The sequence below is a fragment of the Coenobita brevimanus genome, chromosome 65 (genome assembly GCF_032717465.1).
Source record: "Coenobita brevimanus isolate Jiangsu-jjx chromosome 65, ASM3271746v2, whole genome shotgun sequence".
Classification (NCBI taxonomy): domain Eukaryota; kingdom Metazoa; phylum Arthropoda; class Malacostraca; order Decapoda; family Coenobitidae; genus Coenobita; species Coenobita brevimanus.
The window spans coordinates 42613869-42685957 of record NC_137018.1 but is presented as its reverse complement, the minus strand read 5'-3'; the positions used below and the strand labels follow the sequence as shown (position 1 = coordinate 42685957).

General features: G+C 42.0%; 2 protein-coding genes across 2 annotated transcripts; one reads left to right on the top strand and one right to left on the bottom strand.

Moving 5' to 3' along the window:
• Positions 1 to 14625: 14625 nt before the first annotated feature.
• On the top strand, positions 14626 to 31335 carry LOC145405114 (uncharacterized). Its single transcript, XM_080276631.1, has 5 exons — positions 14626 to 15081; positions 22643 to 22721; positions 24541 to 24734; positions 29448 to 29686; positions 30960 to 31335. Exons 1-5 carry the CDS (start codon positions 14667 to 14669, stop codon positions 31197 to 31199), a joined length of 1167 nt encoding a protein of 388 aa, XP_080132757.1. The 5' UTR covers positions 14626 to 14666; the 3' UTR covers positions 31200 to 31335.
• Positions 31336 to 56577: 25242 nt separating this feature from the next.
• Positions 56578 to 66286, bottom strand: LOC145404988 (uncharacterized). Its single transcript, XM_080276490.1, has 7 exons — positions 66160 to 66286; positions 63760 to 63909; positions 61713 to 61826; positions 60556 to 60717; positions 58667 to 58776; positions 57483 to 57876; positions 56578 to 57074 (listed from the first exon to the last, which is right to left on the bottom strand). Exons 1-7 carry the CDS (start codon positions 66284 to 66286, stop codon positions 56578 to 56580), a joined length of 1554 nt encoding a protein of 517 aa, XP_080132616.1.
• Between the last annotated feature and the right edge of the window lie 5803 nt (positions 66287 to 72089).

The window sequence follows — 72089 nt, the reverse complement described above, 5'->3', positions numbered from 1 at the left end:
TACTACTGCTGCTACTAATAGTAATAGTTTTCACAGAGAGAATTATACTCACGTACAGAATAAACAACTTTACTACTGGTACTACTGCTACCATCATCACCACCACCACCACCACCAATAATCATAAAAATAATAATAATAATAATAATAATAATAAATTAACAGGAAGTATTATGCCCACATTCTGAACAAACATCTTTCACTGATGGCACCACAACTAATAATCCCTCCTTTTGAATAGTCCATGCCACTACGAAATCAAGGCACAATAGCACCGACCCATTCAGTCCGATGACGAACATTTTTATTTTTTCTGTAGACGTTTACATTCAACTCAGGAAGGATGTGGAATAGTGAAAAGATTTACTAAGGATATATCTATCCATCCCCGATCGAACAGTCTCGCCTAAGTCGAATAAAATCGTCTAGAGACAGGTGGAATAACAAGCTAAAATACATTTTATAGGGTTCAGAGAGTTAATGTTTTCCTCTTTCAGAAGTGAAAAGCATTGTGGTAGCAAATTGTTCTGCTATTGGTGGTACAAATCTGGTAAATTATTGTAGGTGTCCCGCGATGATGCTCTATAACAAGGTCAGTGAAGCATCAGTACTTAAATTTTCCTGTAATCTGATTCGGTAATCGTGAAGCAGTTCGTAGGCAAGAGTGGTTACCTCCGTGGTGGGTGTGTTGTGTGGCCGGCTGGAGGGACGTCACGAGGTGGTGGTTGAGCTTCACTGCACTGGTATTACCACTAGACAAATGTTCATAATTATACACTATTTTTACACTCCCAGGCTCCTCTACCTACTCCCAAGTGAATAAATTCTCATGCCGTCAGTCAGAATAGAATACTGGAAAGGACGCGGAAACAATTGGGTTAAAATATCATGATGGAACATTTGAAAAGTTCAGACAACATGTATTCACACGCGAGACCAACATCACAAATATCGTAACCCCTCAGCCCGATGGATCTCTCTCAGGTAGAACTAAACCGTCTGACGTCAGCCAAATTTTAAAAATGTTGTCGAATTGAAGGTGTTAAAGTTGTCACTTTATTGCAGCTCTTAAAGTGAATTAATTGTCACCATAAAAACATTTCGAATGTCCAGTGACTTGGATATACATCCTTCTTAAAAAGAGAGAGAAAAAAAGTCTGAGTACCTTGCCCGCAGCAAGCCTAGCTCAAAGGCACCGATGCGCCTCTGCGGCCTATTTATAGAGTCGATTATATATATATATATATATATATATATATATATATATATATATATGTGTGTGTGTGTGTGTGTGTGTGTGTGCGTGTGAGTGTATTATGCAAGAAAGAAGGATACATAGGCTAGACGCCCACAAGAATGTTCCGTTCTAGGAAAAAATAACAGATCCAAATTCAAGAGCCATTCATTTCGAGATGCATTAACACATTGCGTTTAAAGTAATGGAGGTCATAGGCAGAGGGAAATACAGACAACGGAGGGCAGTTCAAAAGTTGATAATTCATGCATGAAGGATTGGGAGTATCGGTTAACTCTTGAATTAGAGAGTTGAACAGAAAAGGGGTGGGAGTTTGCTACTAGACTGGTGGAACGCGCGCGCCATAATGGAGGGGGGGATGCAATCCGAAAGTTCAGAAGTGCCTTGTCCACTGATGTAGCGATAGAAAAGAAATAGAGATGCAACAGTCTGGCGAATAGAATAAGGAGTTTGAATGGAGTCAGTAAGAGGAGGAGGAGGAGAGTTAATGAGAAGAAAAGCCTTTGACTCCACTACGTTGAGAGGAGTTATATGTGGGAAGTCCATTCCCCACACATAAGAACTATACTTTACACAGGGACGGATAAAACCCCTGTATAGAGTCAACAGGTGTGCGGCGATAAAGGCACGGAGTCGGCTTAGCACATCTAATCTCTTGGAAGTGGATTTTGCAAGTTAGGTATTATGATCTTTCCACGATAAATCCCGAGAGAATTAAATCTCAAATATATTAGCGATGATACAGGATTGAGATGGATATTATGAAATATTAACAGATATTCCTGCGGAAGATTTTGCCGGGTAGAAAGATGTAGAAACTAAGTTTGGGAAGCATTAAAAAGCAACAAGGTTACTTTTACTCCAATGAGAGATATGTGCCAAGTCAGAAATTATCTGTGCCATAGCCTCATCCCGTGCACTGTATGTTGAAATAACTGCTGTGATGGACGCTGTGGGAGGCGAATGAAAATGTGAAGGGTGGAGTCATCAGCGTACGAGTGGTCAGGGCTATATGTACAGCTTAGAAGGCCATTGGCATTAAAAACATGAACAATACCGGACGCTTGTGACGTAAAACCATCATATAGTTAATTTTATTAGTACCAGGAAACTGGAAACACCAGGAAAAGAGTTGAGCGGGACGTGATGCCAGCCACGTAAGTGAGCCGTTTTCTCGTTGGCGAAGGAAATTTTGAAATATTTTCTCTAGCGATATATTTTATCTGTTGCACCCTAATGTTTTCATTAGGTGTTATAGATATAAACTATGTTCTTACTGAATTCATATCAAAAACGGAATTTTGCATTTATTGATACTCTCTGGCAAAGGATATTACGAGTAATTAAGAGAAGTCGTACAATAGTATATTCAAAAGGATAGTGCATAATTTTCAAAAACCTTTAAGGAGCATTAACTCCTAAATCCGATGACATAACTTTTGCTATTGCCTCCGCCAAAGAAGTTGGAGGAGGTTATGTTTTCACCTATGGCTGACTGTTTGTTTGTCCACACAATATCTTCAAACGTTCTCAGTGAAATTCAATGCAGTTTTGTGCAAAGGTGGGTCATGGGCCAAGAAAGAACTGATTAAATTTGGGGGCGGATCCGGATGCGGACCCGGAAGATCCCGCATAGTATCTCCAAAAGTTCTCAATGAATTTCAATAAAATTTTGTGAAAAAGTGGGCCATGGGTCACGGAACAATTTATTAAATTTGGGGACGGATCCGGATCCTATGTATTCCAAACAATATCTCCACGGATCCGATCAGGATCCTTTTTTATGGGGATGCCATTGGCGGAGGTATGCACTCTCTGAGTGCTTTCTAGTATTCTTTCAGTCTCCAGACGATTTTATTAAAGTATGGAGAGACATCAAGAGATGAACCGATTTGCAAAAGTTAAATCTAACCTCCCCCCTAGTTAGAATAATTTCCCCAAAGCTGAACTTACACGCCTGGAGAAGGAAAAAAAAAAAATAAAGTGTACGTCCTCGGGATGATGGGGTTAAAAATGACAGACTACAATATTTTCAGTATTATTATCGCCTCTTCGAAAAACAGAAGCCTCCATGAGCACAAGGAAAGTAATGATAATGTAAAACAAATTGGACGATATATATATATATATATATATATATATATATATATATATATATATATATATATATATATATATATATATATATGAGAGGCAAGATGATAACGTATATACATGAACAGAGGCAAGTAACCGTGGCAGTCTGGAGATGGAGTCAGAGTATGTGTTGGGTGAAGGGCTGGACGAAGATATATGATACATAGATTAATGGGGGTAGCTTGGTACAAGTGAAGCATGCCAGTCTTATGTAGCTACCTGCACAGTTGATGTTATATTTACTGTGAAGAAATGATTAATTTCTAGCATTATCTCAACCAGTATAATGACGTATTTGTTAGTTTTCGTTTACTCTTACAACCCTTTGACGATTATACTTAAATTTGAAAATTTTCTTGTATAGGGTTAAAAGAAGGCTACATAATAATCCAAAGCTGAGTAAAATCGTCTGAAGGTAGTAAGAGCAAAATTAAAAGAAAGTGCGTGCTCTGCTTGAGGGGAGTGAAGTAACACGGGTAGTATATGGAACTAGTCTTATGAAACTACCTGCAGAGAGGATGGATGTTTGTTAAAAAGGGAGTGGTACGTTATAGTATTGTTTAAGTTAAGCAAATCCTTGTTATGTATAGCTCCTTTTTACTTTCTTTATTCATTTACTTGTTCATTTATTTATTTATTTTGCTTTTAAGTGCGAGGTAATTAAAAAAAAACTGTTACTAAATTAAGTTCCATTGCTACCTGTTAAGAAGCTGATTTGCTATAGTGTATAACTAGGCGGAAATTTTCGTCATATTGTGGCTTATGTCCCGTAGCTCAGTGACAGAATAAGACAATGCTACAGCTTTACAGTATTTTTCATAGCACTTTTTTATGACTAGCACCATATTCTAGTGTTAATCTCTTGTTACAGCACAGCACTGAAGATGGTGAGACGGCAATTTCACGCCTAGTTAACCCCTTGAATACGGTGGTGTGTTTTTCTGTTTTTCTTGATATTTCCTAACAATTTTATGCACACTAGAATACGCTTTTAGAACTGAAGGATTTAGATGTAGTCCTTTTAACTTCTTTACAAAAAGAAAATGTTGCAAGGTGACTAAAATCGCCTGGTGCTAGCATGAAGATAAATAGAAACTGCATCGTCAAACTAAAGGGGTAAAGTGAACAGTGTATAGTTTGCCGTAATCTGTAGTACTGGTTATATGAAAAAAAAGTTGCTTTATCATGGAAAACATGACTGACGCGGAAATTTATTGTATTGGTTAGAGTATTATATTCCGTCACCATTACAAAATTAAATGTAATCACCTGGCGGTTGTAAGAATAATGAGGTCATCTTAAGAAAAGAGATGAAGAAGGTTACCATGAGTGGACTTCCCGGCTTAAAGAGACGTCATTGTAGTGAAAGAGTTTACAGTTTACAGTAGACAGTCACCGATGTCATTCAACCCTCACCAATCATCTTCACCACACACCCTCATTACACACCCTCAACACATCCTAACACACCTTCACCATTCACTCACACACCCTCACCGCTCACCTTTACCACTCACCTTTACACGCCCTTATCTCTTACACTCACATACCCTCACCACTCACACACACCTTAAACTCTAACCACACATCCTCACCACACACCCTCACCACTCACCCTTATCACTCACGTTCACACACCCTCACTACTCACCCTTATCACTCACGTTCACACACCCTCACCACTCACCCTTATCACTCACGTTCACACACCTTCACCACTCACCCTTATCACTCACGTTCACACACCCTCACCACTCACCCTTATCACTCACATTCACACACCTTCACCACTCACCCTTATCACTCACGTTCACACACCCTCACCACTCACCCTTATCACTCACATTCACACACCCTCACCACTCACCCTTATCACTCACGTTCACACACCCTCACCACTCACCCTTATCACTCACATTCACACACCCTCACCACCCACTATCAAACACTCTCACCACTCACTCTCACAAACCCTCACCACTTACCCTTACACTCCCTCACCACACAGTCTCACACATACTCACCACACAGTCACACACCCTCACCACACACCCTCAGACAACCTCACCACACACCCTAAGACAAATTCACAGCACGCCCTCACACAACCTCACCACATACCCTCACACACCCTTATCACACACCTCCACACACCTCTATCACGCACCCTAACCATACATCCTCATCACTCACACTTGCACTCCCTCACCACACGCCTTCACACACTCTCATTACACACCCTCAGACAAATTCACCGCACCCCCTCACACAACCTTATTACACACCTTCACCACTTACCCTTGCACCCCTTCACCACACACCCTTAAACACCCTCACCACACACGCTCATAAACCCTAATCACTGCCTCACACTCCCTCACCACATACCCCCACACACATTCTTACCACACACCTTCACCACACCCCCCTCATACACCCCCATCACGCACCATATACACACTCACCACTCGCCTTTACACTCCCTCATCATCACACATCCTTATACTCCCTCACTACACACCCTCATACACACTCACCACACACCCTCATACACACTTACTACACACCCTCATACACACTCACCACACATCCTCATACGCACTCACCACACACCCTCATACACACTCACCACACCTCATACACACTCACCACACCTCATACACACTCACCACACACCCTCATACACATTTACCACACACCCTCATACACACTCACCACACACCCTCATACACATTCACCACTTGCCTTTACACTCCCTCATCACACACCCTTACACTCCCCTCACCACTTACTCTCACACACTCTCACCACACACCCACACCACACATCCTTATACTCCTTCACCACACACACTTACCCTCACCACACACCCTCCTACGCCCACCACCCACCCTTACACTCCCTCACCACACACCCTCACCACTCACCATTACACTCCCTCACCACTCAACCACTTCGCCACAATTTAATTTAACTCAAGTTTGTGGATTCTCACGACTCTGGTTATAAGACAAGTGGTCATTCTGGCTAATGTAGTGTCGCGGGTGTGGTGGTGTAGTGTGGTGGTGTAGCGGTGTGGTGTGGTGGTGGGGTGATGTAGTGGTGTGGTGTGGTGTGGTGTGGGGTGGTATGGTATGGTGTGGTGAGGGGTGGTATGGTGTGGTGTGATGTGATGGTGGAGTGGTGTGGTGGTGGAGTGTGGTGTGGTGGTAAAGTGTAGTGATGTAGTGGTGTGGTGTGGTGGTAAGGTGGTGTAACGGTGTAGTGTGGTGTGGTGTTGGGGTTGAGGTGTAGTGTGGTGTGGTAGTGTAGTGTCATGGTGTAGTGGTGTGTAGAAGTGTTGTAGCGGTGTGGTGTGGTGTGGTGGTGTAGTGGTGTAATGTGGTGGTGTAGTGGTGTAGTGAGGTGGTGGTGTGTTATGGCGTAGTGGTGTACTGTGGTGGTGTGTTATGGCGTAGTGGTGTACTGTGGTGGTGTGTTATGGCATACTGGTGTACTGTGGTGGTGTGTTATGGCGTAGTGGTGTACTGTGGTGGTGTGTTACGACGTAGTGGTGTACTGTGGTGGTGTGTTATGGCGTAGTGGTGTATGGTGGTGTAGTGGTATGACAGTGTACTGATGTGGTGGTGCAGCGGAAAAGTGTGGTGTAGTAGTGTAGTGTGGTGATGCAGTGTGATGATGCAGTGGTGTGGTGAAGTGGTGTGATGTGGTGGTGTGGTCAGGTGCTGGTATCGCAGATGTGGTGGTGAAGTGTGATGGTGTGGTGGTGTGGTGATAGGGTTGCATAGTGTGGTGGTGTAATGTAACAATGTAGTAGTTTGGTGTGGAGTTATTGTGTGGTGGTGTGGTTTAGTGAGGTAGTGGTGCTGTGTAATGTAGTGATGTGATGTGGAGGTATTGTGTGGTGGTGTGGTTTATTGAGGCAGAGGTGTTGTGTAATGGTGTTGTGGTGTGGTGTTGTGGAGTGATGTGGTGGTATAGTGTAGTAGTGTGGTGATGTGGTGTGGTGGTGTAGTGTAGTAGTGTGGTAATGTGGTGTTGTGGTGTTGCTTAGTGTACAGTAGGTAGTTTTGTGGTTTGGTATGGTGTGGTGTGGGGTGGTGGAGTGGTGCAGTGATGTGTAAAGTTTGGTGTGGTAGACGTGTACTGATGTAGTGCAGTGGTTTGGTGTAATGTTTCGTGTAGTGTAGTGGTGTGGTATAGTGCAGGTAATGTTTCGTGTAGTGTAGAGGTGTGGTATAGTGCAGGGGTATGGTGTAGTATCGTATATTCATAAACAAGCACCTTTGCTCCCTACGCTTGCTGGTGTTTGCCTTGCCGCAAGCCGCTACCTGTGCTCAGAGTACATCAATCTGGATCAGACTGGGAGTGGCAGGTGTTGGACTCTCGATGGTTGCACGTGCAGCTTTGTTAGAAGCATTTGTCAGGAGTCATTTTCGTTACATACATACATACATGCAAATGCAAGATAAGGAGGATATCTGATGAATAAGTGGACGCTAGTAGGTAACCACAAAATTTAATTATGTTTCACAGCTTCTTGTCGTTGCAGATGGTGGCCAAACATCTCCCCAGAGGACATCAGTCTGGACCAAACTCTGAGTCAGTTTTACACCCCCAGTGGCTGAGTATGAAATGTTTCGTTAAGAACGTTTGTTAGGGTTTGGAGCTTAGTTACATACATACACATACATACATACATACATACATATATTTATAATTGCATAAACTGCTATACACACTGACGGTGTGGAGTATTGTCATTGTGTGGTGTGGCTGGTGTTGTGGTGTTAGTATTGTGGTGTTGTACCGTGATACTATGCTGCTGAGGTGTGTAAGTACTGTGGTGTAGTAGTGGTTTGATGTGAGGATGTTGCAGTTTGGTGGTACTGTGGTGTTGTAGTTGAGGTATGGATGTGTTGTGATGGTGTGGAATGGAAATGCTATAATGTTGCTGCTTTATGATCCTGTCGTAAATTATCTTGGTGTAGTTTGTTGAAACTATATAGTTTAACGCAAGCGTGGCCGCGTTTTGATGGTGTGGTGTGTTAGTGTAAAAGGGTATAGAATTCTGAAGTGTAAGTTATAGCAATGTAATATAGCATAGTGTAGTGCTGAGAAGTTGATTGTACCGTTAGTATAATATTGTTTACTTTATTGTGTAGTGTGATATATATTTGTTGCTTGATGTAATGTTGTGTAATGTATTTTGTTGAGGTAATGTTTTATATTCATGCATGGTGGACATAAGCTACTGCATGGTGCCAGGAGCTTTCTTTCATTTAAGAACTCCACATTCTGTGGAGCCCTTATTGTAGATATTATTATTATTATTATTGTTATTATTTTTTTTTTTGGGGGGGGAGGGGGGGAGATCTAGAAGGCTGGCATTCCAAAACCGCTCGAGATAGACTTGAAATTTTCAGGAGTAATGTATATTGGTTGCAGGCTTCTTTTGGCACAATTTTTTTTCCCTAGCACTAGCACTAGCGCCCTCTATGTTATTTTTTTCAAATTTTGCTCTCCTGCGCAGCAAAAACTACTGAATTGATTGCCTTGCAAATGTTCCAGTATGTAACGTCATCACATACTAGTGCACCTGGATATTGATATCGAGATCCATCCAGTACTTTTTGAGGTATTGAGGAAAATCAAAATGCCCGCCTCATGCCTGAGAATGCTAAATCGGAATGTATTTTGCTGGTTATGACCAAACTCGATAGAAATGTAATGGGTCATGAGCGAATATAAATGTATAGTATGAATGACCTTGACCTTGATTTCAAGGTCACAGGTCAAAATCTGTAAAAAAAAATTTGAGTAATAGCAAAAGTCCCTTAATATTAGATCTACAATGATAACAAAAGTAGTTTCAGAATCCTAAAAGTGCCTACTTTTCAAGATTACATAACAGCAGTTATGACAAATTAATATTTTGACGCCCTTCAACGATTTTTTAACCTAGAATCTCACATATTTAGATCTTGCTTAGAACAAAAATCATGACATTTGTCTCTGCACATTCAATTTATGATGTAGCTATTATTAATAATGCACCATTTACCACTACCACTCTTATTACTGTGTACATGTCAAAGACCGTACATCGTACCTGATGTACAGTGCAAGTGTTGAATTTTTTTGTCATTCTAATCTGGAATGTGGTGTTATCATCTGGAATGTGGAGTTCTTTGAATATTGCTTCAGCAGTTTCTAAATTATTGTTTATAATTACTTTTTTTTCCTGTACAGTGTTTTGTTTTGTTTCTGTAGTTAATGACGTAAGACATGGATGGCGTAACAGTTCAGGGTTGCTTGACCTTTGTCACAAAAGGGCGATCTTAACTGAACAAGACTTGGCTGGTTGCATGACAGAATCAATTTTGTGATGAGAGACACAACGTATACTAGGCAGCAGTACTCCATGGTGCGTTACTATAATGTATTCTTAGATTGCTTAAGGTATGAGAGGTCTGACACCTGTCCAGGACTATCGTAATCTAAAGTTTTGTTGCACTCTTTGCTCGTTACTTCACTGACCATAACAACAGTAATGAAATGTGAATGTCGTTTAAAGTAATGGAAATAATGAAATTTAATGTATTCTTTATTACTGAGTATAATGAGAACATCAGTGTCATAAAAACATATTAGTAATGCTGTGTATTCAAGTGATATATTGAAGGGAGCCGTACGGAGATTGGTGTAAGGATGGTTGGTGTACTTTTTGATGGTCCTCAGAGCACTTAGTGATGACTGAGGGTACCAAAGACGGGGCCAAGGTCGCTTACCAATTTTTTAGACAATGCACAGTACGCACTTCAGTATTAGAGTATGTACTATCACCAGTGTTTTTATTCGGCAAGGGGAAATCCCTAGGTGGTAAATTATTAAAATTACTATCAAGTAACTCTCTTATCATGCCAAGCAACTGAGGCACTTTAGGATTTCGTTTTGGCAGTTTTATTCATTAATAGAGATTTTTAACATTTAGCCCAAAAGATCAGTGGGCCTCTGCTAGACTGATAATGTTTTTAATAATAAATTATTCTGCTGTAATATTGATGTTATTTCATATTACTAGTGAGAAAATAACTATCCAGGTTTCATTCTTTTGACATTGCCCCTGTTTACCCAGTACGGAGTGGGGGCTGGGTCAGTGAAAATGGACCCCTGTGAGGTTGACCGTCGAGTGATAATCTTGATAACTGTCATCTCTTTATGTGACCTACCAGCTAGTATACGATAGTCATACCATGTTCTGCTTCCCACCCTCCCTTTCCCCTATTTATTTTTCGCTAGCTGTTCTATACAGAGGAAAGTAATTTGACTTAGTGTGAAGAAATGAATGAGCTGCGGTTATGCATAAATTCTTGATGACTGATGATTGTTTTGGTTTAGATACATTGTTAGAAAGCCTTCCTTCATGGCAATGATTTTTTTTTATTGTTATATAGCAATTATTATGTTTAAAGCTGGTTTGAAGGATGAGTGAATGGATGCATGGTGGCTTGGACTGTAAGCTTTGCTGAGAGTTTGACTTTAGCGTATTCATTTTCCTGTTGCTGAATCGTACCAACCCAATCTATGATATAGGAGGATATTTGGGGTGATGCTGATGGTGATAATGATGAAAATAATGAAAATTAAATTACCGCTGAGGCTATGATTCTGAGTATTACTGTATACATTCTAGCTAAGCCTTTCACCCACATGACGGAATTTTTATGTTTTATTCTTGCTATCGCCACACAATTTTGTTCAGTTCCGGAGAGATTTTTCGAGATAGCTGTATACACTTCATTAACGTCTGCAGTACCATATGCATCTCCTAAGCTTAGGCTAATCAAATCGTCCGGTGGCAACAAGACTAGACTGTAAAATGACGACATCGTACCGAAGGACTTAAGAGCAATTCTGACGAGTTTTAACAGGTGGTTGTGGCAGTCTGGGTAATGGCAGTGGTTGTGCTGATAATGACGTAGTTATCTGGAGTGTTACTGGTAATTATGGTGTTACCGCTTGTTACTGTGTGGTAGGTATAGTGCTACAAATGATCGCAACAGATTACAGTTATTAAGGAAGTTACGGAGTAAATCATGGACGTAATAGTAGTTGATGTGACGATAGTTTTGTGCATTATGTTTTGGAATTTGGTGGTTTTTATGGTGCAGTGATTATGATAGTGCTGTTCTGTTAGTCATTAGTAGTTACGGTGCTGCCGTTTGTTGCTGCGTGGTTATTGATGTATACTGTAGTGATGACAGATTGTATAGTTATTATGAAGGTTATGGTGTTGGAGGTAATCGTGGTTGGCCTGATGATGGTATTTATTGTGCTGCTGAAGGGTATTGTGCACTGGTGTGGTTATTATGGAAGATGTGATATTGGTGGTATCAGTGATTCATCAGATGGTGGTGGTGTTTACTGTGCTGGTGAAGGTAATGGGTGTTATGGTGTAGTGTTGGCGTTGGCGGTGTCTAGAGGTGATATGTCTGGTGAGGAGGTTTTGGTGGGCATGCGTCCTAGGCGGTAACTTAATTGGGATGGTTGATGTGGTTTGTGGTGATGGTGAAGAGTATCTGGTGGTAGTCTAGTTGCTGATGAGAGAGAGAGAGAGAGAGAGAGAGAGAGAGAGAGAGAGAGAGAGAGAGAGAATCATAAACAGAAATTAAGGAAAGAAAGAAAATAAGAGAGATGAGGAGAAGAAAGAAAAATTAAACGAAGAAAACAGAAGGCAATGAGAGAAAAAGAACTAAGGGACAAGGAGGATGCATAAGAAGACGAAAGGAGTGAATGGGGGAAGAGAGAAACCTAGAAAAAGTGAAAGAAATGAAAGAAAGTAGAGTAAAAAAGGGAGACACGAGAATTGACGAGAGGAAGGAGTAGATGAGGTAACAAGGGGAAAAATGAGCGGAAGAGAGAGAGAGAGAGAGAGAGAGAGAGAGAGAGAGAGAGAGAGAGAAGGGGGGAGTGCTAAAATAATAAAAAGGGTGAATGAAAAACAGAAGGGGTTTGAAAGAATGAATAAAGTGAAAGGAGATGGAGGAAAAATAGAGGTTCTAAAACAAAAAGAAGAGGTAAAAAGGAAAAGAAAGATTAGAAGAGCAACAGAGAAAGAGAGAGAGGGAGAAAGAAAGAGTGGAAAAGGGAGAGACGGAGAGAAAGAAGAGGAGGGAGGAGGGGAGTGGTACAATAGTGGTAATAGGACTTTAATAGGATAATGACTGGGGGAGAGAGGGAGGGAGGGAGGGAGGGAGGAAGGGAGGGATGGGTGCAAGACAGGCCCTCTCTCCCTCTCCCTCCCTCCTCGTCTCTCTCTCCTTCCCTCCCATCCACCCACATCCTTGGCACTCTCCCCCCCACCCTCTCCCCTCCATCTTTCTCCCCTTCATTCTTCTCCTCCATGACATCGCTAGCTAGACACATAGATAGATTCGAAATTTTCTGCTAAACAAACAAAAGAACACACACACATATACACACACACACACACATACACACACACACACACACACACACACACAGATCCTTACTCTGCTCTGCAGGAGGAATATGAATAAGGCCACAAAAATCACTCACCCCCAACACGTTAAACAGTACCATGCAAACTACACCTTACAGCTATACTATATGACTGTTTCCTGTTTCTTTTCCCCTGTTCTATTCTACAAACTACCTTCCTCATAAGAAATGGAAATACACACACACACACACACACACACACACACACACACACACACACACACACACACACAGAGGATAAGAAGACGGCAAGCATGAGAGAGAGGAGGAGTGAGTGCATGGCGAGGGCGGGTGGGTGGGTGTGAGGATGAGGGTGGTATGGTGGGGGTAAGGGTGAAGGTCAGGGAGGGATAAGGGTGAGGGTAAGGGTGAAGTAAGCCCGTCTATGTTTACATCTGTGAGTGACGTCATAGCCAGCAGAATCATACTGTCCTCCTATTGGTCCAGCGACGCCAGTAAGCCCCGCCCCAAAATATCCTCGTCCCCCGATTGGCCAGAGCCCCCAGCCACAAACACAGTGCCACCGAATCACTCCCTGGCTCCCATTGGCCCTTGTCTGGGTCTCGGAGGGCCAACAGTGCCATTTCGGAGCTCCCAATTGGCCTGGAGGAGTCATGGGCGTGGCCAGAACGAGCCTAACAAGCGTAATTGCCGTATATAAAGAAAAGTTGGTGGTTAGATTTGATCAAGTCCATGTGAGCGCTTTGCCTCCCTGCCTCAATTAGTGGAAGCCGTGGCACCAATTGAGATCGTTAGCAGCGGCCGGGAAAGCTGCGTCCTCACCTGATTACCGGCACCAATTGGCCTCGATTGGTCCTACTTGTCGCCCGCCCGATCCCTCCCACAGCCCGACGCCACACGTCCGACTGATTCTGCCTTAATTACGGGCACTTAGCACACTCCACGCCCGAGGTTGAGCTATACATCGCCCGACGCCAACCCGAACGTCAAATTGTAATTACCACCACTTTGCCACTCACCAGCCCTACGTCCGCACAATCAAGGCACACACGGACTCACACATGCACACACAACTACAATCACACACACAAACACATACAAGCACAACTATAGCATTTTTTCTAACCTAACGAAGATCTCTCACCAGCTGATGGCCAAGTGTATTCAGACTGGAGGGTCGATTTCATCAGCAAACAAGAAGACTAATAATACCTCAGAATAAAGGCCATAGAATTTCATGAATCACTACTAAGTATTCAAATTTTGGTAATGTTCCAGTTCTGCGTAGTAAAAAGAAACCTACTTTAGTATTCAAGTTGTGGGGACGGCCCCGATCCATCAGGTAACAACAAATCAACAAAACAGTCAGCATCGATTTGTACCAGCAGCGCCTGACGCCCTCCAAACAACGTCACAAAGCCGTGCAACCATAGCCAGAATTACCGTCACTTAGCGGCGCAGTGCCACCAATCACAGGCCTCAACTGCCATAAACTGCCTCATTACTGGGCGCCATGAACGGCCAGACGAACCAAGTCTCCGCCACGCCCATCACTGTGGGCGTCGGCGGGGGCATGGGCGTCGGTCGGTCCGTGGGCGTGACAGGGAACATGACCTGCGGGGTGACCAAGAGTGTGTCGGCGCCCAACACCCCTGGGGGAGGCGGTGGGGCTGGGGGCAGTGGAGGAGGGTCGGGGACAGGGGCGGGAGGGGGTGGCTCGGCGGCGGTGGCGGCGGCAGCAGCAGGAGCTGCGGGGGCTGGCGGAGGAGGCTTCCACAGCATCCAGGATATGCTGGGGCTGCAGGGGGACCTCATGCTGGCACCACAGCTGTCTTCCCCGGCACACAGGGACTACCACCATGACGCCCTCACCGCACCTACCACCCTCACCACGCCCACGACTCTCACCACGCCCTCACAACACCAGCACTACAACCCGCAGACACACTCCCTCACCAGCTTAGGTGAGCAGAGTCCCCACTGTCAGAACACCCACACCCACGTCCAGAGCCCCCTCGCCCACGTCCAAAGCCCCCACACGCAGGCCGCGCACGCCCACAGCCATGGCGGCGGGGGCTCGCTGGAGACGCCCCTGAGCGGTGGCCCTGTGGTGGGTGAGAAGAGGAAGCTGGAGGACGGTGGGTCTGGGTACTCCTGTCCGGCCCCCGCCACCCCACCCACCTCACAGCCAACAGCCAACACAGGTCAGTCACCTAACCTCACCTTCACCACTCCACCTCTCACTTCATTAGTACCTGCTGTTGTATCTCCTGTATAATATTTATCACCCGCAAACTACTGCCCGATCGTGTTAAGTCCCTCTGGATATATAACCAGTGAAGTATATTTTCTACATTTTTTCCCTGCATGGTTTCGATCATTTCATCCCACAGCAACTTCATATTCAAAGCTCACCTATAGGCAAAATAAATATTTGTTATTCTCTCTCTCTCTCTCTCTCTCTCTCTCTCTCTCTCTCTCTCTCATTTTAATGATCTAACAGTCGTACAGGTAATGCAAAAACGGGAAGACTTAGCCCGCGTGGCACGTTGATAAACTGAAACTCTGAGAACCGCCATGTCCAACAACCGCGCCTGCCGGCGAGCACTGGGTGAAGGTAGATGTAGGCTTTTTTGATTAAGCGGTAGTTTAATGTGTGTGTGTGTGTGTGTGTGTGTGTGTGTGTGTGTGTGTGTGTGTAAAGACCATATTTTAAGTGGTATGGGAGGTTTCGCACCACCTCTTCCTAAGCTATTTATTTTGCATGATACTGTACACCTAGGCACTCTCTTTTATGCTATAACATTTTCTTTTTCTTTTCTTTTTTTTTGTGTTCTGTACGAGTAACTCATGTTATCAAGTTGTTCTTCTGGCTCTCTAGACCCTACCTTACCCCACCTCAGAGTGGGAAGAAAGATCTGGATGATGATGATGATATGATGTCCTTCGATAACGACATAGTTTGTATCAGTAACATATAAGATGATACTGAGGTGCAATATGTAGAATGAATCGCTAAGGAATAGGTGCTACGTAACCTCCTATATCACTCAGAATATGGGCCTACGTATATGAGCTAACGTCGTTACAAAGACCAGGTCTGGGGATCCAAATCTAGGTCAGTGGAGAAGAAAGGCGTCTGAAAATCTGGCTCCAAATTCAAGTGTCTGTCTTTTTTGCCCACAGTGTCCGACCTTCACTCACCTCAGCCGTGGCCCTCAGCAGCAACGGGTTTAAGAATGAACCTTCCCACAACCGCACATTCACTCACACACACACACTCACAACTTTAATTACTCGGCCAAATTAGATCCAATTGATGTGTTTAAGCGCTTATGGACGCTGGCGTGGTCACTGCTCAGTCATGAATAGCCCGGTGTTGGTGCAGGAGTGTGTTTGTGTGTGTGGGTGGGGTGGGGTGGGGGGGGTCAGTGCGTTCTCTTACATGAGGTACACTGATTAAACACCGTGCTATCTCTAGACGATTTTATTCAGCTTTGGAGAGCCGTTGTTAGTGACTTGTACCTTCAGACTGATGACATATTTTATAGCCTACTTATTTACTTATTGTTGCTGCCATTAGACGATTTTACTGGACTTAAGAAAAACCTGTGCCAGTGATATCCTGTGGGTACATTGATCGATACCTTCAAGCACACGACACATTACGGTATTTTTATTATATTCTTGCTGCCACTGGACGACTCATTTCAAACAAGATCAAACTGTGCCTCTGATATATTAGAGATTCATTCATTAACTCGTTCGGTACCATGACGGCTTTTATGCCTTAATGGGCCAAAATATCTATTCTTCCTGCCATTAGAGGATTTTACTGAGCTTAGGAAATAACAGTGCCGTTGATATGTTGGAGGTGTACTGACTGAACCCTTTCGCTGTCATTACATCTTATTACTGTACTTTATTATTACTACCATCAGATTATTTTTCCCGGAAGATTAGAAAACAATAAATGGAGGTGCCGTTGAAAAGGCTATATTGAGGGTGCAATGGTTTAGGCTAACCCTCTCTCTGTTATTATTATTTTTTTTTAGGTTTGTTATTACCACTTTTATTAAAGGTTACTTGCAAATATTGTGCAGCTGCGGTCATTCAGTCCTTTGCCATGCACATCTGGTGCTCAGAACCAGTGAAGCGAGATTACACTCCTTCTAACCTTTTTAAACAATATAGCTAGATTCGTACAACCTTGTCAGGCTTTGTCACATTTTCCAGACAGTGTAAAAGAACTTCACAAGTACGGCAGCTGTACTATCATGATCAAAAGTTCTGCGACACCTGCGACAGGCTGCGGCGATAGAGGGTGTTGCATGAATGCTTTCTGTCTAATTACAGTAAGGATCACACAACAAGAGTTTGTGCAGGAAGTATAATCTCCGATTTTTGGGAAGGAATGAGAAGTATGGAAGGCAGGATATAATGTTAGTAGGGGATTGTCAGTCGGCTTTTGCTGATGATAATACAGCAAAGAATTTTACTTTGGGAAAATATATGTATTTCATGTGATCCGTTTACATCAGTTTCTAATAGCTTGTCATTAACTATTTGATTGTGGTTAGCTACTTAGGATTTTATTTTGGCTAGCGTCGGACGATTTCATGAAACTTAAGAGAAATCCAGGGCACCAGTAAGGTTAACTATGACGATTGATGTTTTGACCAAGAATAAACTTCGTATTTTATTCCAGCCCGACGTCCGATTCCGTTCAAGTCACAGAAAGTCAGCTTGCTGGAAGGGTTAACACCTTCATTACTATGTACTTTCCTGTTTTATTCTTACTGCTTTCAGACGCTTTTGTTCAACTAAGGAGCGACTTTTTGAACTGGAAATCTTAGATATAGTCTTCATTGACTCCTTGATCACATGTTTCCTATGTTAAATAAAATCATCTGTCTGGTAGCAAGAATATTATTAAAAGTACGTGATCATACTGAAAGTGGCAGTAGTGGGCACAGCGGATGTCGCTTACAGTATTCAAAAGAGATCCTATATCTAAATTTTTTTCGATATTCTAGTAGTAATCTTCAAAACAGTGAATAATATCTTTTTTTTTTTCCCCTTCGATTTAATATTTTACTTTGATACTCTAATTTACCTATGAAGTGTTTGGAATAGCTGCATGAGTGAAGGAAAATGCATAACATGAAAAACAGGAAAGTTTGTGATTAGGTTCGCAGAGTTTGTAAGACAGCCGCACTTGACTGTATAGACTATGGCACTATTTGCTTTCTTCAAAATGGCGGCGATGAACCAGTGTTAGTGTAACAGTGACGTCAAAGCAGATCATCTGAAAAGTCATATGCATTTTTTTTATACTGCGCTCAGTTCCGGAGTTCATAACATTTAACCTTTTCAGTATGAGACGCCGCCCTTGAGTTTTTTTTTTTTTTAATGCAAAACAGAAAGTTTATGACTGGAAATTTAAGGCTGTCTTTTCTGTTTAACTTAGTTCTTGCTATTACTTAGTTTTTTTTTTTTTTTTTTTTTTTTTTTTTTAAGGATTGTTGCACCCATACTGTGCCTACTACACAACCCATCCCCAAGAAGACCTTGCCTAGTCATGAAAGTCACATATTTCGATCAGAGCCTTGGCATTCATTGGCCTTAATCCTGGAACAAAAGAAAGGAAAAACAGAAAAATAGAAAAGAAAGTCCGAAGTATGTGGTTTTAAATTCTGTTTGGTTTAAATTATGTAATATTCATGATGTCCGTAAGGGCGGCCGAGTAACTTGCTAATTACCTGAACTATTGCCTAGTCTTCATCAAATCACCTTCACTCCGGCTGGTGTTTTGTGCCACTATACCACCAGATATGTAGATTTCCCACACAATAAAGCAAAATCTTACAGTGGCATGTGCGTTCTCTTACCCATACCGACTTCATAGCTTTTATTCGTGAGCAATTCATTTTCCATCTGCCTTCATATCGTCTTGTATCTTTTTTATATCTTTTTGATGTCGAAGCCGAAGTTGCATCAGAAATATACAAGAAGATATTAAGGCGCATTAAACCAAATATTTAGCCGAGAAATAGGTGTTCCACAATATCCTAACCCACCGAGTATACCACCTGCTTGTGTCCTATTGCTGTTTAGTAGATTTTGAAACACTTCCTCAGTTATATACAATATATACTTTTTTATATTTCACCGTCAGATCCTCTTGTATATCAGTGATGCAAATTTATACAGGCACAAAGAACATACAACAGAAAATTAAAATATATTATGCATAATATTTCGCTAAGGGAGAGGGGCTACGATGCTTCCTTTTATGTCAACGAGTGTACGGGTCATTGTGCCGTATTTTAATGTAGTTGGAAGACTCCATGAAGCCTTTTTTCTGAATGCGAAAAATTAATATTATCTTTTGTGGTACCTGAGCATACTGTGTCGCTATTATTATACTTTTTATTCTGAAAACGGAACGCTAATATAATCTTTTGTGGTACCTACGTAAACTAAGTCGATATTATTATTATTATTAGTAGTAGTAGTAGTAGTAGTAATAGTAGTAGTAGTCGTAGTATTTAGTAAATGCTCGCTGTTATCCGTTCGAATACAGGTGGCGGTTGGAACCGGGATAAAACAACCTTACTCATTCACATTCAATCTTTCTGTTGTCGAATATGTAATGGTGTGCACAAAGCAGTTTTTAATGTCATCCACAACCAGCCACCTTCGATTTATGGTTTATCCTATACTTTTACTTCTTGCCTGTTTCAGGTCTTTGACGGCGAGGCATTCCCCATAAACCAGTTCATCGCAGTTTACTTTGTTCCATATGCGTCTCACACCCACCTTTATGATTCAGTCTTTCTTGCACATCATCATGCCATCTTCTTTTCTGTGTCTCCCTTCTAATTTTCACTCCTTCTGCACTTCTGATCTACACCTTTCTCAGTCTGTTGCCAGCTGTTCTCTTCACAGAGCTCATCTCAACAAGGTTTCGTCTCACTAACTCTCTTTCTCTTACTGTCTCCATTCAACCTCTGTCTCTTCGCCGACTGTTGCATCTTTATCTCTTTTCTATCGCTACTTCAATGGTCACTGCTCCTCTAAAGTGTCTGCTTGCATCCCTCCACCACTACGGCTGGTGCATAGCACCCGTCTATAGTAACAAACTCTCATCCCTTTTCTGCCCAACTTTCTAATGCAAGAGTTAACCGTTACTCCCAGTCCTTCATTCATGCAACATGTCAGCTCTGGAACTGTCTCCCTCTGTCTGTATTTCCTACTGTCTATGATCTCCAGTTTTTCATACGTAGTGTGTCCAGGCATCTCGAAGCGAAAGGATCTTGGATTTGTCTCTCTGTTATCTCTTTTTTGTCTTTTCTTGGAGGGAACACCCTTGCGGGCTCTTTGTCTTTGGTTCCTTCTGTCTAGCATAAAAAAAAATATGGCCCCCTACCACTTTCATACACAGTGGTATGCCGTTCTCACCCTGCCAAGCCATCTCGCCCCACATGTATATATCGTGCATTTCATTTTTAATACTTCCGTTCTTTTCTGTTCCATAACAGTCAGGGTCCACTATTTGCATCTATTCAGCACAGTAGGTACCATTGTGCCTTCATAGCTCCATCTTCGACTGAACAGCCATTAATCATTCCTTTCATACACTTCTCAACACCTCTAACCCTTATGCCTCTTTCCATGTCCGATGGGGTTTGCTTCAGGTCCCCAAGTTCCATCTTTTTCTAATTATCCCCAACAAATACCCCAAACGTCATTTCTTCTATAGCTATTCCACATTCAGACTTACTCTCATATCGTTTTGCTACATCTCATCATCTTGCACTTTCTGCCACTCATTTTAAGTTTCCGCCTCTCACAAACTCTTCCAGCTCTGATACTAACTGTTGAACCGTTTACCCACTGAGTCTGTGGCTAATGGTTTATCATTTGCAAACAACAATGGGTTTTCCAGCTTTTCTTTCTGCCAGCATCTCTTAAACTTTCCCATCCTCTCAGTACCCTTACATCTACTTTTCTCATCCGCCTGCCCATATAAATGCGCTGAACATAACATCCCTGACACAACTTCCCCTTTACCTCAAGCCATTCACCCTCTTTCCTTCCTGCTTCCACACTCCCACACACGTACTTCTTCGGTACAAAAAAAAGAAAAAGAAAAAACAAAAAAATCTTCACTCAAAACTTTCCCTTCCACGCTATTCATCTGTAATACTCTACCATGCTTTCTCCAGTTTCATATATAAGATATAAAAAGCATGTGGAAAAATATTAATCCCTTCAGTTCGATGACGTCTTGTTCACCATCTTGCTGTCTCTAGGAGACTTTATTCAGCTTCACAGAGATTTTTGGAAATGAAAATGTTAGACAAAGCCTCCATTTACTATTCCATTTGAAGGAGCTTTTCTTAACTCAATGCAGACTCGGGGTTAAATCTAAAGTTGCCTGAAGGTCTGTTGCTATTTGCATTCCTCGATACTCCTTTGTACTCCATTGGGATGGCAGTGCAATACAGAAGTTATTTCGTGATGGTGGTACAGCAGTTGTGACATCTCCCAGTCATCAGCATGGAATGTTGAGGGTGACTAAGCCTGGTGGGTGGCAGCGCCCCATGCTTGTCCATGTTCTCGAAAGCTTTAGTTTATCTTCCTTATCGATAAACATAGCACGTTACATCTACATACTTTATTTTATGTCTCTTATGTCTTATCATTAACGATATAGACGACATATACATAACACAGCAGACAATGCTGACTGTTGTGTGCAGATATTCATTGCTTAGAGAGAGTTGCTGGAGACCCTGCACCAGCTGGGTGTCACTCTGCGCGACATATTGTCTTCGTCACCCACCCGGGAATTTCCGCCATTTCTATAGTTAACCTCTTCAGCTTAAGAACGTCCTTTTGTTTCTTTTTATTGTAGGTAACGTAAGACTATTTTATAAAACTCAAGAGGTCCATTGCATATAAAGGAGTTACTTATGGCAATATTTAGACAGTCCATTTGAGCAGTCTCCCGTAAGCTAAAGATAATCGCTTGACGGTTGGAAGAAAAAACTACAAAAACGTATCATTAGCTGGCTGTTCTCTACAAGCATGTATTTCTTCCTATTTTATCTGGTTATCAGTAACGTGTGTGTATATATATATATATATATATATATATATATATATATATATGTGTGTGTGTGTGTGTGTGTGTGTGCGTTCATATTTGTTTAAGACCATCACTTCGATTCGGACTTTCTAACCAGAAGGCATTTTTTAGTACAAACGTTCACTCCAGTGTGTATACGCACGTATGCGTTGCAGAGATATGCATTTTTTGGAAACATATTTTTCTGTTCCTTAAAAAAAAAAAAGTCGTTAACATCCAGTGCCATATCACCTCTGCGAGACACAAGAGAAGAGGCTAGGGTACCGTACTTCAGAGCACTAACCCATATGTGCCCAGTGCCCTAATTTGAAAAAATTAATGACTGATGGAACCCTTGGCTACGGACTTATGAGCTCCGCTACTATGAGTCCATAGGCAGAGGGCGATATGCTCAGGATCCTTCCAGCAAAGCCCTTCACACAAGAACCCTGGACATTAATGAGTAAAGGAGCGAGGTGATCAGTCCTCTCAGTATTTCAGTATCAAAATTTGGCAGCCGTTTTTACAGACAGGCCCAATTTCTCTCTCTCTCTCTCTCTCTCTCTCTCTCTCTCTCTCTCTCTCTCCCCGCCATCCATACCCCGTAACTGAACTCCTTTATCCCTCAGGTGAACCCTCGAGCAAGAAGTCGGACTCCAAGTCTAAGAAGGCCTCGGACACCCCGGGAGTCAAGAAAAAGAAGACCAGGTGAGACTTTATTGTAATGTTTATGTATATACAGTAGTGTTGTGGATGTACTACTGCTGATGTTATGGTTGTATCGTTTATGATGATCATTTTGAGGTTCACATTGTACGAGTACAAAGTGACGGTCATGAGTAGTGTAGTTTTTGATGAGACAGTCTTTGATTTTTTTTTTTTTTAAATAAAATTTGTTGTATGCTGATGATGCAGTACTACTTGCAAATACCGGACAAGAGCTTGGTGGACTAATGCAAAGTTTTGTAGATGTCTGTGAGCGTCAAGATTTGAGAGTAAATGTAGAAAAGAGTAAAGTCATGGTTAATGAGAGAGAAGGCGACTCCTAGTGTGATGTTACAGTGAATGGAGAGAGATTGGAATTGGTGGGAGAGTTCAATTACCTAGGTACAATGATAGAAAAGAGAGGAAAATGTGCAAAAAACGTAGAAAGTAGAGTAACAAGGAAGGAAAGTGGCTGGTGCTATGAAGGCCTTGATAAAAAACAGAGGCCTGAGTGCTGCAGCTGGGCGAGGCTTACATGAAGGAGTGTTAGTACCAATACATACGGATGTGAGACTATGGTGTGGCATGAAAATGAAAAGTGAAGAGTAAGAGCAGTAGAAATGGGACTGCTGAGGAATGTAAGTGAAGTACAGAGAGTGGATAGGATACGGAATAATGCGATTCGCGAAAAATGCGGAGTGAGGAAGTCTGTGGACACTAGAATCGAAGAGAGTGTACTGAGATGGTATGGTCATGTGGAAAGAATGGATAACAATAGAGTGGTGCAAAAGGTATATCTGAGCGAATTTGAAGGCGGGAAGAGGCAAGGTAGGCCAAGAAGAGGGTGGATGAGTGTGTGAAGAGAGGCTAAGGGACTGACAAGAGACCGAGCTGGCTGGATGAATTTTGTGCAGAGAAGCGCATAACCAGGGATTTGGCACCCCTTTTTAACATGACAGTGTTGGGATTAACTCAATCAGATAGGAATATGTGACTACAGAACGTGGTGAAATTTTTCTGGCCTAGCTGATGGAGCCAGGATTCCGTGGGCTTGAATGATTAGTGAATGGAAACTTGACCCATTGGATTAGGCAAACTTAGGCTGTCTGGATGTTGCTACTCCTCACCGTGCCCTAGCCTGGGAAAGGAGGTCCGGATGATGATGATGATGAATGATGATATAAAATTTAGCAAAACATCGTAACAGTAACGGATCTAAAGGGAACCTTAAGGTCACTTCTAGAGTGGTTCTCTTATGCTGAGTAAGTAGGTGTGGTAGCAGAAAGTATAAACTAATAATCAAGTCCTAGGGCTGAAGTGGTCCATTTCAACATTTACATTTTTTTTATTCTCTTGTATGCCTAGAGACATACACTCTGAACATTCTTTTGTGCTGCATTTTATTTATATTGTTTTTATATCGAGATAGTTTACAGTACATCAGTAACATATAAGTGGATATTGAAGTGTAATGTGCAAAATATATCTCGCTAAACAAGAGGCATTAAGAAATCTCCAGGTCACTCTGAAGTTAAAACACAGCCCTGTTCACGGCGTACCAAATGAAGGAGCTAAAGTGAATGTTAGATTTTGTATTCCTCGAGCATCCTTGTAATGAATATTATGTGAACATTTATTTAATTCCAGCATTAACCTCTTTTCTTTTATTCTGTCCTTCATGATGACATTCACGGTGTACCAACTGGAGGAGCTATATAGTGCGAGCCTCCGATTTACCATTTGTCGACGGTCCTTACAAGTGATTTTTTTTTTCCCATGTGTTTGTCAGCATCAACCTGTTTTCCATTATTCTGTCACACAGGACGACGTTCACGGCGTACCAACTGGAGGAGCTAGAGCGGGCCTTCGAGCGTGCCCCCTACCCCGACGTGTTCGCCAGAGAGGAACTGGCCGTCAAGCTCAGCCTCTCAGAGTCAAGGGTCCAGGTGTGGTTCCAGAATCGCCGCGCCAAATGGAGGAAGAGGGAACCGCCTAGGAAAAACTACATCCCGCCTGGTTAGTGTAGTGTTGTGCTGTGTGGCGTTGTGAGGTGTGGTGTGGTGTTATCGTGTTATAGGGTGTTATAGTGTGGTATTATAGTGTGATGTGGTGTTATAGCATGTTGTGTGATGTGGGGGGGACATAATCGGCATCATACTACTTTGTGCGCACCGCAGTGGGGGGGGGGGGCTTTCGGCGGGGGCGTAGCCCTTCAGCCACCGGTGGAGCATTTTTGTAATGTGAAGGCAAATGTATGTACAATACAAGCACAACATTCTATTGTAGAAGGGTCTAGAGAAAAGACAATCTTTTAATCATTGTTTACCATTGTGTTAAATTACATCAATATTGGGTAATTAAAAAAAAATACCACAGTACAGGTTTCTAGGGTGTACTTTGAAAGATAAAGCCGACGAACTGGTAGCCTAGCCCTATAATCACCACAAGACACTACAAGACAGTACTATTCAAAGGAAAATTTCCCAAAAACAAGCATACACTCATTCATGATAGTGATACTACATAATTTAGCATTTGTACATTGTTTAATAATTCAGGTCATTGACATCGCATGACTGCACATTCAGAATTTCCTAAATACATGGGATCTAGCATCAACCTCTCTAATGAACTATTTTGCTATCTCCTCACATGACAATTCGCTGAGGATGTCTCTATGAACGTGACAGACAGCAACATGGTTGAGACGTTGCTGACTCATGGTAGGCCTTAGCCAGGTCTTGAGCTGACGTAGAACACTGAAGGAACGTTCAGCCTCACATGAGCTTGCCGGAGATAATAGAAGTAATTTCGCAAGACGTTCAACTACAGGGAACATACGTCTGACTGCAGGGTCCATTTCACTGCAGTGTTTCCTGTGTTCCACCAATGTTGAACCTTCGTAATGTCTGTAAAGCCTAAGTTCCAGACTCAGAAAAGATTCATCAAGCTAAGGATACTTCCGAACAGCATCTGTGTTCACATCGCCAGCTCACCGTCTTATATTCTTCTAGGTCAGAAGAAGCGAAGTATTCTTGCAAGCTGGCTGATGCACAATCAGTTGCTGTGAAGAATTGCACCTTGTAGTGATCCTCTGCTTTCTCATGATGGTGTCCTTGCCCATCGCCATGGTCGAACCTTCTGCTAACCTTTCGTTTGCCTGGTACCTGCATAGGTTCCAGCTGGAGATCGTAGCTCAGTTCTTCCGCTTGTCTGAAAGTATTCGAGAACTTGTCTTCTCGCAAACTTGCCAGTTCCTCTTGTACAAGTCTCACACGCTGCAACATTCCATCCACGTTGGCGTTGGAGCTGTGGTGGTAGCCAATAAAAATTCTGTTTTCTACTACTTATTCTTTTAGTTTGATTCTCATTGGCTCAGGCATCAGGGGTGGTGCATACGTCAAGACTGACCTATGTAAATACATCTGGTGGGATTAACCTGTCAGTCCTTGACTCAGGTGACCACTTGACCTGCTCCGCTCAGCAGGGAATGATTTTCATATCACCTAAATTGTACTGTGCTATATAGAAAGGATTTCTCCATTAAGGAAAAAAAAAAAAAAAAAAAAAAAACGGCGTAAAGCTATTCATTCTGAAAATTTTCACCTAGAAAAGTGTGTGTGTGGGGGGGCAAAAGATACTCTGTCCTCCAGGCTCCAAAAAGTTGGGGGGACACGTCCCCCTGTCCCCCACCCAAACGAGGCCCCTGGGTGGAGTTATAGTATGTTGTGTTGTGTGGTGCTATAGTATGTTCTTGTCGTGTGGTGTGGGGTTGTTATGCCATGTTATGGTTTACGTGTTATGATGTGGTGTTATGGTGTGGTGATGATTCAATTCTCAGAAGTTGTTGGTATTTAGTGAGGAAGGGAGAAACGCCCTGGAAAGCTACACCATCTCTGCTTTTAGTAGTTGTATACCATTTTCACTTTAATTTAGCCTAAAACTGCAGTCTCTCCGTCTTCAAAACTGAGTTGAAACATAGGCTAACACTAGGATATGATGTTAATAACGAAGAAGAACCATTGAAAGAATGTAGAGCAGTAGGTATTTCTGTATCACTGAACTGCGAGACATAAGCTGCAAAAGTACAAAAATCTGAACCAAATTAGAGTAAAAATAGCATAATAATATCTCACCGTAAAACACCCTCATCTGTGTAAGGCTCGAACCCATCCCGCCAATGCAGGTCCAAAAATGTGTGGCTGTCACTTAATTATGTCGTTATTCTTTTCAGATTCATACAACCCGACCCGATCTAGTGTGGGTGGTAGTGAATTTGAGTATAAATTTACTGTACAACCACCCACACCACAATAGGGCGAGGTGTGTAGGCTAGAACTGAAAAGAAAAACATAATTACGTAACAGTTACATATCTGTCAGACCTGCAGTGGTGAGGTGGGGTTCGAGACCCACACAGATGACCGTGTTTCCGGTACGATGTTGTTACAGCCTGCCTCTAATATATATGGTCTTAGTGTGTGGTGTGGTGTGGAGTAGTGTTGTGTGGTGTTGTGTGGTGTGGTGTGATGTGTGGTAAGGTGTTGAGGTGTGGTGGCGGTTTTATGTTGTGGGTTTTAAAAATATTTCTTGCTGCAGTGATAAACATTTCCACTCTTGAGAGAAGAAAACGATTCTCAGGAAAGCTGCATCATGTCCTTCATTTATGTAACAGGTCAGTTCTGGAACTGTCTCCCTCTGTCTGTATTTCCTGCTTCCTATGATCTCCAGTCTTTCAAACGCAATGTGTCCAGGCATCTCGAAATGATCGGATCTTGAATTTGGCTCTCTCTTGTATTTTGTTTTTCTCTTGGAAGGAACAACAATTGCGGGCTTGCGGCCTTTGGTTCCTTCTTCCTCGCATTAAAAAAAAAAAAAAAAAAAAAAAAAAAAAAAAAAGGGTTATTGTGGTGGGGCTTTGGCTTTGGGGTGGTGTGCTGCTGTTAATGTTTGGATGCGGTGGTAAATACAGTGCAGTTCACACCCTTGGAGGAGAGAGCCACCCTAGAAGTATTTTGTTTCACCTGGTCAGTGTGATGAGGATGTGGAGGAATGGAGTTTGTTGGTGGTGATTTACTCTGTGGTGGTGCGTCAGATGCTGGTGTTGGTTGTAGACCATACTGTAATAATGATAACGGGAGTAGCCACATCATGTGCAGTGATTAGAGTGTTCTAAACTGATGCGTTGAAGATATCGTGTAGTGGTGATGATGCTGATCTTTCACTTTAACCCTGTCAGTGGTTTTATACATGCATGATTTACACGCGTGTTATGTTTCTCGTGCAGGGGGATTTCATACGTGATAAACATGTATGACGTTTCCCATTTTATGAATTAAAACATGAAATGTGTTTATAACTTATGCACTATGTTTTTGTGGGGGAAGGTGGATTGGATCATATAAGGAAGATGAAAGGAGTGAAGAAAATACGAAATGTATACTTTGGGTGAGACATGCCTGACACCGAGGAGATCATCGGGCTCGCTGTCCATGAAAGGGTTAATGTTCATTAAGAGATGATAATAATAATACAGAAAGATATACATCCTTCTCATTTGCTGTATACTGTAGGTTGTACGTTGCTGTAGGGTAGAGTGTTGTTACTCTTGATATTTTGGTTTTGCGTCATTCGGTGATGGTCAGCTGAAGGAGGGCTGTGGTTGCAGGGTGCTGTTGTTTTATTATATTATACGTACAGAAAAAAGTGAGTGTTATTGTTGTTAGATACATCATGGGACTGGGTAGTGAAGTGGAGTTGTTGAAATAAATCTTATGTACCAGTCTGTATCACATAGTATCATTATGAGTCACCAGATCCCTTTGAAACAATGACAAACTGTGTATTACTGGCTGCTGTGCGATAGGAATTGATTACATACAGCATAGATTATTAACCCTCAGTGGTAATGCATTTTGGACTGATCACTCTCACTTTGAACGTCTGGGTGGAGTAGCTAATCCTAGGTTGTTGCACTCCTAATGGGGCAATAAAAGACTGAATGAAAAAATAAGTAAAATGGAAATAATTAATTTTGCCCCTATATCGAAGATATACAGTGTAATGCATCTCATGTAACTATGTTTGTTGCTTGGTGCAGGTGGGATGACCGGGTGACTCAAAGCCATCAGCACTGAAAATGGAGCTTTGATAGGGACTTATTCTGCAATTTACCGTGAATTTGATAATTATATACGAGTGTGTGTGTGTGTGTGTGTGTATATATATATATATATATATATATATATATATATATATATATATATATATATATATATATATATATATATGTGTGTGTGTGTGTGTGTGTGTGTGTGTGTGTCACGTGCTGGCTGTATTCTTGGCTCATTAGAAGGCTAGTACATTATGCACTCTTCAGTGGAGTTACAGGAACCCCAGGACAGAAAACATTAAATGGGTGGTGAAACCATAAGCATGCTTGCTTTACTATAGTCGGTTTGTTTTCATGTGAGGGAACTTGGTCGCATGGCCAAGCTAAATACTAAGGTGTGGTTGCATGAACTTTGATGAGCCTTAGTTATGAGGTAGGAATGAGTCTCCCTGGTTACTAATCAAATTTATCCAAGTCTTGACTTCAGGTAGCCATCAACTGTGCTGAAAGAGGTTGTGGATCTTTGTCAGATGAAGACAAACCGACTGTAGTTGTCTTATGGTGGTAAATCATCTTTTATCTCCAATAACATATTAATTTAGATACGTCTGCATACAGGTGGGATGGCAGGGTCGTTCAACTCTCTGAACACCTTGAACACCCTGTCACCCTTTAACACTGGTGAAGCCGCCGCGTGGACCTACCCTTCCTCCTACGACACGGCGCACTTCAACCTGCTGGGTCCTGCCTCCTACAGCCCCTTCTCGGCCAACCACAACCCCAGCTACTCCTACCCAGTCCTCTCACAACCCATGGCCGCCATCAACGATCCCCTTTTTACCAACACACTGGGCCAGGTCAGTGGTGTGGGGAGGGGGGGAAGGGTGTTTTATTACTGCATGGTTTAATCCTTTGACGAGCAGGTTTTCAGATGATTGAAGAAAATTGTTCTCTATTATCCTAAAAAAGATCCAGCGTATACTTATGACAGAGAAAGAATTTTTGAACTTTTTGACTGCTAGGATACTTTTCTGTTAAATAAAATCATCTAATATTAAGATGATTCCGCAAACTTTTTGGCATGACGTCCCCCATTTGACTAGTTCAACAAACGTTCGTTTCCCCTCTCATGCCCCCATAGAAGAAAAAAGATTCACTGAAATAAATTTTACCCATATTTTAAACACCACAAAATGTATACTATTCTTCCTACATTCAAATGATGCATCTCCGCTTAGGATCCAGCTCTCAGGGTATTAATAGTAGTGGGTTATTCGACCATAGGGTAGGGCAGGTTGTATTGGCGGGAGGGGGTGGTGGTGACCTATAACAGAGGCTTAGAGTGTTTTTCTCACGGTCATCCCGCACCACATCTGGCACTGGGCCTTTAGCAGTTAAACCTTTTCATGGTCAAAACAACTCTAAACGAGTGAGTCATAGGACTCTGAGAGTTAATATTGCTAGTGTAGTACAGAGCCATTAATACCTTCATGGTTGGAAGAGCGCTTGTATTTCATTCCAGCTAGGGCTAGACGATTTTATTCACCTGAAATTGAGTCATATGAGTCATTCATAAATGTGAATAAATGATAAATGGTAACTAAGTGTAGTTTAATTTATTTCTGGAAATTATTTTATCGATTTCAAAGGGGAGTTTGGATTCTATTTCGCCTTTTTTACATAATATTCTCTTATTCTTGCTACGACAGTTTCAAGTCTCGAGATTGTCAGCCTTTTGTGTGCTCTTTACTCGTTCAGATATTCAGTGTCACAGTCTGATTTGGCTGTTTAACTCAGATATTGTGTATTGATTAATTAAAAGAGCTGCAGTAATTATCAACGTTTGTGATTCTTAAATTCTGTACTAGTTCATTAATGTGTACACACACACACACACACACACACACATATATATATATATATATATATATATATATATATATATATATATATATATATATATATAGTATATATATAGGTAGATAGATAGATAGATAGATAGATATAGATATAGATGTAAATAGATAGATAGATAATGATTATTACTTATTTCATGTTTCTCATCGGCAACCTCTGTTTCTTTTGGCTATAATATGCACGTACCTCCTGACACCCTGCCTACCCCTGCAGGTTCGGGCGGGCGAATTCCAGAGCTCAGTGGGGATGCGGGAGTATGGGGGTCCGCCACTGAAGAGCTACGACTACCTGCAGGAAGTCAAGACGGAGGATTTTCTGTCGGAGAAGCGGGACGCCAACATGAACAGCGTCCGTCCACCGCCGCCGCCTCCTCAGCAACAGCAACCACAGCAACAGGGCCCAAAGGAAAACAAGGATTCTTCCTACACCATGCTGCCTTCTTTTTTAAGCTAAGTCAGGAGCTTCGAGCGATGAAGACTAGGAGGCTTCAGCAGGACGCCGCCCAGCACGCCCTAGCTCCACCCCAGCCTGCCCCACCGCTAGGACCTGACGTGCCCGCCCAGCCCAGCCAGCCCGCCCAACCCGCCCAGCCCACCCAGCCGCCCCCAGCACCAACCCTCTACTGCGACGACCACGGTTACGAGGTCCCCTCTGCTGCACACTCCTACGACCATTCCGCCTCCGCCACCCACAAGTACACACCCACCCAGCCCACCCTCAAAACACCCCTCATGCCCCCTCTCCACCCACCCCCACCCCTAGAGGAGCTGCCACAGTCCTCCCACCCACAGGACTACCCCGCCACACCGCCCCCCGCCCTCCCCACTCACGAGTACGATCCCCTGCCCCCCCAGGTGCCTGTGGCGGGGGATGATGACCCTCCACTAGTTTACCCCAGTGCCCCCCCTAGTGACTCCAGCTTGGCCCCACAGTACCTGCCTCACTACCCCCTGGAGCAGCCCTCCCTCGCCCCCCACGAGACGCTTGACTACAGTGTCCTGGAGGCGCTTTTTGACCCCCCTTACCCCGCCCCCCCTGACTCTGCCCCTCCTGACGCCTACCACGACTACCACCAGTACCCATGACCATACGAAACCTATTTAGAGGTCACCAAGGGTAGTATTCTCGTCAGCTTAAGAACTTTTCTAGCACATCTTCCTTAACGATTTACTATCCGTAGTATACACTAATATTCTTTCTTAAGTTGCGTATATACGGTAATTTCAGCAACGAAACAACATGCATAAGTAAAGTACATGAGAAAATTAACTTACCATATGCAGAAATAAATTGGCAAGGAAGAGGTGTTCGAAAGCATTTGAAATTGACGAGCATACGGTCTTGAGAACGAAGCAGAATTATAGGGACGTATCTTGTGTGAAAACGTGCACTGTATTTACGCCATCCTCATCAGATCATGAATGGCATGAGGTGTGGCTGGTGAGACCTCCTCTCTTGGGTTGAAACTTTGATCATTCGGTGAACAAGTATGAAACAGCGTAGTTATCAGTCACATCTGCATCCTGTAAAATCTACAGCGCCTAATGAACAGTATAAGTTCCCACTTCCCCGCCTGATTTGCCACTCATTATTTTGCTTCGGTGTAATCTGTATGACAATTTCGTCAGCTCCTGAAAGACTATCATAGCATACTATTATATAATATTATTAAGGTTTTATTACCTAGGTTGCGAAGGACATTATATGTTATTATTACAGTATTATGAATAAAGAATTGTAGCCACATATTCTCAAGTTAAGCGGTCATTTGATTATTTCGCAACGTCATAGGATTGACTCCTTGGTTGTTGCAAATCGAATCCTACATCTGCATATATTTAGCAAAAATGTAGGCAGCCATGGAGTGAGTATGAGAGAAATCTATCCAGAAACGTTTTAGAATTATTCAATGTCCGCTAACCGCCGTGCCTTTCAAATACTCGTGCCATATTCCGCCAATGTAATTTATATAATAGGCTGACAATAACGTCTGCCTTCCCAAATACTCGCCTTTCTAAGTCGTAAGTTATAAGATAAGGACACTTAAGGCATATAAAAACTATGTTGCATAGCCTTGTTTAAATCTCATCAATAAGAATTGAAAGTTATGTAATGGAAAAGTTTCGCTTGTGATTTGGAGTTAAACAAGACTCATTTATTAAAGACTTTTACTGCCCTTTATTACCTGTAAAGTTTTATCAGAGTAGTTTACATGTAATTCTCTAATGGTGATACACTTATGTGCAGCAACGAATAAACAGTGTAAATTTATTTAGGGTAGCACAATAGTGGAAAGTTTGAAGGAAAAAAAAAAAAGTATACGAATCGATCCGTCACTTTGCCATTCTCTGTGATGTAAAGGCAACAGAAAATGGAAAAAACAGCTGACAAATCTGTTGCTCAAATTAACTTTTGTGCATTTATTTTCAAATTTATGTATCCTCTAGTATTTGAATCCTTTACAGTTTGATAAAAGTAGCACAGTAGTGAATTTAGAATAATTATTAATATGACAAGTTTGTTTGCCGGGGTATCTTCGCTTGGTAGTTTGTTTACATGTGTGCGCTACACTTGTGGGATTGCGATTTGCCTGCATGTATTTCGTGATTTTTTTTTTTTTTTTAAATTCTGCGGAGGATGCTGCCTTCCCCAGAAATTGCAGGAATTTGCTTCATAAGAGTAAGTGTTTTATTACACTGAGTATAATGAAAGCACGTTATTGATGCTTTGCACATGACTGGACAAGCTTACTGTTTTGGCAGTGTCGTGGTAGCCTACCGTAACGAGTGTAACAGGCCGATATGCATATTTTGTTATACTGAGTATTAGTTGGGTGTGATTTGATATGCTTAGTAGTATTAAGAGGGTCGGAGGCAAAGGCCTGTGGATGGCAGGTCTACTACAGGAGCGCAAACAGAGCACTTTTCACGTTGTCAAAAAAATTAATATTACCACTGCCACCACCACCATCTTCCCTACTACCATAACTACTCTCTTTTTAATTTTTAACTTGGCCTAAAATTGCCATCACTCCACCATCCACCTTGAATTCTGAGTTGTAACAAAGGTTTAACTAGAATATGATGCTAGTCAAGGTGTTATGGAAAGGATGTGCAGCTGTAGCATTGTCTTTCCACGACTGGGCCATGGGAGCTGCAAAAAGACGAAAATCTGGGCCAAATTAGAATAAAAATAGTATAATCATTACCTCTGACCCGGCGCCGCTCCCATCATCACCACCATAATTATCATCATATCAGGCATGAATAGCGTGGGTCTAAATTTATTAAACATTTCGCCATTCAGGCTTGATTGAAATAGCTATGTAATTTGTTACAACCGACTCTTCAATGTTATTACCATCAGTTATCATTCATCACCACTACTACCACCACAATCATCACTGCTGTCATCACCATTGTCACGTAGGCCAAAGTAAAGGATGAGATTACACTGTCATTATAGGCCCCTTTGCTGGTGTATAACATATGAAAACCTGAAAAGATGTGCTGTGTAAAAGTAAGTGCATGATTTTATTCATTCACAGCAGTACTGTATAGTCTTTATAGTACTAATCATAGCTTTGTTGGTTATTTTATAACAATTTTCTTGTCATTCTGAGTGTGAAAATTCATTTAACGCTATGATGACAGGTATAGTACAGTATATAGGCTACAGTTGCTGGTCTGGTACAATAATATTTTTACTGTAGAGAGATCTGATTTTCCCCCCCATGGAACAGAATAGCTCGTACCAGTATCTCTTTTTTTATGTCATAGTTTTGTGGGACCATGCAGTTCAGGTTGGGCCATGCATTACCGGTGTAATTGCAGTGTAGACAAGGATGAGTTCTTTTTCTCGTATGTGACTTAAAATACCATTTATGAATGCATTAGGTGTATCCATAGGTGCATAAAATATATTGTTAATACGAGGTTTTATTCAACATTTCGAATTTGTTGTACTTTAAGTCTTCACATGATTACTACAATGGATTTATTTTCACATGCACTATTTCATTTTCATTGTGATATAACCAGTGTGAACCAAAAGTACCGGTAGTATAACTGTACCTTAGCTCTGTGCAACCACCATCACTGTTATCAACATCATAACAATCACTGTCATGACCACTACTGTCATCACAACCACCGTCACCACTTTCACAGCTGCCAACGTCTTCACTATTACCGTTACCCTCGCCAGCCATAACACCATAACTACCAGTGTTACCACTACCATCACCACTGCCATCGTCATATGTTATTCATGTATTGCAACGACCTTGTAGAAAGTAGAACTCAGTATCACTTGCCATTTGTTATTAGGACGAGGGCGAAGATGGTAACTGGAGAGAGATGTGAAACTAAAGATGAAGAGTAACGTATGGAAAAGAGAAACAGTTGAGTCATGATGTGTCTGCAAGATCATCACCATGACAAGCATGTGTTGCAGCTTTCTCTCCTTTATTATACCAGAAGAAACAGCTAAAGAAAGTCAGGGAAGGGGGGGGGGGAGGCTGCATTAGGATGGGTGAAGAGAAATGATACGGTACAAGTTTTCAGGCAAGTCTGGCAGTAGTTCGAATATTTTAATATGCAATGTGAAGTATATTTCAAAGCCGCTTTATTGCATTTCAGTTTCTAACTACAAAGAAAGCGCAGTACTATAGCTAGTAATGAGGAAGGTGTTCATATAAGGGAGGGATTTGGGGTTCATTAGAGTTTGTAGGTATAGGCTAGTTAAATACAGTTAAAAAACAATGCTTTAATGCATACATAACAATAAAATATGTGGAGTGGAGGGTAAATTGTGTTAGCATAAGTTGTATGGCAACATCATCTATACATACTGTATAATACTGTACAGGTATATCACACTTGATACTGCCCCATGGCCCCTTGACTGATTCGGCTGTTAGCTGCTGTCAGACAAAATGTGCTCTGCAATTAATCCATGTGTTGGGAGTTGACTAGTGTGTAAGTAATAAACCTAAAAGATGAGCTGAGTACAGTAAACAACGTTAATGGAATTCTTATTGATTTTACACATACCGATAAACTAAATTCAGAAGCAGTGAGCACCGAGGCAATCACAAGTCAAGTAAGCCTGCATGTAACAGAAGCTACCAGAGTGCGTTGTCAGTAGGTTTGGGGTACTGGGAAAGACCCTCGTTACTTCGTGGGTATTGACTCCCATCATTACCACCATTCTGTGAAATTTGACCACCTTCATTCTGTGGATATCCACCACCGCCGTTGCCACCATTCTGTGGATATTGACCACCACCCTTTCCACCAATCTGTGGATACTGACCACCACCATTCTGACCATTCCCACCATTCTGTGGATACTGACCGCCTTCATTGCCGTCATTCTCTGGGTACTGACTACCACCATTTTGTGGGTACCGGTACTGACCACTGCCATCATTTTGTGGGTATTGACCACCACCATTACTATCATTCTGTGGATACTGCCCACCACCATTCTGACCTTTGTCACTTTTTCCACCATTCTGTGGGTATTGACCGTCACCATTCTGTGGCAACCACACACCACCATTCTGACCACTGTCATCATTCTGTGGGTATTGATTGCCACCATTACCGCCATTCTTTGTATATTGACCACCACTATTGCCACCATTCTGTTGATACTGACCACCACCATTGCCACCATTCTGTTGGTACTGAACGCCACCATTGAGACCATTCTGTGAGTACTGATCACCACCATTGCCGCCATTCTGTGGATATTGACCATCACCATTACCACCATTCTGTGGATATTGACCACCACCATTACCACCATTCTGTGGGTACTGACCACCACCATTACCACCATTCTGTGGGTACTGACCACCACCTTTACCACCATGCTGTGGGTACTGACCACCACCATTAACACTATTCTGTGGGTACTGACCACCACCATTGCCACCATTCTGTGGGTTCTGACCACCACCATTGCCACCATTCTGTGAGTACTGACCACCACCATTGCCACCATTCTGTGGGTACTGACTACCACCATTACCACCATTTTGTGAGTACTGACCACCACCATTACCACCATTCTGTGGGTATTGACCACCACCATTGCCACCATTCTGTGGGTATTGACCACCACCATTACCACCATTCTGTGGGTATTGACCACCACCATTACCACCATTCTGTGGGTACTGACCACCACCATTACCACCATTCTGTGGGAACTGACCACCACTGTTACCATCATTCTGTGGGTACAGACCACCACCATTGTCACCACTCTGTGAGTACTGACCACCATCATTGCCGCCGTTCTGTGGATATTGACCACTACCATTACCACCATTCTGCGGGTACTGATCTCCACCATTGCCACCATTCTGTGGGTATTGACCACCACTATTACCACCATTCTGTGGGTGCTGACCACGACCACTGCCACCATTCTGTGGATACTGACCACCACCATTACCACCATTCTGAGGGTACTGACCGCCACCATTACCACCATTCTGTGGGTATTGACTACCACCATTGCCACCATTCTGTGGGTACTGACCAGCACCATTGCCACCATTCGGTGGGTAGTGACTACCACCATTACCACCATTCTGTGGGTATTGACCACCACCACTGCCACCATTCTGTGGGTACTGACCACCACCATTGCCACCATTCTGTGGGTATTGACCACCACCATTCTGTGGATACTGACCACCACCATTACCACCATTCTGTGGGTATTGGCTGCCACCATTCTGTGGATATTGACCACCACCACTGCCACCATTCTGTGGGTACTGACCCCCACCATTGCCACCATTCTGTGGGTACTGACCACCACCATTACCACCATTCTGTGGGTACTGACCACCACCATTACCACCATTCTGTGGGTACTGACCACCACCATTACCACCGTTTTGTGGGTACTGACCACCATCATTGCCACCATTCCGTGGGTCCTGACCACCACCATTACCACCATTCTGTGGGTACTGACCACCATTACCACCATTCTGTGGGTACTGACCACCACCATTACCACCGTTTTGTGAGTACTGACCACCACCATTGCCACCATTCTGTGAGTACTGAGCACCACCATTTTGACTCTGCTGTGCACTCCCATTATCACCCCCACTGGGCTGGTACTCCACGTCAGATGAGAAGCCAGTCTCGTGGTCTGCCCGATACTGCACCACCTGAGGACACACACACACACACACACACACACACACACACACACACACACACACACACACACACACACACACACACACACACACACACACACACACACACACACACACACACACACGTATGTATCAGTTTGTGCTCATGCTGGTAAGTTTTAGTTGTTTAGTAATGCATATTAATGGATGATACAAACGTAGCTTAGTATATTCGGTTAACCCCATCACAAACAAAGGACTTCTCTGAACTAAGAGTATATCATTTGACCTACAAATGCAGCCCCATTAGCCTATAACTCGCCTGGCGATTTCTCATGTTGCGGGAACTGCTTAGTGAGCATTATTAGCTTGCTGTGTATAATTTTTCCCCTTTTATGTTTTCAGTGCCCTTTTTCTTTACTTCAGTTGATTGCATGGGTGTTTACTAGTATCATTAAGCATGTTAAACAATGGTAGACCCTGCCCCCACAACACATGAGAATTCGACAGCTGAAAGGTACGAGGGAGCGCAAAATATGGACTTCCCTGGTTGATCCATTGACATACCTGTCTCCTGCCATCCGGGAGAAGCACGTAGTAGTGCCCGTTGACTACACTGCCATCACTCTCCTCCGTCTGTCCGTAGTCGGCACCCTTGTACGGGTCCCTCACGCTGTACGAGAACATGTACGGCACTGCCTTCTCTTTCTTGCCGCCCTGTCACAAACACACAAAGATTAATGACATAGTAAAGAGGTTGTGAATTCACATTTAATCTTCGTATAGCGAACAGTCGATCATTTGCCGGTACTATCGTCTTCTAGAAGCTTCCATACCCTACAACCTTGTGGAGCTGTATATGACAGTAGATCTTGGCAGCCTCTCCTGTTTGATCATTACACACTGTTGGATTATCGGAAAGGCAAAGTGTACTTACGCAAGGGAACGCTAATTTCAGAGTAGTTAGACACTAAAGGTGAGGTTACTTCATTTTACATGTATTTTACTGTGACTGCTGTCATTTGAAATGTTTTAATTGTAGTGTGGTAGGCTAATTCATTAAGCTGCTTTCTATGTTGCAGACCAGCAAGCTTGGGCGAAGTATGTTTGCCTGAAGCTTTAGATATCTCCTTTTAACTCTCATTTCTAATAACCTACCTTGTTATTCGGTAACTTGTTTGTTTGTTGTTGCCCTTGCTGTTGGTAGCCACTTTGTGGAGCAGGTCCTTGTTGTGGGGGTCCATAACCTTGCTGTGGTGCAGGTCCTTGTTGTGGGAGTCCATAACCTTGCTGTGGTGCAGGTCCTTGCTGTGGGGGTCCATAACCTTGCTGTGGTGCAGGTCCTTGTTGCGGGGGTCCATAACCTTGCTGTGGTGCAGGTCCTTGCTGTGGGGGTCCATAACCTTGCTGGGGTGCAGGTCCTTGTTGTGGGGGTCCATAACCTTGCTGTGGTGCAGGTCCTTGTTGTGGGGGTCCATAACCTTGCTGGGGTGCAGGTCCTTGCTGTGGGGGTCCATAACCTTGCTGTGGTGCAGGTCCTTGTTGTGGGGGTCCATAACCTTGCTGGGGTGCAGGTCCTTGCTGTGGGGGTCCATAACCTTGCTGTGGTGCAGGTCCTTGTTGTGGGGGTTCATAACCTTGCTGGGGTGCAGGTCCTTGCTGTGGGAGCCCATAACCTTGCTGGGGAGCAGGTCTTTGCTGTGAGAGCCCATAACCCTGCTGGGGTGCAGGTTCTTGCTGTGAGGGCCCATAGCCTTGCTGGAGTCCAGACTCTTGCTGTGGGGATCCGTAGCCCAGCTGAGGAGTTTCATTTGGAGGGCCATAGACTTGCTGGGGCCCCTGATTCTGCCCAACCTGGCCATAAAACAACTCTTGTTTCTCCTGAGCTGAATCATCCAGATCGCGCGTCTGCTGATTCAAATCAAGTACTTCACTGTCTACATGAAACTCATCATGGAAATCCGCTGGTAGAATTTCTGGTTCAGTACTGTCCTCAGTGTTGATTTCCGGCTCAGTTTTTTCTCTCGTCGAAGTTGTTAGCTCATTTTCCTCAGTTTCACTGTGTGTAATATCAGTGGCTCCTTCTGTTTGGGTGTTGGATTCCTCGGATAATTCTGGTGGGTACTCTGATTCTTGGACTGATTCCGAGCTGTCCAGATTTACCCGAGGAAACTCCTGTCCCTGCGAGGCTGGTATGAATGACGTCGCATCATCCTCTTCATTTTCATGTACCGGTACCATTTCTTCAACGTCATTAGAACTCTGGGCAGAAGTTACTTCGTGCTCTTGTGTCTGGTGAAGAGGGTGAGAGGGTGGGGAAGGAGGGTGAAGGGAAGGCGAGGTGAGAGGGGTTTGGTATGGTTCAGGAGGGGTGAGCTGGGGATCATGTGAAGGGAGGGGTCCAGCTGAAGCTGTTACCAATAGCGAAGTTGTCGTTATCCACCACCCCTAGAAGTTAAATGTGTATATGTATTAGTGAAAGACACAACAAATTCCATTTATTTTATCATGGCTACTGGCAATGATAATAGTAAATGTTATCAAGGTAGATATTATAACCACATTTATCTACTGAATTCTGTTTATTGCGAAGGTATAACATTTTCAGCCAGACTTTGACTCTCTTCATGGGGCCGAGGTTGTTTTTACTTCATATTAAATACAGTGTACAGTGTACTTGCATATTTCTACCATATGAACTATCCACGACACTCAAATTTACATTAATTGTTATAATATTTAAAGGGTAAGCCTACTCGTTGATGAGTAGTTAGCTGGGTCAATCTGTTTGTCATAAATTCGAATTCTGCATAGCACCGAGCGTTTACAGATACGGATACCTGCAATGTTTGTGATGTAAAATAATTATCATTGACGTTGCCGTACTCTTAACAAGCCCTTATTCATAGCCAAGAACTACTGTGCAGTAATCAGTAAAGCGCTAATGACTGATGAAAAAGGAAAGTATTGTTTAACAGGTTTTCCAGTTTAGCATTATTAGTCAAAAAAAAAAAAAAAAAAAGCTCATGAGGTCCTTATGAAGTAGCCATACCCGTCAAACATGACAGTTTTGCTCTCAAGTAGTTCAGTAATCTTGTTTCAACTCGCTTCATGATACTGTAGTCTTCAGTTTTGTAGACTTCAGACTGGCGGTTTATATTGTACAGTGCGTCAGCGTGAAAAATTTGTGGTTATATCAAGTGAAATAAGCTTAACTGTACGTGTCATCAAACATGCCTGCAGGTATTGTCATTTAATTATAATATATGACTTTTTATTCACTGACTGTGCGACAAAATACGGAAATGTAATGTATTTTCATTACAAGTAAGGAAGACTGTTGGTGCTGAGTTAGTTGAGAATGGTTGATACTGAGAGTTAGTACAGACTGGATTAAGTATTTAGAACATTATAATTTAAAACTCACCCTCCAAAGACCCATCTTGAATCTTGAGATGAAAGTGCAACAGTTAAATATTTTCAGTACTGAAGAATGCTTTCATAAACACTATTCTTCAACTGAATGCGGCCTTCGCCTTCGAGCTTTGCCGCTGAACTGACTACCCCACAGTCAGGGATCCGAATATATAGCTACGTCAGCGTCAGACCCACCCAGGCATTTCTCCGCCGTCTGACGTTCTGGACTCGAGGCAGAAAAAAAGAAAACAAACCAATGTGGCGGTTAGCATGCTTGTCTAGGCAAATAAGTTGATGTAGCAACGTTTAATTGTGTTTTATGAGGGATAGGATAAAGATATATACCTCGTTGGTGGTAAATCTTAGTCATGTGACTTGTTAGTAATTCATAAATTACGAAATTTCAGCACTGAAGTAAATACGGGAAATTACCAGGATTTGCCGTAAGAGGATTATCTTTTTTTTTTTTCCTTTCAAAATGTGCACACGGAGTCAGCCGGCCGTCATAGATTTCTCTTAAGATACAGTCATAGACTAAACCCATCTGCATCATGGGCTGCGCCAAAAATTTCACTTTCTCTGGGGGCAGTCACACGTCGTGATTAAACTTTATACTCGTGCCCGCGTTCTGTCTAGTGATCTGTTTGTTTACATGTTACGTAAAAATTACACCTTACCGAAGTAGTGCTAACAGGAATTACAGAAAAAAAAAAAATGATATCGATATTTTGAGTTTGATATCTCAGAGGATTATCTTCGTGGCTAGTTTACCTTTGAATTTATTTGCACTTGTACAGTATCTTTCTGTAACAGTATTGTAACAAGATGTGGACGATTACTGTGTTTTTTTTTTCTTGCTTCTAGTCTTGCCTGTGCTTCAGAATAGGTTGTACACGTGCAATCAAGGTAGTTGTTCATCGATAGAGAGCAGTAGGAACATTAACAGCCTCATTATAATCTGCATTCAGTCTACCGATATAAACTTTGTATTGACATGAATTTGTCGTTTTGTAATTTTAACTGCTATATTTAGTTTGATTTTTTCTTACAGTAGCTACTTATCTGCTATACTGAAAATTTTGTGTATATATATATATATATATATATATATATATATATATACCATATAGGCCTAGGTATACCATGTAGGACTATATATACCATATAGGCCTATATATACCATATACGCCTACAGTATATATACTGTATATTCATTCATTCATCATCCAGTCCTGTATGCCCGCATGAGGAGCGTAGGAACCCGGGGCTAGGCAAATTTATCCTGACATTTAAGATGAGTGACCAGCCTCACTCATCCCTGAGTGGCATTACGTGAGCCATAAACCCCAACAACCCCATGGATATAAACCAGCCCAGGCTTGGTCCGATTAGAGCGCCTTCATTACCCACTAAAACACCAGGCGCCATAATTTGGTTATATGGTTACCACTCAGCGTAGTAAGTGGTTTCCTGGTGTAAAGGAAACCATTTGGCTTGTCACTCAGTGTAGGGTCACCCGTAGACAAATGGAAGAGGAAAGAATGAAGAAAAGACTGAAGAGGAAGGAAGGAAAGAGGGAAGGAAAAGAGGAAAGGGCATTCATCCGAAAGTTGCACTGCATCGAGTGAATGAATGGTGAGCGCCCCCACCTACCACCAATATATATATATATATATATATATATATATATATATATATATATATATTGAAGGTGAAAAGTTAAGGGTCATGCGCTGTAGGGAACATGGCAGATCATTGAAAAGATAGGTGAATGCATGGGAGGGAGGGGTGGGACGGCAGGTGGTGGTGCTGATGGGTGGTGTCAATGTGTGGGTGGTGGTGGTGGTGATGACGCAGCCCCTCTTCACTGCCACCTGTTGCACTAAAATACACTACCTCACACCTTAATTCTCTCTCTCTCTCTCTCTCTCTCTCTCTCCTCTGAGTGAGAAGCCAAATGCTTTTCTGTAACCAAGGGAACAGTTTCCAACACTGGGTGGTAATCTTATACCCAAATATCGTCTGGTGGTGTAGTGGGTTAAGGCGCTCCCATCGGAGAGACCTCAAGGAGTTGATGAGATTTCGTACTCAGTAATCCCGCCCAGGGGCAGGTGAGGCTGGTCATGCTTGCCGTAAATGTCGAGACTGAATAGCCTAGCCGGGGGTCTCTACTCTCCTGTTTATTTTGGGTAGAGGGACTGGATAATGGGCAGAAAATATGATATATAGGATATAATGAATCATCTATATCTATCTGTCTGTGTATCTATCTGTCTATGTTTATCTATTTGTCTATCTATCTATCTATCTGGGGGCGCGGTGGCTCAGATGTAGAGCGCCGAGCTCGTGACCGGGAGGTCGTGAGTTCGAGCCTCCTCCGGGGCTGCCGTGCCAGGAGTGGTAGCGCGCTCCTGTAACCTAGCGGGGCTCTATGGCCATAGTCGCCTAGCTCTGAGATTAAATCCCTTATATATATATATATATATATATATATATATATATATATATATATATATATAAAATCAGTGATATGAAATGCATTACATACTGAATACGCATGTATGTATGTATCCCAGTGTAATTCCCTGTTCATAAAAAAGATTACCGAGGAGAATGATAGTGGGCAGACAATTCAAGAGTGTGTTTGCAGTGATAGGCTTCACTCAGCAACACCTAGGCTGCACAGTGTAATTAACTCATATAATACAAGCCATTATCTCCATCATCATCGTCGCTATATATTGTCTTTCTCAGTTTTACGATGCCGGTGTAATTTAGTGCTTGTAACCTGTCGGGAAAAAAAATGTTTTTGACGGTTTAGTTAGGAAAATGCATAAAGAAATATTTGTTTTAACATTAGTATACTTAAACGTTTATCATTGCCAGAAGTTTCCCCAATCATAATAACATCGGCTTGCAATAGCCAGAATAAAGATACAGATTGTGCCATAACTACTTACAGAATTAATTTACCACATTAATTCTTGATATACCACTAACTGTCGTGGGCGGTTTGAATATAGCGTTGTGTATTTTTTAATATAACGTGTTATTTTGTCCACGTTTACTTGGCGGAAACTTTGATTCTCATGTATCCAGTTTCCCGTAACTCAGTGGCGAAATAAGAAAATAGCTACTACGGCCTTATATCCTTTCCATTGCACGCCTGCGTCATTAACACCATAATCTGTTGTTTATTTCTTGTTGCAGCCCAGCATTCAGGATGGGGAGGTGGCACATTTAGGGATTTTGTGCAGTCCCTTTAAGGTTACTGTATGCTTGCAAGGGAAAAGCAACACTTTCGTCAATAATGTAATGGTAATGAAGATGATATTGCTGAACTTCCATAAATTACATCTTAATAGCTTAATAGCTTAAATCCCTAACCTTCGTGACTTCTTTTTCATTTTAATCAAACAACCCTCTAATGATTTTGGTTAACTTGAGAAAGACGTTCAGTAATGAGTAGTTAATGAAAACTGTATAATGCCCACGAGTTCGAAAAGTCTCCATATGTGAATAAACTTAATCTGGTTATAGCAAGAATAAAGCGAAAGTAACCGTGCCTGAATGGATAAAGTCCTATGTCGTTTTCTACCCTCCTGGCGGGCGTAGAAGTTGATGAGGTTTAGGGTAATATAGTGCTGTAGATATATTTAGCTTGTGCCGTTCATAATCTTGTGCTGCATCGTGAGTGTTAGTTGTGTTTGCTTGTGGCCCGATAGAAGTTGCATTGTGGGACCTTACTGAATTTAGGGAAGCAGGAGAGCGATCTGACGAGAGAGAGAGAGAAACGCATGAATCAGAAAAGGGAAGGGAGACGGGAGGGGAGGGTGACGGGCAAAAGACATAAGAAAGGTGACAAATGAAGAAGGTAGTCAAGACAAGGTGAAATAATGGCCATTGTGGGATGGGAAAATGAAGGAGGAGGATGACAGAGAGAAACTTGTCTATATGCAGAGAGCGACACCTTTTGCAGTCATTCTTTGTAGCCAAATAGACAGCGCGGGCAACATAAGGTGGGGGCTTGAGTGGCTGGCTTGCAGAGTTTCCCCCGGCAGCACCTGGCATATTTCCCCCCTTTGATGAAGCTGGGTGAGGGATGTTGTGTTTGACGGACGAGCCTGTTGTTGGCGGATCAGCGTGTTATCGGTGTATATCACTGAAAGAAAGCTGAATACGAAACTACCGCTGCTGATTATTATGTAAGAGTCCAGCGTCCTTACCTTTGCTGTTGTTGTTATTAATGGTTGCTAGGAGAAAGTTTTGACATCCTTTTCATTAGTCGGGTGATCAAGATAATTGAGTGATATTAATGAATACTGTTGTGGAGCTTCTTCGAAACTTAGGTGCATCGGTAAAAAGAGGGTTTGATCATTAATACGGTTTCATCTGGTTTTCAGTTTTTAATCTGTTTGGTGTTGTGGATCGATATACTACTGACTGTTGCCAGACGAATGTATTCACCAGTGAGAAGCACCTAACACCCAGTGAGATAATGGAACTGCAGCCGGGTAATGCATACTGTAAACTGCTCGATACGTGGATTAGGTGAAGTAAACTTTTCTTTACTCTCTGCAGCTAAGTAAATTTATTGCTGTTGTTATGCAGCGTGGTGCCATGACTCATCTGAGAGAGTACCGACAAGGTTTGTGTCAGCATCTCTGTTAGTGTTGTATGGATGATATTCATCTCCTTACATCTGAACACAATACCTTACAGTACATTACTTTCTCCAGTCTTGTAAAACTTGTAATTGACCTTTACTGGATGCATGATTGAGGTAGATGTAGCCATAGTACGTAAAGTTTCATGTGTTGTAGTGAGTGGTCTGGGGTCATATGCTGGTTGGTATAGGAGAATCTCACGCACCTCTGTCTGGCCGGTTAATATCTGTACGTGGCTGTGGGATGTGTATGCATATTTCATCGGAAGTAAAAAAGATTATTGTTGCTTCTTTTTTTGTTGTCCCAGTCTCATCTCAACGTGCATCCCGTAGACTGCAGGCTGAAGTTTCTCTTCTGCAGTCTACAATTCTTCTTTCAGGGGATTGAGAGGGAGTTAAGGGATGTTTGGACAACAGGGCAGCGGAGACGTCCCCTATATAGATGTAACTGCGTAAAAGCTTCCCTCCAACACCAGAGTCAAAAGATATAAGTAAGATACAAACGAGTAATAGGGTATTAATATGGATAATAAATCGTCACGGAATGAAAACTTGGGTGCGGAATATTTTAAGTCGATGAAAAGTACCACCTTATCATGCTGCCACTGCCAAGTACTTGTTACAAGTGTTGTATTACGTAATAGAGAGGCGGATGAGGAAGAGCACCCAGACCGGAAACGTAAATAGGTGTGGTAAATACGGCTGGCTACGAGGCGGGTGTGTGTGTGTGCGTGAGAGGCAGAACACCGTGACGGCAGAATTATAACACCCTTCACTCCATCCTGCTCTTCCGTCGCCACATACCGTACCTTCACTTCCTCACTTACACTCTTCCCTCCCACACCCTCATTCTCTTCTCATCATACCTTTCCTGCTTCCTCATCCTTAATTTAATTGTTTCCCTCTTCTAGACTACCAGCTACCTAACCCTTTATCTTTCTAGTGAACACTACCTGGTACACTTATGTTGTACTACTAAAACATATCTACTTCCATTTTCCTTAAGTTTCATACCGTGTCCAGATTCTGATTAGTTTAGGCCTGTCCTTTTTTTTTATATATGGTTTTCACCAGCGTGATATAGGAGACTATATAGGCTGCCTCATCAGCAGTTAGATAATTAAGTCACTCTTATGAATCTGATTTATTCTAGCATATGGTTTATACTCTTAAAAATCAGATTCCCAGCCCAAAAGTGGTACATCAATTGACAACAGTTTCTGGGAAAGTTTTGAGCACCCTTCACACCCTTTAAGTTTAAGGCAAGAGATGGAGAAGCTACAGATACGTGCTTAGTGATAAATGAAACAGCAAGGAGAGTTCTTTACCATTTAAATTCCTGACTTTTTTTGTGTGGCCTTTTACGACAAGCATAGAGCTACCTGCATAAGATGTTTGCCATTTCATATACCGTATATGCCTGGAGTCAGAAACCTTTGTGATAAGTGTGTTCGCCAGTATTGTGGCAAAATATGGTTCAGGTATTACATCAAACGAACTGCACTGATTTTATAGTTCAGGGTATTTACCTTTTAAGACATAATGGATATAAAAAAAAAAAACATTATGTTAATCAGTGATGGAGGTAACAGTGGCAGATTATGAAAGTAGGGCGCGAGGCGGGCAGAGGATCCGTAATGTTCCACTTGACTTATCTTCGACCATCGTCCATTTACTGGTGTTTGGTTGTAGGCGCATCCGTCCTGTTTACTGGGGGCAGAACTCTTGTGTGCATATTTACTCTTGTGTTGCATGCTGGGTAATATGGGAGAGGCTTGTACTTATGTTCTTTTATTGTTCTTAGGATATCTTTTCCTTATACCATAATCACGCCCTTACCGTCCAGAGGTTTTTCATCTAATCAGCTTTTCTTTTCTCTGCACGGATTACACACACACACACACACACTCTCTCTCTCTCTCTCTCTCTCTCTCTCTCTCTTTCATGTCATGTCTGTGCTGTCGCTGTTTCAGTGGTCATTGCTATTTTCACTGTGCGTTCATTTTCTCCTAATTACGGCGGGTACGCAGCACCCATGTGGCTACATACTCTAGACTCACTCCCCCTTGTATCCTATTCTAAAGCAAAAGCTAAATGGTATACTCAGTCCTTCATGTAAGCAGCTGTTTAACTCTGAAAACATCCACCATAAGTCTGTTGTTCTCTGTCTGTCATCTGTTAATGCAGTGTTTGGGTATCTCGATATGGACGAATCTTGATTTTGTCATTAAACTAATCTCCATCTTCACACCACCCACCGCCTAACCCACTCCTTTCTGCTCATACCACCCCTTTACTTCCCTCGTATGGATAATTTAAGAAACACATTGCCGATGCCAACTCGGCCTCTCATTATAAACCCTCCTTGAATACATCTGTTTTCATAGCGTGTACGGTACTCAGCCCACCCTGCTACACCACGCACCACCACCCCAACCTTTTCTCACATGTCTTTTCCACTCATTTCGTCCATTTTTTGCTCCCTTATCGAAAGTTCAGCCGAATCTCTGACATACACTTTACCCGGTCGACCTACAGCGCTTGTATTCACAGGGTATATTTTCCCTGTCACCCTTCACCACCCTCCATCACCCTAGACCATCACACCTTCTTCTCTTCTCCTCCTCATCCATTCTCCTGACTTCATATGATAAAATTGTCGCGGCTGCCAACCGACCTACAACTTCCACCTTCAGAGGGTTTCCTTCCCACTTTATGCCCCAGCACCCACCATTATCCCAGCAGGTCACGCCCTCTACTCTCCGCACGCCTGACCCAGACCTGAGCCCTTAATCCATATTTCTTAAAATCCGTTGGACCAGTTGGGCTAATTTTGGCAAACAATTTCATTGGTATGACATACAAAAATGCAGTTTGTTGACCAAAATAGATCTGATGGGTGTGAAGAAACGTGAATGAGCCTGAACGGTCTGAATATTTGTTAACCATGAATGAACTCGGTTTTTTTAAAACAATGACTTTAATCTGATTTGCATCATCGCACTTTCTTTAATAGAAATGGCTGCATCAAAATAATAATGATAATAATAATAATAATAATAATAATAATAATAATAATAATAATAATAATAATAATGCAAATAATGAGACTGATAAGCTGTATTATTTTCTAACAGCAATTTCCCGTCGCTTGTTTGTCACGTTATCTACATTCATTTAATGCAGTGCAGTCGTCTCACTGTAAGCTAATTTCTTTACAGTTGAGTTTCATTGGTTATTAAAGCAAAAACACAAACATGGGGAAAATAAATAAACTAGTTTACACTCTCAGTCATGATGGATGAATTAGTGCCACTCATGCAATTAATGAACAGTATTCAACAGTGATATACTTCTGTGAGTAAGCAACGTTTGTATTTGCTTGAAACTGGTATTTGGCTGTAGCGACTGGATGGACACTGTTCTACCAGATGTCTCTCCCTTGTGAAATAAAATGGTTTGGCGATAGTAATTGCTAAAAAACTGAAAAAACGTGACCGTACTGTACCGTAGTTGTTAAAAACGGCGTCAAACATCTGAGGTTGGTATGTAGGAAGTGTGGTGCTGAGTGATGCAGTAGTTACCTACACTTTTTTTTTTTTTTAATGATTTTAAGACTGAAGAGATTACCAAGTGGCCAAAGAAAACTGAGGTTTGTTTGTAATGTGTCAGGCGATTTGTGGAATGATGCAGTATTTCGCAGTATTGCAGTCAACTCTTAGGACTAGAAATTATAAGCTTGTAAATTAAATGAGCCGTGTGTGTTTGTGTGTGTGTGTGTGTGTGTGTGTGTGTGTGTGTGTGTGTGTGTGTGTGTGTGTGTGTGTGTGTGTGTGTGTAGTGAGGTGTAATGGTCTTTTACCTTCTTTCCGCTCCGCCTCTCGCAATACGGAGGCTTCTTCACTTCTGTTCGTCTCATCCATTTCCACATGTTTGCTTGCCTCTGAATGATGGGTATTTTATTTGTCGTCTGTAGTAGGCTAGGGGTATTTGCATTTTTCCTGGAGTATTGGTATTTATTTCTGTGTTCTCACCGTAATAGTACTTACTGCTTTTCTTTGGCAATGACCATTGCTATTACTCCTCCAGGAGTACTTTAAGATGATTGTCCTGAAGGATAAAATGAGCATTGGTTACAACCCCCTCACTGTGAGATGCCCTCAAATTAGATAAAATAGTCAGACGGCAGCATGAATATGAGATCGTAAAATATCGTGTAAGATACAGTACGGCTGGACTGAACAAGTTTATCAGAACTGTAACCTCTTCACTGGGAGCGATCTCCCAATGCTGAATGAAGTCGTCTAGCCGCAGCGAGACTAAGAATGAGCAAGTTATTCTATTGATGGGATTAAAGAAGATGGTTTATTTCAGACTTCAGCACATTACAGACAAGGGTGGTAGTGAGGCTGAGGAAGTTATGGGGATGGTGGTGAGGATATTGTGCTGGTGATGTGGATGTTGTGGGGGTAGTGTTGTGTGATGTGGTGTTAATGCTGAGTGTTGTGTAAGTTTTGCAAGAAGTTGTTCATCTGGCAAAACATTTGTGTGTGTGTGTGTGTGTGTGTGTGTGTGTGTGTGTTATATTAGTTTTGCAAGAAGCTGTTCATGTGGCAAAGCATTTGTGTGTGTGTGTGTGTGTGTGTGTGTGTGTGTGTGTGTGTGTGTGTGTTGAGTGTTGGTTTTGCAAGAAGTTGTTCATCTGGCAACATTTGTGTGTGTGTGTGTGTGTGTGTGTGTGTGTGTGTGTGTGTGTGTGTGTGTGTATAGAAAGGCTGTGGAGGATATACACACCAGGCAAAGATTGCTAACCTGACGCGGTGTCTGCTGTATCTCATTATCGTGTCTGCTGACGGTATCTGCTTGTTATGTCTGGTCTCCTTAATCTGCTTACAGGGTCTACGAGTGTTTTGGTCTTAGTCTGCTTAAGGAGTTTTGTCCGCTTATTCTGCTTTCCCGAGTATCTGTTTGGTCTGTTCCCGTTAATCATCTCTTGGTGTATATTTGGTCTGCTGAACCCTTTGAATCCGATGATGTATTTTTTTGGTTTAATCATGTTATTGAGGTAGGTGGGGGCACTCACCATCCACTCACTTGATGCAATGTTGTTCTCAGGTGTGTGCCTTTTCCTCTCCTCCATCTTTCTTTCCTTCCATCCACTTCTATCATTCTTTCCTTCATTCTTCCCTCGTCCTTCTGCCTACTTGTGACTTTACACTCCCTCTTCAGTCTTTCTTTCCTTCATTCTTTCCTCTTCCTTCTGCCTGTGGGTGACTCTACAATGAGTGACAAGCCAAGTGGTTTCCTGTCCACCAGGAAACCATTTACTATGCTGGGTGGTAACCATATAACCAAATTTTGGCGCCTGGTGGTTTAGTGGGTAATTACGGAACTCCAATCAGATTGAGCCGGTGAAGGTTTATATCCAAGGGAGGGTTGGGGATTATTGCCCACGTAATGCCATTCAGGGATGAGTGAGGCTGGTCACTCTCATCTTAAATGTCAGGACCAACTTGCCTACCCCGGGGTTCCTACGCTCCTTATGGGACAACGTAGGATTGAATGATGGATGGATGGAATAATCATGGTATTTCTAGACGATATGATTCAACTCTGGAAGGATCTCTGCCAGAGAAGAGTTGATTAAAGATATACCGTATGTACTGTAACCGCTCTTCTTCGAAAAATCTCCTCTAAGAAAAAAAAAAAAAAAAAAAATGTCCAGATGTGTTAATTAAAAAAAAAAAAAAAGTCATCCAGATTCAAGGCATCAGTCTTCTTCCGTTGTCTGCTGTCCCCGGTGTGGTAACGGTGTCTGTTCTTCAAGTCTGTTCAGTCTGCTTACCGTGTGTGCTTAGTCTGCGTTCAGTTTCTTAGTTTGTTTACTCGTCTGCGTACAGTGTCTGCTTACGGTGTCTGCTTAGTCTGCCTATTATCTGCTTAGTCAACTTACGGTGTCTACTTCATCAGCTGACCTACCTGCAGTTAGCTCATCTTTGGCCTTCTCGTCATTTCTATCCATTTTTCTCTGCTCATATGCCTTTCTGCATCATTGTGTAGTATTCTCTTCCTGCATAGATGTCTGTTTCCCTACTTTCCTATCCAGTTCTTGTTCCAGTTTCCCTGTTTTTTTTTTTTTTTTAAATCTGTTTCCCTGCTCCTCTTTATTTCTCATTTTGATGTTCTGCTTCTCCGTTGGTTTCATCGCTGCTAGTGATATGACGTGTGTGTGTGTGTGTGTGTGTGTGTGTGTGTGTGTGTGTGTGTGTGAAATTTGTTTGTGCACCTTTCCTTTTCCTCACTTTTTGTGCTTAGTGTCCATTTCACAACGGTAATGTATTTTTCACATTATTCACGCTACCCTCAGAGCGATTTTATTGTTTCGGAGAGGCTTAGATCTGAAAAGGCCATAGTCTTCACTCACCCCTTCTACACGAACAATCTTCGCCAACTTGAATAAAATCGTCTGGAGGTAGCGAGACTAGCCTGCAAAAAGACATCATCATACTAACCCCTTCTATTCGGTGGCTTCTTTTTACAGTTTTTTCTTGCAGCCTCCAGACGATTATATTCAACTTAGGAAAAAGACCTCTTGCACTGAACGAATATTAATGAAGGCTGTATCTGACACAGCCAGTTCGAAAAAGTCTCTCTCAAGATGAATGAAATAGTTAAGGGACAGCAAGAATTAACCAGTAAAATTCGCTATGGGAGTGAAGTGGTTAACCTTTTTTTTTTTTTTTTTTTTTTTTTTTTTTACCCCTCCCTGTAGGTTCATCTCTGACGATTTACTTTGGCCTCACAAAGATCCACGACCCTGTTAGCTGGGTTAATGGCGAAGGGAAGTCAGACTGAAGATGTGATTTGTCTTTTAACTAAGGAGACTCATTCCTACTTCATAACCAAAGCTCATTTAATTTCATGTGACCACGACTTTGTTTTTCCAGTTGTGCTTATGAACAAAATCCGTCAGATGAATACGACCAGCAATACCTAACCCGTTTACATGGGCTACGTACTATGTTGTTCGTGTTTGCCTATTTTCACATGTCTAATCTGCTTACCATTTATGCATTCTTACTTAACTCAGAACTCTTTCAGTACAACGACGTCTTAGTTGATACAAGCTTACTCCAAACGGTTATAACCTACTAGGAAGGACTTTTCGTACTGAAAGCTGTGGCTTGTATTTTCGCAGGCCCAGGAGGCATTTCAACACCTCTGCCGTAGCGACCTATTTTGCATATTACGCCGTGTTCTTCTAATGATTGTTAATATGTTATCCATTTACTGTCACTGGCAGCTTAAATAACACTCGTATCTTAACGGGTCGTATACAGAAATAAACTGGTGCGGAAGAGGTGCTGGAAAGCCTGCTAACCTGACGAAAATGCCAGCCTATAACTAACCCCGACAAAAAGGACGACAGCAGGGGACTGATACCTACCCCTCTCCTTGTGTGTGTGTGTGTGTGTGTGTGTGTGTGTGTGTGTGTGTACTGGCGTGAGGATTCAAAGACACCACCACACAAATACAACTTACAGGCAGCCTTGTAGCTCCTTTGACACAGCACACAGAAGAGTCGTATCTCAGTTGGGTGTCCCTGTCTCCTGTGGTTCATGTGCCAACCCACAAGAAATAATATGTGTTACCACCCTCGTGTATTTCACTTAGGAAAAGGGATGGTAAGGAGTGATATTGTTGCGTATTATAATCTCTCTCTCTCTCTCTCTCTCTCTCTCTCAGTATGTTCCAGGTAACAGCATGTTAAGATGTCGTAAATCAGTGTCTGTATGAATAAGATGTTCGTTATAACAGCGTCCATCTTAGTTCTCTCCAAGGAGAGTATGTTTTCACCCCTCTTTGTTTGTTTGTTAGTTTGTCTGGTAGCAGGATTACTCAAAAACTAAAAAAGAGATTTGGACCAAATTTTATGGGTAGATAGCCCATATTCCAGGGATCAATCGATTAACTCCTGGGACCGATCCGGATCGTATTACAGCTTCTGGATCCTGAAAACACTTTCTGTGAAACCCTAATCAGTTATGAGAAAAACCTAACCCATTATGAAGAGTGGTTTGGAAATTGCGTTGCCCTTGTCGAAGAGATGCGCTCCACTGAGTGCCCCTCTAGTAGTGTCTGTATTAGCGAGATGATGTGTCCGTATGAACAAGGTGTTCCTTATAACTGTGCCCATCCATGTTGTGTCTGAAGTAGCGAGGTTATGTGTCCATACGAACAAAGTGTCCTTTGCAGTATAATAGTGTCCATCCAAGTTGTGTCTGAAATAGCAAGGTTATCGTCTATTGTTGTAGCCATAATAGAGAGATTCCTCAACTCCTGCACTTTGAGAGGTCTTCTCGAAGCTGGAAAAAAAAAAAGTTTGACAGTGGCAAGAATAGAATAAAACACATCACATACTGAAGTAGTTAATAGAAATTGTTTCTGACTCGTACACTGCGAGGTAACCAAGCTCTCTTAAGCTTATTTAAATCATCAGGCGATAACAAAATTTAACCAGAGGGGCACTGAGTGTGGCGCATCTCTCCGACAAGGGCAACGTAATTTCCAAACCACTCATCATAATGGATTAGGTTTTGTCATCATTGATTATGGTTTTGCAAAGTGTTTTCCGGATGCAGAATCTGTAATACGATCCGGATCGGTCCTAAAAGTTACTCGATTGCTCCATGGGACATGGGCCATCTACCCACCAATTTGGTCCAAATCCCTTCTTTAGTTTTTGAGTGATCCCGGTAACAGACAAGCAAACTATCAAACATCGGTCCCAAAAGTTAAGCGATTGTTCCCTGGGACATGGGCTATCTACCCACTAAATTTGGTCAAGATCTCTCTTTTAGTTTTTGAGTACTCCATCTAACAAACAAACAAACAAACAAACAGGGGTGAAAACATACTCTCCTTGTCGGAGAGAAATATAAATGGGCCACGAGCTAGTTATAGACCTGTCCATAGTAGCGACCTGCCAACAGCGGCCTATATGTATGTATCCGTAACAATAACGGTTCCGCAATAATCTAGTGAGATAACACAGGCGTGGTGACACAATAAAGTATTCCTACATCAAACGATATTATAGTTGGAAAGTCACTACTACTCAAAGGTTTACACACATTTCCATTAAACCATTCAGGGATGGTCTCATTTTGTTAGTAATTCCCCCCCCCCTCCCGAGTAACGCTAGTTAATATCTTGCTAACCTTTGGAAACTTTACAGAATGAGTTACTTCGTTAAGATGACGCCGTTTTTATTACGTTTTCACTAACCAAAGAAGTTTTTCATTGTGATTAATATCGCTTGGGATAACAGTGAAGGGTTAAGAGCGAAATTTACGTCAAACGTCGTAATGGTTTTTGTGATATTTAATGCCATAATGTGATATTCCCTGAAATATTTCTTATGGTATAAAGTTGTAAACAGGATAGTAGTTTTGGTTTATATATATATTTATTATATTTGCACTATATTCTACAAGAAGTTGTACGATGCAGAATAACATCAAGACACACCTCACGAAATTTGACTTGGTGATAACTTCTAACACATTAAATATTCCACACCAATTCACAAGCATTGTTACATAATTATGGGGTCACGAGGGTGTCAGGTGGTCACAGGACTTGTCTTTGACTTAACGGATTTTATTGTTTTATAAATCCGTTTCCCTGACGTGGGAGCATTCCAGTATTTATACGGAATTCGGTATTTGTTTCGCGCCAGAGAACCAGCTCTTCACGTAGGCCTATATACCTCGTCGCTTTTGCATTACTCACAGTTCTGGTTGGTGAATGATAAGAGAAGCAGCAAACCACTGTCATTATGTACACATTGTACAGTATGCCATATCTGAACATGGAACAGCATCAGAACGTAGTGGAGGTCTGGTAGTTGGTATACCTGACAGTCATGACGTATTATGTTTTTGTTGGTGGCAGTAACATGAATGAACAGGATTGCCAGTTATTAGTTGAAACGGCGAAGTGTAACTGACCTCCGTTACGCTTGACGCTGAACACTTTAATGCACCACGAGTGCATTGAACATCGGTCATATGAAATGAACGAAGCTGTGAAACTCACTCAAGCACATAGCTGGACTTTTCCAGAAGCTTTTAAACCCTGGCGGTCCAGTGCTTATAGAACGCCTCGGTCAGAGACGGCTTTGCATCGGTTTGATCCCAAGATATGACCGGAGGTTTTTTCGTTCTTGTGATGCAGTCAAGAAATTAGGTTGGTCATCTACCCTTATGCACTAGGCTGCGGTAGCCCAGTTCTGGGATCACACACCAGGGAGTGGGTGATAACGGGATTTGCTGTTGCCGTGTACCGTAAATCCTGCAGTAAAATTTTCAACAACCAAACCAAAGGCGTCATTCCCACGTCACTTGAAGTTCAGAGAAGAGCAACCATGCAATAGGGAACAACAAGCGACTATGAATGTCCACAAACCAGTTTGGAATGGTTTTAAAAATGCTTTAGCAAGAGGAATATGTAGCAAAAGACAGTTACGTGTTCGCGGGCCTCTCAGTGGTGAAGTTGCCCTTAAAGCAAGCATATTATGTCTTCCTGGCCCTCTCTCTGGCGAAGATGCCCTTGAACTTCTTTGTCTTGAGCCTGAACTCACTGTATCCGTAGGCATAGATGAACGGATTGGCGATGGAGTTGGCCACGACTGCACAGTACAGAAGAGTGTTGAGCATGTGGAGTAGACACATTCGCTTGTCTTTGTCAGTTGCGTACACCAGGGAGCCCACCACGAAGGGGACGTAGGTGGCCGAGAAGGAGATGATGATGAGGCCCACCGTCTTCACCGCCCGGCACTTCTTGAAGAACAGCACCTTGTCTCTCGTGTTGGTCACCACTCGGTTCAAGTACTTGGACGGGAACCACGAGTGCGTGTCGTGACATTCCTGGTCTGGTTCCCTTTCCTCCTCTGTGCCACCCTCCTCATCAGTTGTGAAAGATAGGCGACGGTCCTTATGTGATTTTCTCAGAGTGGGTTTTTCTTGACTCTGAGTTGTGTTTGGTGTGGTCTGTGTTTTTGTCTTTAATTCTGTTTGTGTTTTGCATGACATGTTTTGTTCGTTTTGTGTCGTTGCCTCGCCCGTTGTCGAAGTTGTGGCTTCGTCTTCACTGATGCTGATTTTCACTTGTCTCTCACCTTCTTTCCTTTTCCATCCAGCTTTATTTTCTTTCTTATTGTCAGAGTTTTTCATTTTTGTCTCATTCTTGTTGGTTTCGTCATTCTCCGTGGCTTGCTGTACCGTCCTTTCATTGTTATCCTCACCAGTCTCACTGTCGCTTTTTACCTCGGTGTATGCTCTGTTGTTGTTACCTACGTTTTCTTCCTTTGTTTTTTCTCCGTTAGAAGAATCATCACCTCCATCATCTGAATGTAAAGGTGGAGAAGAGGTGTCTTGAATTCCATGTTTCGCCTCTTGCCTTTGATCTTTTACAGTACCATGCATAGACTGTGTGTCTTCCTTGCCACATTCCTTTACGTTCTTTGGCGCCTCGACTGCCTTCCCTTCGTCAGAGGTACCGTGAATCAGCTGGGCATGCTCTTTCTTCTCCCCCAGCTCTGGCAGTGTCGCCTTGTACGCCTCCATCTCCAGCTTCCTAGCCCTTTTCCTGGCAGCTTTGTAGGCAGTAATGGAGCAGGATGAACTGATACTGGATTTTGTGGTCTTGTCTGACTTCCCTGACTTGGTTGACATGAAGGAGAGCCTGAAGTTGGAGGTTCTACTGGTGGAGGCCCCGGAGAAGGAACCACCGTAGCGGGCCTTGTGCATCTTGAGGGCCAGCACCAGCAGGACGGAGTACAGGCTCACTATCACCAGGTATGGCACGGCGACCTGGGGTGAGGAGAAGAAGGCTTAGATACTATCGACTGCACAGTGGTCATTAAAGCAGACAGTCCACTTTTGCTAAGTCACGGTTTTCCCACAACCTGACACAACTGTCTGATACATTGTAATAAAGTTCTTCTGTAGGCAAATATGTTAGGGTAAGGAAGACCCTGTTAGGGATGCGAAGAGTCAAAGAGGACAGAGGTACGGTTGAGAAAGAGAGAGAGAGAGAGAGAGAGAGATGCAATAAAATCTACAGGTACAGTATACTAATATTGTCTACAAACTGTGATAGAGACATTCAGTAATGTAAATAGTTATATAGATTTGAAGTAGTGATGATCTGGGGTTGACAAAGTACGATTTTCAAGTTGGGGGAGTAACAAAGCAATGAAATCGTGTTACCAGTAGTTTAACAATTCAGTGGGGTACATGGTACACAAACACATTCTTTAATTCCAAGCATTTGATGACACTTTTAATATTATATTCTTGTGATCTGAGGATTGTCTTCAACTTAAGACTTAATTGGATTTGGCTTTTCGTACTGGAGAAGTTTGATATAGGTAGCCTTCACTGACCCCTTTACTGTAATTGGCTTTGGCTTTTCGTACTGGAGAAGTCTGATATAGGTAGCCTTCATTGACCTCTTTACTGTAAAATGTCTCCCCGGCGAAATCATCTGTTTGGTAGCTAGAGAAGGAAGTATAATTAACCACGTGGAAGGTCGTAAATATACAGTAACCGAATATTCATATGTGTCTGCTTTTTCTTCTGGTGTACCGTATATACTTACGGAGGTGATGAAGAAAACAATAATGAAGTCTAGCGACACGACTTGAGCGAACACACAGCGGCCACACGCCTCCCCCCAGCCGAGGTGCATCCCCATCGCCGGCAGTGTACCTGAGGCGGGACAGTAAACACAATAGCTGGTTTGTTTTCATCTGAGGGAACTGGGCCACTCACTGCTTGCATACTAATTCGTGGTTGTGTGAACTGTGACGGGCCTTATATGTGAAGGAGAACATAGACTCTTTACTGATTGTATTTATCTTCCAGTGTGACTACACTTGACGGTCTGATACGCAGCAGAGGGGCTCGGATCTTTGTTAGGTTAGAACAAACGCATTTTAGCTCACACATTAGATCTTAAACTGAAGATATGAAAATATGAAGCTGCACAAGGAAGAACATCAGTTAAGATTTTACCAGATAAAAGTTTGTCTGAAAAAACATCGTCTGGTGGTAACCTAAATAAAGTGTTGAAGTGCGTCCACTACAGAAGCGTTCGTTATGCAGTCTGATTTTTTAGTTCAAGCTGCACCACTGAAAAGTAGATGAGAATGGTGAGGGCTAAACTGATAAAACATAATAGTGTACATAATAGAGTATTACTGCTGTGTGTAACGTTATTAAAATTTGATAAAAAGAATGATTATACCGATTTTGACATGTCATTTTATCATGTATACCGTTTGCATTATTCATTCTGGCTTGGAATGTCCACCCGGTGTATCTGCAGTGAAACCCAGATGTGAAACTCAAGCCCACCGCCGAGTCTTGAGAAGGCGGGAGTTTTTCAGAGTATTCCAACAGCGAGTGCGTGGAGTGCCGATATTACGACTAAAACGAAACTCGATGAATTAGCACCTCATTACACAGATATGATTTCTCTTGTAATTTCTGCCAGTGACTGATCTGATCTGCTTTTTGTGCATTTTGGTAGCATAGCACAGCACTGAAGACCACCAGTAACGATGATGTTTTCTGGTTAGCATCGTCCCCACAGCACAGTTATACTGGATGGTCCGTAAGTGGCACTTCACCAGAAACTCGCCTGCTGATATGTGATTTGTTCAGGGGACGGCTTAGTGTGCTGGTGTGGTCGTGGGTATGGCAGCGGGAATAGGATATATGATCCGGGCAAGACTTTCTTAACCTTAACGTAAACGTCCCCACAACACATGAGAAATTGCCTGGCTAAGTGGAAGAGGAGAGTTATGTATGGGCCAGCCTGTATATCCCCGCGATGCCAGGACCCACATTGCCCGCTGAGCCTTGCCTCACATCCCAAACCACTGCTTTATCAGTGTAATGATGGAAACGACACTCCTAGGCCGAAACAAATCATCTGGCGGTAGCAATAATAGAACATAAAGTACGTTGTAAGTCCGTCATGTAACCACCGAGCCAAGAAGAGTCGCCTGCTACGCTTGGCGGTAGTCGGTTTCATTTCACCTGACGGAACTGGGCCGCTCCCACAACTGGAATATTAAGTCGTGGTTACATGAAACTCGTGGCGTCTCAGTTATGACATAAGAATTTTTTTTTTTCTGCAGTTCTTTCATTTTACCTAGGCAGAGATATTCCTTCTTTTTCAGCGTATTTTCCGTGTTTGTTGCAGAATAACACGATGCTGTGTCTCTGCATACTTTCCATAGCACCGGCACTTTTTCTTGATTAGCACCATATGTAATGGCGTTCAAGGTGGAGAGATAGCATTCTTACGCTTAGTTAATGTGAACAGAGTATAGCCAAATCGACCCTCCAGTCACATAATACTTGGCCATCAGCTAAGCTGAAAGGTATTAGGAATCTTTGTTTGATTAGTAGATTAGAACAAACACCCGACTACGCTCTCTTTCATGCACCTCATTCCATGTGCAGGAGTTGTGTACTGACCTATGAGGAGAGAGAGGAGCCAGGTGGATGCAATGGCGATGTAGACCCTCTTGGTGGTGACGATGGCGGAGTAGTGGAGGCCGTGACAGATGTAGAGGTACTTGTCCACCGCTATGAGGGTGATGGTGAAGATGGTCTCCTGGCACGCCGTCACTGCCACGGCTACAGGTGTGAAAAAATACGTAATTGCAATACTATCATTGTAGATGTAAAAAAAAATAGGTGATTGCAATAAAAGAATTCAGTTTCATTCACCACCACCATCTCCACCTCCATCATCATCATCATCATCATCATATGATCATCAGCACTATCATCATCATCATAACCATCATCAACATGACTTTTTCCCACCTTAGGCTGGGGTGAGGTGCAAGTACTTGAAATAAATTAGGTAGAAATGTTTGCAGAGTCACCGTTAAGCTGAATAAAATAATTTGGAGATTGCAGGAATGTCACATTGGAACGCCCTTGTAGTGCAGGTGCTAATTAAAAGTCTTGCTATTGTTGCTCCTGCATGGGTTTCAAGGGAGACGTAATAGTGACCTTGGGACACTTAACCAATTCGGGATGCTTTAACCATGTTTTTTTTCTTGTTAGTGTAGGAATTATTGAACACCCTGAATTTCTCTTAAGTATAGGAACTATTAAGCATCTAGTGTAAGGATTAGTGTTCATTAAGTTCCATTCATATTTATTGCTGACTACTTACTCTGAAGTACTGTTGACTGACAACTGTTCAGGCACAAGCTTAAGACACGGTGTTACTGTTGAATCTGTGGGAGTACAAATGTATGCAAGCCCTTGTATTTGACGTCTTGATTGGAGTATAGGATGATGAAAAAAAAAAAAAAAGATCTTTCTGCCTCGGTGGTGAGTACACAAATTAAGAGGAATGTATTCTTACCATTTCCTCTCCTGATAACTGATCTGAAGTTTTGAAGTCACGAATTATGGGCTTGCATACACCTTCGCCCACCCAGTGCCGATAATACGGGCCAAATAATTGATATCTGAAGCTGTCAGTGCCCCTGCATCCACTGGTAAGTCCCAGAAACCGTTCCCAGTCTGAGTAAAATTTCGGTAGCTTAGAGAGAAGAGTGCAGAGAACTGAGTGACGGAGGGAAACCACTGAGGATGTTGTGTATTATACTGACCAATCTGGAGCATACAGGTGTTTTGCTGCCACAGGTCTGACTTGCGTGTGATGTGCAGGAGGAAGGCGATCGCCACGTACAGTCCTATGGCAAGGTCACTCACAGCAAGATTACCTGCAAGTACACACTCAGCTTAGCTTACAGTAGTGAAGGAGATAGTGTTTGTCAGGGAAAATGTTGCGGGCTTCTGTTGAATGTTGGCAGCCTTTTATCAGTAGCACTGATCACCATCGATATCAACCCTCAAATCCCCGCATGATCATTGGAAGAGGTTGATTAGAAGACTGCGTGCAAGTCATCACGTATTTTGCTTTTCCTTCGAGTATTAAGAATCTCTGATCGGATATACAGTTTTTTGGCGTTTTATTGAACTTAGTATGAATGTTCCAAAACTGTGTAATCGCTTTTGGTGGAAAACATAATGGTGAGATCATGTAGTCAGCGTGTGATGGGTCAACAAACCTTGTGCTTGAGATCCGAAATAAGCCGCAGGATATACATGTAGTTGGTTACTGCTCAGTCTTCATCTTCTGTTTTGTATTACGTATATTAACAGGTCAGAGCTCGTACAATGCAGAAAGTGAGGTATCAGACAAGATTGTCTTAAGAAAGCAAACCTTTTAAGACAAAAAATGGTGTTTTGATTATTAGAAATTCAGATAATTGTTCCAAATTACGGTAGTATACTGTATATTAGTCTCTTTAAAATCAAGGAGAGGAACAGGTCTGGAAACAGACTAGTAGGTATGTGAAGCAGTTTACCGAGCTTGTTAGCTTATATGAGTTCGATAGTTTCAAGAATAGCCAGTATAGCTATAGTATGACCGGAGTAAATTGGATTTAATGCTCGAACTAGTGTTTAAAGCACTCGGAACAGCCTTCAGACGATTTTTTTCCTAGGTTTCCAGTGCGGTAATAAACGTTTACCTTTCGTCACAACCTAAAGTTTTGTACCCCCCCCCCTCCTTTTTTTCAGTAGTTTATGATATCATTTGAGTGCAAAATCCAATTCGCTGTTGTTTCATTTGGGCTCCATCGTACCTTTATTAACCTAACCTAACTTAAATTACTCATATGTTAGCAAACGATTATTCAAAATGGCTATGACTCGTTCTGATTGATTATTGATAAAGTTTTAAGATAATCTGTTTTAATTGGGCGTCCAGTGCTCTATTTTAGCTTAACGCCCAAATGAAGTTTAATGTGATGCCCAACTGATTTTTTTTTTTTTTTCTCACAAATGAAATGCCAGTGTACCCAAATGAAATGCGCCAGTTTCGACTGAAGAATTTGGTGAGCTGGGGGTAGGGAGGGGGAGTACCTGTTTTGCTATCTTGTAATCTCCTAAGGTTGGCCCATTTTATGGGTGTCATTGTAGGATTCGTAGCACTTTTTTTTTTTTTCTTTCTTTTGGCAATTTATAATTGCACCTTGATTCTTTTAAGTTATAAAATATATTTAGTTACGACGTCCTTTGCCTTTATCGTACAAGAGGATAAAAAGGTGTAATATGCAAAATAACCGCTGAGGAAGAGATGTTGCCAAGTCTCTTATACCACCTAGAATGGGACCGGTACTGTAGTCATGCTCTTTGGAAACGAAGTACCTGTTATGGGGGAAGCAATCAAATGCATTGATCTTTTATTACATTCTTTGACTAAATTAAGTGAAGGATAATGGATGGTAGGTTAGTATAGGTGGTGTATCTGGGGTGCCTTAGGATCAGATTATATATACTTAAGCATCCTTTTTGTTCTGACACGTTACTGAACTTTTATTGATTTTTTTTTCTTCCAGGTGACTGTAGGTTATGTTAGGTTACATTAGTGTGTTTGGTTACGTTTGTGAAGAATAAATGTGATCATTCTGGGAAGAAAAATATTGCCACGGTAGCGCTGGTTGCTGAAATGACTTACCACTGGGAAATGTATAAAGTCCCTGGTCTGTGATGTACAAGGAAGGCTACTTGATTTTAGAGTGGCATTATGTGAGCAAGAAATCCCAACCACCCCATTGATTCGATCCCTTACGGCTGCAAAGTCCTGACCTATGAAGTAAAAGGATGGCTTCTTGTGGTGTGAGTCCCTGAGGATCTTGACGGTGCGGATGATGACGCCCAGGTTGATGAGGACCGTGATGAAGCCCAGCACCAGCATGGCGATCATCAGGGCCAGCGACATACGGCCATCACAGTAGTCTGCACCAGGGGAATTGGTGGTGAATGAAGGCTTAATGGAAACGTGAGTGGAAAATACGAAACTGAAGGTGAAAAATGGGGAAGTAAGTAAAAATGGGAAAATTATGAACGCAAACATGGGAGGGATGATGAAATGGAAACTTGGGGAATGAAATACTGAGTGGATGAGAGTGAGAGAAACTTGAGGTGAGTAGAGAAGTGGAAATGACTGAAAATGTGAAACTGGGGGAAGAAAATAGCAAAGTAAGTAAACGTGTGATATTTGAGTGAAGGTAAGAACAGGGGAATGAAGAAATGGGAAACTGAAGAATGAAATTTTTTGAGTTGGCGGGATGGGATGAAAAAAGGACTACATGAGAATTTAGTGGTGGAGTGAGTTAATGAGAAGGAAGTTAATGACGAGATGGAAAATGGATAGAATACGAGTTAAATGATGAAGTGGGGGTTTGAGAAGGAAATAAATGATGGCGCCGAGGTTGATGAAGACAGCAGCATACGACCATCTGCAGGAGAGGAAAGGAAGCTCAGGGAAATGAGAAGGAAGCAGAAAATTTTGGGAGTGAGAAGGAAAAGAAAAAAAAAAGTGAAGAAGTGAAAAAATGCGAAACTGGGGAATGACAAGATATGGAAAAGTGAGAAGCGGCAGGAAAGTGAATACAGTAATTGAGGAAATGAAATGACAGTGGTGAAATGAGGAAATGATATGACTGGTAAAGTGAGGGAATGAGATGACAGTGGTAAAGTGAAGGAATGAGGACTGGTAAAGTGAGGGAATAAGAGAGTTAATAGTAGCCCAGTAGTAGTAGGGTAACCCCGGTCTGCCTGCCCAAATCCCCTCAACCGTAGGCAAGTAATCACCCCTGCAGGACCGTCCCATACGATGAACCGATGTCCTCTTGCGGTAGACAGCGTCTCGCTACACCGAGGCGCGGGGGAAAGTGTGGAGGTTTGGTTCCTGGATGGACCACACTTTTGCGTCCTTCCACCTAGTTAATAGGGGCATTTTAGCAGGCTCCACAGTACCTCGTTATCTGGTTATATGGTTACCACCCAGCGTTGTAAATGGTTTTCTGAGTTGCAGGAAACCATTTGGCTTGTCGCATAGTGTAGAGCCACTTGAAGTTGAAAGAAGAACAGTAAGAAGTGCCAGGAAGGAAAAAAGGAAACAGGAAGGGAGGAGGGGAGACAAATAAAATGATAAAAGTGAAGCAAGAAGTAGGCAGCTCTACATCAAGTGTGTGGATGGTGGTCGCCACCACCCACCACGAAGAGGGCATTGGTATAGTGAGGGAATGAGACGGCACAGTGGTTAAGTGAGGGAATACGAAGAAAGTGGTAAAGTGAAGGAGTAAGACGAGTATGGTACAGTAAGGGAATGAGCAGTCAGTGTAAGGTGAATGAGCAGAGAATGGACTAGTGAAGGAATAACTTTATAAGAGTATGGTATACTGTTAAGTATGGAAATGGAAAGGGAAGACATTCGGCATCTTCCTTCCCCCCCAAAAAAAAAAAAAAAAAAATGAAGATGTAAATAAGAGGGTACTGTTATTCGTCCACCTTAACTTGGCGGAGATCTGCGTTCTTAAGCAGCTGTTTCCCGTAGCCCAGTGTTTAAGACAGTAGTACTGTACGGTTCATTCTGGTAACCTTTCCATACCACATTCTCGTGACTCACGCCATACTCTAGTGTTAATCCCCTGTTACAACTGGTCATTCAAGATAGAGATGGGAACTTTAAGCCATGTTAAAGTGGACCGAGTATAGTGAAGACGCTTTTAATGAACACCAGTGAAAAATAAACAGACAGAGGCAAGGACGGGCAGTCAATGAAGTGAGAACCAGTACAGTTGTTGAAGTGCTCGGAGAAAAACTATGAAAAATGGAAAATGGCTTAGAGCACAGACAAAGAAAATCAAGTAAAGATGATAGTTCATTACTAAAACTGCTTAATAGTCAGTTGATTAGTATTTTTTTATATTGGTGAATCACAATGCATTACAGCAATTAAAAATATGTAAATTATCAAATTGCAGACATCAAGAAGGTGGCGATACTGGATGATGAATAATTAACTGAAATGGGATTTTTATGACAAAAATAGTAATTATAAAATTAGCAGAAAAGGATTTCAGTCACTCATTTTAAGATCAACAGTAAATAAGTTAAGCCAGTTTTTAAAATGAACATATAGTGAATTTGGGCACACATTCCAAAACCAACATAAAATTAAATGTGGCACACATTTCTTACTCTCCGTGTGGTATAGTATGCGAGAACTGTCGTCGCTGCTGCAGATACCCGGGCCGCTGTCGTCCACCTCCACCAACACGCCAGTCTCCCCTCCAGCACCGTCGTCCTCTATCGGCACGCTTTCCATTTCGTTTTCTTTGGGACCGACTTTTGAGAATTACCTTTTGCTTTATCTAATGTGGCGGTATGTTCCCGGAGAGTTTATTGGTGGTTTTTTCTCGGTCCCTCCATTACGGTCACCTTTGCGCCCGCTAATGTGGTGGTATTTTATTTACTGTTGACGTTTTCTTTCTCTAATATGACGGTATTTTCCCAGACTGTAGAGGGTATTCCTTGTCCCTTCTGCTCCTTCCTATGTTTAATGTGGCGTTATTCAGGGAGTTGATTAGTTATTTCTTGGTCCCAGCTTCATAATCATCTTTCCTTTGCTGTGTCAAGTGTAGCAGTATTTTTCTAGAAAGTGGAGTGGTTATAGTATCTCGTTTCCGCCGTAGTTGCGATAACCTTTGCGTGGTTTGTTTCTGTATTTTGCTAAAGTTCAAGTTATTTTTCGGTCCCGACTTCTTTATTATCACGGTTAGCTGTGGCTGGTGTGGGCCGGTGTAGCGTTATGATCTGTCCCCCTGTCCGCCCCCTACGGCGCATGCGCGGAAGTTGCCAGAGGCCGCCACAAAAAAGCCATTTGTCCTCTGATCTCTGTAGGGGTAACATGATCGGAGCCTCTCGCCCTTTGTTTACAAACGGCAAATGGTCATTCCGGCTTCTCGTATCATTCGTCTCAAAGCTTTCTCGGGTAGTTTCCGCCCTTAAATTAAATTAGGTTAGGCGGAAAGCGGTAAAAATTCGAATTTCTAAGGTATGAATGAGTTAGGTTGGATAAACATAGTTATAATTAATCATCTGGGGACGAGTTATCTAATCTGTTAGGCGTGAGGATTGCCTTAGCTTTTTATCTTTACAGGAATGAGTCAAGCTTTTACTGTCCCGTGTATTAAACCATTTTTATCATACATATCCTTGAAATTATAAATAGTTTTGGCACACACTACCTCATTCTGTTGTGCATTCCACTGATCAATTGTCCTATTAGGAAACTGAACTTCCTTACATCTTTATCACCTCTCTTCTTATGCTGTATTGTGCAATGTCCTCTTGCTGATGCTTCACACATATGATATATATTCATTTATGTCTATTTTCTGTTCCCCTGATATGCATTTATATAGCATAATCATGTCTCCTCCTCCTCTCCTGCAGCATTGGTAAATTCAATCTTTCCAGTCTTTCTCAGTAACTTACTGTAAATCCCTTAAGCTTGGTACCCATCTTGTAGTGGCACGTTGTACTTTTTCAATCTTATCTGTGTTTTTTGAGATGAGGATTCCAGACTACTGTGATGCATACTCCAGAGTTGGTCTGATGAATGATATTATCTTCCTCAGCATATCTTCATTTATATATGTGAATGCTATTCTCATATTAGCAAGCAATGTATACATGTTTCGTACCTTCTCACTGATGTGATCATCAGGAGATAGTCTGTTACTGATAATTACTCCTAGGTCCTTCTCCTTTTCTGATATGTGTAGGGTTGATCTTCCTAACTTATAATACCAATCTGGTCTTTTCTCACTTTTACCAAATGTTATTACATGACACTTATCCACATTAAATTCCATTTGCCATTTATTGCTCCATTCATGAAGCTTGTTCAATTCCTCTTGCAGCTCTTTGCAAGAATCTATGTTAGTAATTTTCTTTTGAATTTTTGCATCATCTGCAAACATATTTAGAAAGCTTCCTCTCTGCGTTATATATTCACTTTAATACTCACCCAACCCCTTTTAAATGCCATAGAGTCAATAAGTGGCTTTTCCTTTTCCTTTTTTCTTAAAATCTAAATAGATAACTGTCCACCCATCCTTCTCTTTTCTGTAGTGTTTCTCTAACTTTGTCATAATTGCTTAGAAGATTAGTAACACATGATTTTCCCTTCCTAAAACCGAACTGCCTCTCTTTTATCATACCATGTTCTAGATGTTTTACAACACTGGTCAGTGATACTGGTCTGTAGCTGAGTAGTTCTCACTGTGTTAAATTTGACTAGTGTACAGGTATTTGTAGACCTCACAGGTGGTTAAGAGGGATGAGTAAAGGACTCATGAATGGAATGGAATGAAATGGAATGGAATAATTAAAAAAAAAAAAAAAAAAAGTGAGCACCAAGCCACTCAATGACTAAGTTTCCCCCGGCGGAGGGGGGGAGGGATAGAATACCTCCTCAGTATCCCTGCTTGTCGTAAAAACCGTCTAAAAGGGGCACTTTAATCTTCATCCTTCCTCTTTTCCCCCTCTGCTTCTTGTACTTTATCTGTCCCACCTCTCTGCCTTATATTTTCACTTTAATACCCACCCAACTCCTATTGTAGTGCCATATAGTCATTGAGTGGCTTGGTGCTCACTTTCCTTTTTTTTTTTTTTTTTTTTTTTTTTTTAATAATCCATTCCATTCAATGACTAAGTTATATGGCACTAACTTGGGTGGGTATTGAAAATATATGGCAGAGAGGTGGAACAGATAAAGTACAAGAAGCAGAGGGGAAAAGAGGAAGGATTTTAGTGGGCTTTTACGACAAACAGGGATACTGAGGAAGTATTCTATCCCCCCCTCCCCGAGGGAAAAGATTCGTGAGATAACCGTGACTGGGAGCTGGCTTAGTTTCCATTGATAGTACCCCTCTGGGGAGGGGGGACAGAATACTTCCAAAGTATCCCTGCTTGTGGCAAAAGGGGCACTTTAATCTTCATCCTTCCCCTCTTCCCACTCTGCTCCTGTACTTTATCTGTCTTACCTGTCTGCCTTACATTTTCACTTTAATACCCACCAAACCCTCTTCCATTATAGTGCCATGTAGTCATTGTTATAGCTTGGTACTGGCGCTTATTATTCACCTCCTCTTGTACTTCATGTGTCTTATCTCTCAGCCTTATATTTTCACTTTAATAACCACCCAACCCCCTTCCACCTCAGTGCCATATTTTCATTGGCTTGGTGCTAACTTTTGCTTTTTTTTTATTTTTTTATTACTGTGTTCAATGCATTTCTACTGATAGTACAGTATATAAATATATCCTGAGCTACTGGACACGACAGGGTTTATGTTACTGCACATGTGTGCAGATTTAAATAAACGATTGGTATTAAAATATGCCAATCAGTGATGTGTAGTAATGTATCCAATGTGCTGAATAACCTAACTTAGGATTTTTTTTTTCCCATAACAACTAGTATCTGAAGTGATCTCAGTAACGTAACTGATAAGGGGTTTTACTTTATCCTTATCCATTGAATCAGTAGCAGTGCTGTAACAGTGTGAACAGGAAACTTCACTAAGCATACCCTACTGGAGTGCATACTGTTTTCATAGTATTTGGAGTTAAAAGTACTTTTCCATAAATGAAATTTAGAGGCTAATTTTTATTTCACATTGACTGAACTTGAACTATACTGGACTAGCCTAACACTCTTATGTGAGATTTCTGAAAACTAAAGGAGATGTAGATTTCTCAAACTAAAGGGATTGGATTGGATAAATGGAAAAAAAAGGAAAAGGAAAAGCCACTTATTGACTCTATGGCATTTAAAAGGGGGTTGGGTGAGTATTAAAGTGAATATATAACGCAGAGAGGAAGCTTTCTAAATATGTTTGCAGATGATGCAAAAATTCAAAAGAAAATTACTAACATAGATTCTTGCAAAGAGCTGCAAGAGGAATTGAACAAGCTTCATGAATGGAGCAATAAATGGCAAATGGAATTTAATGTGGATAAGTGTCATGTAATAACATTTGGTAAAAGTGAGAAAAGACCAGATTGGTATTATAAGTTAGGAAGATCAACCCTACACATATCAGAAAAGGAGAAGGACCTAGGAGTAATTATCAGTAACAGACTATCTCCTGATGATCACATCAGTGAGAAGGTACGAAAACATGTATACATTGCTTGCTAATATGAGAATAGCATTCACATATATAAATGAAGATATGCTGAGGAAGATAATATCATTCATCAGACCAACTCTGGAGTATGCATCACAGTAGTCTGGAATCCTCATCTCAAAAAACACAGATAAGATTGAAAAAGTACAACGTGCCACTACAAGATGGGTACCAAGCTTAAGGGATTTACAGTAAGTTACTGAGAAAGACTGGAAAGATTGAATTTACCAATGCTGCAGGAGAGGAGGAGGAGACATGATTATGCTATATAAATGCATATCAGGGGAACAGAAAATAGACATAAATGAATATATATCATATGTGTGAAGCATCAGCAAGAGGACATTGCACAATACAGCATAAGAAGAGGTGATAAAGATGTAAGGAAGTTCAGTTTCCCTAATAGGACAATTGATCAGTGGAATGCACAACAGAATGAGGTAGTGTGTGCCAAAACTATTTATAATTTCAAGGATATGTATGATAAAATGGTTTAATACACGGGACAGTACAAGCTTGACTCATTCCTGTAAAGATACAAAGCTAAGGCAATCCTCACGCCTAACAGATTAGATAACTCGTCCCCAGATGATTAATTATAACTGTGTTTATCCAACCTAACCCATTCATACCTTAGAAATTCGAATTTTTACCGCTTTCCGCCTAACCTAATTTAATTTAAGGGCGGAAACTACCCGAGAAAGCTTTGAGACGAATGATACGAGAAGCCGGAATGACCATTTGCCGTTTGTTAACAAAGGGCGAGAGGCTCCGATCATGTTACCCCTACAGAGATCAGAGGACAAATGGCTTTTTTGTGGCGGCCTCTGGCAACTTCCGCGCATGCGCCGTAGGGGGCGGACAGGGGGACAGATCATAACGCTACACCGGTGTTGTTTGGAAGAGTGTTGTGGTTCTGCTCTATTCATACTTTAAGCATACCGGGTAGCTTTTGAGTGTCCTTATATTCTGACGGGTGTTTTCATCACTTCATCAACGAAACTTCAGTCTGTTAATGGCTAGGTATTTTCCTTGTCAGTGTAGATTCGATATTTGGAATAGTTTGTTATAGATTTGTTGTATTTATTTATTAGATGTGTTTTCATTACCTGCCCATCTCCTACATTAAACGAAATTCGGTTTAGTTATTAGTTGGGTGCTTTCCCTATCACTGTAAGTTGATTTGATGTTTTTTTTGTTTTTTTCCCCCACGCTGCATGATACTTTTATTTCTTGATCGGCGTTTTCAGCATCCGTGTAAATTTTATGTCATGGGATTTTGCTCATATTATTCATTAGGTGTTTTTTTTTCGTGCAGTATAGACTCGATATTTGGTAACTCGTCAGTGTCTAATTTAGTATGTTATATAAACTGCATTTGAGTGATGTTATTGTTTGATTTTGTTTCTTGATTTATTGCCTGTGTTTCCTTCACATGTCTTATTGCTCGTGGTGAGGTAGTCATTACTTATTTTTGGACGGTATAGTGTGATGTTTTGATAATGAGTAGCCGTGGAATTCATGATTTGGCCCAGTCACTTGAAGCCAGACAGTCATCATAGTAAGTAGTCTCGAATCCTGTTTTGCTGTAAGTCCCGAGTTATTTAAGAAAGAAATGCCTGGTAAACTTCATTGATACCTGTATGTGATTGATTTGCCAGCTACCATCTTTAGAGTAATTTTGCAGTTGTGTGGAAATAGTTGTGATATTAGAATTCATCCCGTACGTATAGTGAGGACTACTCCTATCAGTTAATATAACAAGGCTAAGTTCACCGTCGCATCTCTAATCTTGTACACGTTCTGAACACGATGGGGATCCTTAGTGTACAGTATTATGCTGCTGTTTGGGTAGAATTTAACCAATGGTAGCCTAACTGTGCAGACTTTATGTTGTTGGTAGGACTCATTTTTAGAAATAATGCATGA

Bases quoted from the DNA above. Each gene is read 5' to 3' on its own strand.
- LOC145405114 (XM_080276631.1), top strand. From the start codon at position 14,667: ATGCTGGGGCTGCAGGGGGACCTCATGCTGGCACCACAGCTGTCTTCC. The intron at 15,082-22,642 runs GTCAGTCACCTA...TTTATCCCTCAG, and splicing joins ACAGCCAACAGCCAACACAG to GTGAACCCTCGAGCAAGAAG. The intron at 29,687-30,959 runs GTCAGTGGTGTG...CTACCCCTGCAG, and splicing joins TTACCAACACACTGGGCCAG to GTTCGGGCGGGCGAATTCCA.
- LOC145404988 (XM_080276490.1), bottom strand. From the start codon at position 66,286: ATGGAAAGCGTGCCGATAGAGGACGACGGTGCTGGAGGGGAGACTGGC. The intron at 57,877-58,666 runs GTAAGTATATAC...TCCTCACCCCAG, and splicing joins TTGTTTTCTTCATCACCTCC to GTCGCCGTGCCATACCTGGT. The intron at 57,075-57,482 runs GTACTGTAAAAG...AAACACAAACAG, and splicing joins AGACACACAGTCTATGCATG to AATTAAAGACAAAAACACAG.